Here is a 71,796-nt window from a genome sequence, read left to right on the forward strand (position 1 = left end):
TGTCTTCCTGTCTCGTAGAACAACAGTTGGGCTCCACCTTCGTCAAAAAGCTCATGAGAGCCGGTGGCGTCAGTAGGCGCATTCGAGTTTCTCTTTGGAAGCTGTGGTTTGTGGTGACGTTTGGCTGTGCAGCATAAATGTTTCGGTCAGCCGCATTAGTGGATCGACAGTCACTGAAATTATCATTGAGTCATCAATCATGGTGATCTAGAATAATCATTAGAAAGCTTTGGACCAAACATCTATAGAATACATTCTATAGATGGTCTGGTGACTTCCACGGCAGCAGTTATCATATAGAGGCCCAGGTGAATTCCGCATGTCCTGAGGGCGAAGCCAAGAAACAGCAGCTCTTTGTCGGTGAAGCGGCACTTGGTTGATTCGTTGTGCCTAGCTGTGCCGCCCCCAGGCGCTCCAAGTGGTTGTCGAACTTTGCGGCAATGACAACGATGTCATCGCAAGGCTGTCTCTGTTAGATCCGCTTTTCTGTGAGTGACAATTGCAGCAGAATCTCGGGGAGTTCTCATTGCTCTCGAGACCTGCGATACCAAAGGACTCACAGCCTTCTTAACTACGTCATACTGTAGGATTCAGAAATGTAATCTTAACTCGCCGACAGGCTGAAGGAAGAAATCTCACAGCAGTTAAATAAAAAAAAAACTGAAGAGGTTCCAGAATTGGATGCGTCCAAATGAGTCGAATGTTTGAAACTTGCAGGTAAAATATGCGAAATCTTTTTGCGCTAGCATTTGAAATAGTGACGTAATCGCCGACTAAAGCGGCGTTGGCGTTCAGGCTTCTCTGCAGTGCGCAGCGACAGTTAGAGGCCGCAAGAATGACGTCACGTGCGGCGGCGCTAAGTTTCTAGCAAAGAACCGGCTGTTTCAAGGAAAAAAAAAACGAATGTCGTCGAAGGTGAAGCTCTGGAAGCATTGTTTGGCGGCATCGGAAGACGCAGGACAGCATGCAGATGAAGGCAGCGAACATCTGAAGTTTCAGCAACAGTGACGTCACCACGAGCTTCCCAGCACTCCTTCAACGCAGTGAGAAGCCTGAACATCGTCGCGGTTTTAATCGGGGATTGAACAACCTCGCATTCTCAAAAACCATTTCACCTTCTCTTCAAAGAACTGAAACAACGCTCCTGAGGAAGCAAAAATCTCTGCTAGTTCATTAAATTATAGACACAGTGCGGTAAAGGAAATTTCATATTCAAATTTCCGAGCAACTCTTAATCAGACCTTTCACTTACTTTTATAAAGTCATATTCCACGTTTTTTTTTTCGCTCTAGACTCTACAGCGCATATATCCGTTAGCTGAGTGCATAACTTCCTGATTCATATTTCCCGGAAAACATCCGTACGTGCACTGGGAAGTGGGCTACACGCTGGATGAATGCTCGAAAATGTCTCCCAAAAAGTGCACTCAAGGCTTAATGGAAAAAGGGCAAGAATGCAATGAATTGAAACAAAGACTTCCAAACTGAGCTAAAGGAGTCAGCGCACCCACTTTGGCGTGGTATACCGCTGTGCAACTTGGCATGCCCACATTTCACATAATCTTTGATAATCTTTTGATGGTAGTAACGTTTAGGAAAGGCCTCCTTTTAATTTTTGATCAGCGTTTTCGCTTCTACGTTTAAATTCCCTTAATTTAAAAGTAATTTCAGTCTAAAAACAAATAAAAGTGCAAAACCCACCGCGACCGTTCTATAAATGGAAAAAAATAAAACGGAAGCACAACGCCTTACTGCGGTTGTCTTTCACTTTATTGTTTTAATAGGTGCGAAGCCGCCACTGTGGCTCAGTGGCTACGCTACTCGGCTGCCGACCCGAAAGACACGGGTTCGATCCCGGCCGCAGCGGTCGCATTTCGATGGAGGCGAAATGCTAGTGCCCGGCGTTGTGTGCGATGTCACAGCACGCAGAACAACGAAAAGTGATCGAAATTATCTGGATATCTCCGTTACGGCGTTCCTGATAGCCTTAGTCGCTTTGGAACATTAATTTTTATCAAACCAATTTTTACTCCTGAAGAGTTCAAGAAAGGTTTAATGCAAATAAAGGCACGCGTATCACAATGCGAATTGTCGCGATATGTGCACAATGCTGACGTTGCGTGGTGCACTAGAAATGCATTTCCAAAACGAAGAGACTGCGCTGTGATCGCCAGAGCATACTTTCGCTGTCCTGGGTGAATTATTTCGCCTTGGTCAGTACAGCGTTGCGTCGCTGCCATTGCACCAGTTCTAAAACTTGGGCCGTCCTGCAGGTCTTCCTCTAAGCAGCCGGTCCAAGCTAAGCTGGAATTAGTGGCACCTCAAGTGCTTGGCACTCACGCATATTTGAAGAGGACTAGCAGCCTAGATGCTCGTAGGAACCATCGCGCAGAGAGCATTCACGTTCAGTAAATAGTGGAAATGCCGCCGTAATGCTGTCTGTTCTGATGGAAGATTTCTGGCGTTCTACTGGGGGACTGCCCGATGAAGAACACAGTTCGCTCTTCTACGTAGGTGTGCATGAAATGAAATGGTTAACGTTAATAAAAGACAACTACTTTTTTTGTCGGGAAATAATTAATATTGTACAAACAAAATTTGTCCGTAAAGTTCCGAGACTGAGTTCATTAAAAAATACGTTTGACATTGAAATCATTTCTGCAGTACCCTTCGAAATAGACTCCCCTGCAGCCTTTGCAAACTTCCAACGCTTCTTGAGGTCTTGGAAACAGTTGGAAAACGCTTCTTTTGGCAGGGCTGTCAGCTGCTTTGTCGAGGCGTCTTAAATGGCCTCCGCGCTCGCCATCCAGCGATCTTTTAGGGCTCTCTTCACACGACGAAACAGGAAAAAATCGCATGGGGAGAGGTCAGGCGGGTATGGCGGATCGGGAAGTACAGTTATGCTGTACTTGGCGAGAAATTTTGTAACGCTGACAGCAGTGTGCGGCCATGCGTTATCGTGAAGAAGGCTTCATTGTCCAGATGCCCATAAGTCAGGGCGATGGCATCGCAGTGCATCACGCATGTGTTGGAGCATGCGGATATAAAACTCACGATTCACCGTCTGTCCTTGTGGAATGAACTCGGGGTGTATGACACCTCTTGAATAAAAAAAAAAGCTATCAGCATCGTCTTTGTTTTGGTCTTCTTTCGCCGCACCTTTCTCGACGCCGGAGACTTTGTGGACCGCCATTCAGCGCTCTGCCTCTTTGTTTGAGGATCGTGTTAAAAACACCATGTTTCGTCTTCAGCAAAGATGCTGTCGACGAATGCAGTATCCTTCTCTTCCTCGGAGAGCAAATCAGCGCTCAGTGATGCCCGCGTGTCCTTCTGGTCCTGCGTGAGGGAGTGCGGCGCAAGTCTGGCATTCAGCTTTCGTTTCTCCAACTTCTCACGCAAACTTTGGTGGCATGTTGTCTTACCAGTGTCGAGAGCATCTGATAGCATGCGGGCTCCAATGGTGCGGTCTTGCTGTACGATTTCCCCGATCCGAGCCACGTTGTTTTCATTCCGTGAGGTTGAAAGGCGCCCCTGCCTTGTGTAGTCTTCCACCGACGTTCTCCCCGAAACGAACCTCTTGTGAAACTCGGAAAGTCGCGCCCGCGATAATGTCTCGTTGCCGTAAGCGTCACGAAGGAGCTCATACGTCTGTGTGGCTGTCTCACCAAGCTTCATACAGAATTTGATGTTTACACGCTGTTCGAGGTGGACGTCCATCTCACCACATTCACTCACAGTTGAATGCGCAGACGACTAGTGACAACGTAATTTTTTTTTCTGCGTGTAGTGCCATCAAGTGGCTGCCACAGCAATTAACATAGATAGCTTAGGTTCGCCCGAAAAGATGGCGCTACACATATGCACCAACATTTGTTTTGGGGAGTCATTTCTAGATAAGAAATTAAATCAGTCTCGAAACTTTACGGACAAAGGTTGTGTAAGCGACCAGAAGAGACGAGAAATTCAACTTCTGAGAGGCCGCGACCTTCAAGTCATATTTACCTCACGGCCGACAATAACCTACATAAAAATCAGACATCAACAAATATTTTAATATATCTGCTATAATAGCGCAATCAAAGACTAGTTACAAGAACAAACCGACTCTAATGAGCGCTTTATATCGGGTGACTGCGACTTCAAACAACAAAAGCTTCGTGGGTCTTCCAGGCAGACATTGAATTGCGTTGCCACTTAGGTTTTTAATATTTCCGTTTCATAAAAAAATACGCACAGATTACAGTATGCTATGTGAATCATGAACTTCGATTCACTCAGCATACCGTGAGTCTGCATCACGTATTCGAGTTCTTGAAACACGTGTGCGTGTGATCGTGGTGCTGAAATAGAGCTCCATGTCAGCAAAAGCGATAGGTGATTTATCATATTACAAACTGATTCGTTTGTAATAAAATTCGGTGAGTTTGACCGCACTGTGGTATATCCTGAAAATAAGCTTTGAAAACAAGTGCCCACATTATCGCCATCAAACCTGACATCCTTTCGTTTCGGCTCCTTACAATTAACAAGCTGATACTTGGAAAAATGCATTATGTTTAGGTTAAAGGAGCGGAAGAAAAAGTGGTAAGGCAGCGCTCCAGCAAATAAAAAAAACATGATTGTCAGTTTGCGTAGTTAGGCCAGATGGGAAATAGGTGCTCTAGCAGTTCGGTTTTCAATTCGCTTCCGGTGTTCACATCCTGAGTTCACGGATGACAGCTGTTCGGATGGGGATAATTGGTCCATACATGCGGACTTCCATTCATAGATCCCCGGTAGTCTTCCTACCACTCCTGGCGCAGTGGTGCAGCTTTCACTTCTATCGCCATCGAAGAGAGCATGGAGTGTGGCGGTATTGTTGACGTTGCTCTGTGACCTACTGTGACAAGCACGCGGTTTTCGAATGGCGAGAGAAATGGCCCAAACCGTTGGGTGTGCTCACAAACCAGTGGACACTCCGCTCACAGTCCGGTGGGCACATTACAATGACGTCACAAGGTCACGTGACCTTGGTGGCTACCCTAGGTTTTTTTTTCGGTTTTTTTTTTCGTGGATTTTTCGCTAACGCTCAATGACGCCGACACCGGCTTTTCTGCGTCACGGACTCCTGAGCGCTATCGCCTTAAAATGATGCCCGATATACTAATGCACCTGAGCGACATCCTCGCTGGAGAAGTAGACACAGAAGCAATACCCATGAGGCAGAGAGAGAAGCTCTGTAATGAAAAAAAAACCAGAATTTAGCCGGCGTTTTAAAATCGCTGGCATGCTACTCTGCGCGGGGAAGGGAATTTGGGAGATAAAGGCGGAAGGAGAGCCTCAATGCGCGGCCGCTACCTCCGAAGATTTCCCCCTATTTATTCGGCCGAGTTTCTTGCAGTGGTTCTTTCCCTGCGCTAGTTACCCAACTATTTTTATGAGGTAATAATAATTACGGAGTGAGTACCCTTATGCAGTTCTATATCCGCGTGTACCGGATCGCAGTCATTTCACATGCTCAAGTTTTTGATCCCTCCTCATGTCCAATCAATTCGGTTTGTTACGGTTCCTAGACGCAAGGGCCCTCATTTTAATGAAGTTGCTGATATATGGTTTAGCGAAATCATCTCTGAGTGGTCCAATCGGTGATGTCCTACCGACCTGTGCGTACATTAGGGCGGCCAGGTTTAGATCGTACATTTTAATGTGAGAATTGGCCGCACCAGCGCTTACTTAATTAGTTGATTTTCCACACCTACTGTTTCCCTCGAGGAGTAGTGTTTGGCGATCTCGCAAACTTGAGTTTCCTTCATGCGACTACGTTGTCGTGTGCCGCAGTTAAATATTTACCTCTATAGGCCTGGTCTCGCGATCTCCCCTTAATGCCCATATTGTTCTGAGCCAGAAACAATAGATCAATTTATTTCCGTTCTTCGCAGCTTCAATGTCGCCGCGACTACGGTGAGGGCCACTCCAGAAACTCAGTCTGCGCCTGTCTTGTGCAGTTTTTCTATCCTTTGGCGTTTCAATGCTTGGACGCAGCAATGTAAACGTTGACGCCGCCATCCTAAATTTTCTTCTCGACACAAAATTTCTTCCCCCATAAATTATCGTTTTCCTCTTTTATTTTTTTATTCGTTTTGGTCTTTATGCTTCTGTTTCTGTTTTTCTTTTCTTTTGTTTTTACCTCCAGCAAATTCAAGCTTATTAGGCCCTTTCACCACCCTTGATCATATCTGTCAGTGAATATGAGTTGATCCTTTTTTATGATCTTATATCATTTTTATTACATGCAATATTAAAAAAAACTGATGGCCACTATCTTTTCATGACCGATTCCCCTTGTGAGTATGCGCCATATTATACTATAGAGTTGAGCTGAGTTGAGTTGAGTGGTTGTAAACTACCGGTGGGATTAGCCTTACAGTTGCTGCCGGCAATTGCTCCATCGTAGCGACACTTAAATAGAAATCACAGCAACACTGTCCGCAAAAACCCAAATAGACACTCCTGAGGTCACCATGTGGAGGCCAAATCCGTGTCCTGCAGGTAAAGTAGAAGAAGGCGAGAAGCATCCCTTCTACTCGACTGGCTCCCGCGCGGGAAAACAATGTCCTGAAGAGAACTGTGAGGAATTCCTGCCCTCTTGAGGGATCCGAATAACACAGCCCGTTCCGCGTTGTACAAAGTACAGCACAAGAGGTAATGTTCTATGTCACCACACACACCACACGTTGAACACAATGGTGACAACGCTAGGCCAGTCTTATACATCCACGCCGGCGTACGAGCAGAATCCGTGCGAACGCGGTGCAGCAAAGTGGCTTGGTACCTTTTGAGACCCTTGGTCACACATGGCTGATGAGGAGAGCTCCACAAAGAACTGAAGTGGCACAACACCACATCTCTGAACATTTGCTTGACTTCATGAGGGACTCCATGTACTGGAATCTCGGATAGAGCTGTATGGGCGAGGTTGTCTGCTATCTCGTTGCCTAAGACACCTATGTGCGAGGGCACCCATCGAAAACGTATAGAGAAGCCTTTGCTATGTAGATTCTGCACCAAACGTAGGGATCTAAGACTCAAGGCATCAGTGGGGAGCCCGTACTCTAACCTTTGAAGGGCAGATTTTGAATCCGTAATTATGACAGTAGGTTGAGGCGTACAACACCGTAGCTTCTTTAGAGCTGCCTCAATGGCAACGCTTTCGGCCATTGTGGAGGACACGACTTTGTAAAACGAACAGACCAATCATACTTCAAAGACGTAATATGAAAAGCAGCTGCACTAGATCCTCTGACCTTGTCCACAGAGCCGTCTGTAAAAATTTGAAGATGACTGGCATATTCGGTCTCAAGATGTTCCAGTACGAGCGAACGCATTGCCGCTAAAGGAGAATTCCGCTTAGCGCGAACGTGGGGAATTGTCAAGGAACAATCGAGGCTCGGAAAGGACCAAGGTGGCTTCAACGTCTTAGGTCGATCTCGAAGGTCGAGACCCAGAGAACGAAGAGTATTTAAAGCCAAGTACGCCTGGGACTCAGATCTCTTTCGAAGGCGCTGTAGAAGCGCTCTCCCGGCAACAGTCTCTCTGAGGCGGCCAATTTGCAGCAAAAGTCTTTGTGAAGCGGCTAGCCGAAGAGGTTTCGATTGAGACTCATACAGTACTGCATTGTTTGGAGCAGCCTGCGGAACGCCGAGAGCCCTCCTTAGCCCCATTCTGTGCAAAACCTCAAGGCGTTCCAGCTGCGATACAGAGGGGGAAATTAAAGGGAGCTGGTACATTATGCGTCTTGTCACCAGGGCATCGTGAATCCTGATCATTGAAGCAGGATGGTTTCCCCATTGCTCACTAGCAACTCTACGAAGCACATTGAGACGCGAAGATAGTGAAGCCACAATCGAGTCCACAGCTCGTCGCCACTGTAGACGTGAGTCAATAGTGACGCCCAAAAAACGTATGTGGTTAACCTGACGAAGGCAAGACTGATCAAGGTCTATGCTCAGCTGCGCATACCGTCGTCCCCTACCTGGAAACAGGACGAAGCCAGATTTTTCCACCGAGAGAGTCAACCCAACACCTTGAAGGTAACTTTTAACTGAAAGCACGGCCTGTCGCGCTAATAGAGCTAAGCGTTTGTGTTGATATCCGGTTAACCAAAGACAAATGTCGTCTGCATATATCGACATATGGACATGCCTACAATGTTTTTGCACTTTTGCGGGAAGACCAGCCATGACAACATTAAAGAGCGTTGGGGACAGGACACTACCCTGAGGTACCCCTCGCGATACCGCCATTTCGGAGCTCATTGTACTGCCTAACCGCACTCGAAATTTACGATCACTGAGAAATGAGTGAATGAATCGCAGAAGATAGCCCTGTACGCCTATGACCTGCAGACTATTCAGTATTGAGCTCTGGAGGACGCTATCATAAGCCTTTGATACGTCTAGGAAAATAGCTAGTGTTGAAAGTCCAAAAGCACTCTGATGTTCAATGTGGCTTATCAAGTCCAGGACGCTATCTTGCGCGCTTAAACCTGTGCGGAATCCAGTCATGCATGTTGGTAGTGCCCTTCTATCCTCAAGCCACCAAGACAAACGCTTACTTGCCATCTTCTATAGAGGACAACAACTATGACTGCTGCCTGATAGCACCTGTAAGAAACGAACTGATGCCGATGACTGTGGTTCAGCAGTGCGGTTACAGTGAGCCACCATGCTTTGTCGACACGCGGTAAGCTCGGATTTGCACAAGGTTCCGAAAACTTCCCTGAACACAGCCACGGTGTCCGCGGCCGAGTGTAGCTGCATCAGTAAGCTCAAGATTGAGAAGCACTCCTTCCTTCAGATAACAAACGACATCCGCGTCTTCTCGCGGCAGATAAACGGTGCATTCTATAGCTCGCTCTACCCTTTAATAGAGGATCACAAATGACAGTGGTAACTTAGGCATCTCACGCTCGGCGGTGACGAGCAATTGTCCTGTGTCCCCCGTTTCAGTTGTCGTTTTGTTAGTGTGTAGCGCGTTATTCCCACCCAAAAAAAATGTCAGTCTCTTTTCCAGTTTTATATAGGCTCGCACACCGTGCATACAGGCAGAAGTTTGCATCATCGAAAGGAATTATTTTTACCCTGGGGTTCTCACTGTTTAATTTGCAGAAAGCCTGAAACAATAGACCATGTATTTTTACACTGTTGGGAAGGGGTTTATTTTTGGGATGTATTACAGCGAACCTTAAAGAAAGAATTTCCACTAGACCCGTATGGCATCCGTTACTTATGTGTTGAAAATGAGGATGGGGTGCCTTATGATTTAATAATGCTGACAGGCCTCCACTGTATATGGCGCTCGAGAATGGCAGGCTTTCACTGTGACAGAGACGCAAGACCTGCCCGAATCTACTTTCGAGAAAGTATGGACATGTTTCTGGCCATTCAGAAGGCCGCAGCGGAGCCTCCGGAGTGGCTCTCAAGACTAAAGCCACTCTGTACACTGCGTGAATTTTAAGTTGACGAAGCCAGACTCATGCTGGCTGACTTCGAGTCGGGTGTACATAGCGTTTGTCTTTTGTTGATTGTTTGTTATGTGCAATTTTCTGTGTCAAAGCCAGGCAATAAAGAAAAAATCGATGCAGATGCTAGGGACGTATTAGAAATGTAAGAGAGTCAAAACGTTTTCTAGACATTTAATTTGTGGTGATAGTCATTAAGTGCTACGCCAGCTTGCCTGGAAGGCGCAATAGCGGCAACGTCGCTATTGCGCCTTCCTTACTTCCTTAGTTCCAACTGTCCGATGATCTCGGTTGGCTTTTCAACATCGGATACCACGGCGATGTCCCCACTAAGGTCAGCGGTGGGACATACTAAGTCCACATCACGACAGTTCTCTTGTTTGTTTAAGTTGATGCGGCACTTTCAATTTCCGGGCATTTCAGGCTTAACCTATATGATTGGCTTGTCTGCATAATTTCAGAAAATTTTCAAGAAAGCAATGCCCGAAAAACAGGGCCGCAAAAGGGCGGTTGGTTTAAAATCCATTTCACACACTACGTTGCTTTTTAGCATGTTGTTTGTCTTTCGCTACGCCCTTAATTGACATGGAAGTCTTTGTGCTGCTGTTTTAACGCTGTGTACTCCTGGCTTCAAAGAGCCGTCGAAGTTAAATCCGACCACCAGCCGTGTAGAGCTCGGTACGGACTCCGCGATAGACGACGCGGTGTTGAAGGCCCTTCAGCGCCACTGCGGTTCGGCGCCGCACATGTCAGGGATAGGGCGTCTCAGCATAAAACCTTTGGTTGAAGCGGCCACCGTGCCGACAAGTAGTGTTCCTCAGATTTTGGAGGAAGAGAATACGAAAGAACACCCGCACTAATGTTGCCTTCATTGCAAAAACATGTGCATCTTTTATAGCTTATGTCGATGGAGAGGCGTATTTCTACCCATGCGCACTCTGACTGCTCTATGTGGCACGTTATTTTGAACGAAAGATGCCATTGCGGGTAGTGTCATTATTGGCACAGACAAACCAATAATTGCATTATGAACAGTTAAGAAATAACACCGTATGAATTAAGGAGCAGGGCAAGCCTGCTTTTTTTTTTCCTGCAATGAAACTTTCTGTCCAGTTCCTGGCGCAATGAGGGATTTTATTGACAAGGCAGAAAGTTTATTGGAATCTTGTGGCGGTGGTACGCAATCTATTTGAGACTGCAATATACACTGGCAGCTATTTCCACTGTCAGTAACTCTTCTCTGTTGATTTCAATTCATAGGGTATCTTTCCTTTGCATTTACGAGCAACGACTTTCTCGCAAAGCCTATTAAAAAAAAAATACTCCTGCGACAATTGCTTGTCTTGTGCGCTGTGTTCTGACGCTGAAAACATCTCTGAGCTTCATTCGCGTTGCTTAGCCTCCTTCAAATCGCTGTTTTTCTTCAATCTTCGTTCGCAAGCTCCTTGCCCCGAGCTAATTGCGATTCACGTTGTCCGGCGCTCGTGAGCTTGCGCGGAGCACATCACAGGCGGGAAAAACGCGGGCGGAAGCGCTACGGCAGCAAAAGAACACTTTAGAGAAACCCTTGCGGAAGCTGTCTGAGAGAAACGCGTACAAAAACGGGTTCACGCATGAGTTTGTGTAAGCAAGAACTTGCGACGCGATTTGCACAACAATGCGCGGAGCGTCCATACGTTCTCCGTACAGGCCAACACTTTTGAGGACTAGCACCACGTGCACGGGGCACCAGCAGACGGCGAACACCAGCACGATCACAATGACAAGTCTTGTGACACGTCTCTTTGCGCGGCTGCTCTCGGCGCTCACCCTACCACCGGGAGGGACTCCGAGCCACAGTCGGTTTAGCATGAGTGCATATAAGGCAAAGATCAAAGCCAGTGGTACTACGAAGGCAATCATGCAGAGGGACACGTAGAATGCGGCTATGTTATAACCGGCATCGACACGGAATGTGCAGAAGGAGTGGAGGCCGTCGACGATCACCACGCCGTGGCAAACAAGCACCGGAACGCAGGCCACGAATATGATTATCCACGTCAGCAGTATGCATCGAAAGGCGTTCGCCTGTGTCCGGATTGACATGGACCGGACAGGGTAAACGACCGCCAGGAACCTGTCCACGGACATGAGGACCAAGGTGTAGATACTGGCACAGGCGCAGACGATGACAAGGTACTGAACGATCCGACACCAGGCGTCTCCGAACGGCCAGTAGCTGAGCGCGTAGTCCCACGCTGTGAAAGGGACGCAGAAGACGATGAACAGAAGGTCGGCCACGGCGAGGTTGATGATGAGGATGTTGGTGGTGGAACGCATCTGACGGTTGCAAAGCACGACGATGACGACCAGGGCGTTGCCGAGTAATCCTACGACGACAATGACACCGAAAAGGATAGGAACAACAATTCCTAGCACCTCTTCTATGGCCTCCGTGTCGCCGCCATAGTCGTAATCCGCCATCTGGTTCTCTTGGCTCCTCACAAATTCCACGGAAGTGCTGGATGCCTCCCGAGTCTTGCTATGCACCGCTGTCCTGTTGCAGCTTGCCACCATAGCTGTGGCGGTGGTCGTGTTCTCTGCCTGTGAGATTTGCATTGTCCTCAGGAACACTACCGTTTACCCGATCAGCATGACCTGTAAAATACAAAAATAAAAATGCAGTGAGCTGTCGTAGAAAAAAATCAACGCGCGTGTGCAAAACGCAAATCCTCGCGCGTGGAGTGAGAGATAATGTGAGCGAAAGAGTCCTTTGTTCAAGAATGCAATTATGATTACACGGAAACAACAATTATTCAATGTGCCCAACAGGACACCAATCACCTCGATTGGTGATTGGGACAAATACTAAATCATACCTTGACATAGTCGAGCGCGGATATAACGAACTCTTAAGGGATCACAAAATATGTCGATACATTCGTCGATATGTGAAACAGATACTGCGCCATTTCTTTTCACATACAACAACAATTTTCCAATCAATAATTCGAAATTTTAAATGCCAATGGATAAGCTTCTCTGCTACGTAGAAGGTGAAATGCGTAGCACCCACTCTTGTGACGCACTTCTCGGAGAGACGTGCCGCCCGCCGGTATCTTGGCAGCGGACCACTTCCCAAGCATTTCTTGGTGTAACCTTCACACATCGAAGCCGCTTTGAGCGCCGCTTTAGAACTACTCACAGCTGATCCTAAGATGTCGTCACGAGGTGTCCGAGGACGCATAGCTGACCCGTCTCCGCGTGGGAAAACTCCTCGAAGAGCGTCATTCCAAATACAATGCAAGTTACCCATATAATTCCACATGATTTTCAAGGGGTAATCTGTGTGCTCGCTAGTGCCCAAATTTCGAAATTTTCGTTTTCGATATGTCCACTCTCGACCGTATACCAGGATACTGCGTGTATTAGAACTGTCATTTAGCCTGTAAGGCACTGAGAAAGCTGAACAATAAATCAGTTTTCTAAGATTACTGTTTATTTCCTGCCCTTATGCATCCCTGATGATTGAAAAATTGTTGCAAACTGTCTTTCATCCGATTTATATGAAACCACGTATGTTATTATATGAAAAAAAAACAAGGCAACTTATAAGTATCTTGGTGGCTGAAATTACCTTTTTTAGAGAGAAACGTCGCACCATTCTGTTATCAGTGTATCAAGTTTGCTCTGAAACCTGACGTCACCTTGAGAGTGCTTATGAAAGCAACCTGCGAATACTAAGCGGCTAGCAAGCGGTTAGCAAGCAAATACCATGGTGGCCATCCCACTGTTGAAAAGCTGAAACACGCTCCGTAAAAGGTTCTGCGGTCACGCACCGCAAGTCTGAAACTACGCATGTCGTAAACCAGCGCTTATCCAGTGTTCACTTGACGTTCCCACTGAATGACATCGTTTGCCGTTAACAGACAAAAACACCGGCTTTTCCACGCAAAAAGGCTTTGTGAGCAGGAGGAAACCAACCATTCTCATTGTTGTTTCTTTCCAAATGCGGAGTGTGACTGTAAACATCATTGTACGCGTACATGATCCCCGCGATCTAACTTTAATCCACCATGGCTGCCACATAACTATGCAAACAATGAGCTTGGCTACGTTCAGCGCAGCCTCGCTTTAGTACTTAGTTCTTTTAAAAAACTGACCTACAAGACGTTAGTATGACCATAAATCGTATCTGATAACTCTATTTGGGATCCCAATCAGACTAACCTGGTCAATACCATTGAGTCAGTCCAGAATTGTGCTGCCAGTTTCATCTAATCTGACCATTATATTTCCATCATATGAGGATTAAAATATCCAATAAATTTAGCTGTAGCCATCTTGCTTAGTACCGCAGCACGTCTTTGTTTATTTGAAGGTTTTTGCGAAATATTCCTGCACTTAACCGCCGTAACCAACTCTCCCCTAACTAAATGAACGCTGATTACCCACAACGTGCCCATACCACAGCATTCCGGCAATCATTTTTCTTGCAGACTGTCCAAGACTGGAATAGCCTTCCGGCTGAACAGTCTTCGGTTCGTCAAGTCCGCCATCCAGGAAGCACATTAATCTGTCAAAGCTATAGTCCATGATTGCACACCATGTATAATGTATGTTTTTGCCGTTGTTATTCGCACCCTTCATATGGTGTCTTGCGTGGGGTGCCCTTATAGAATAAAAATAAAAGCAAATAAATAAATGGAGACTTCTGTTGTTTTAACTGAAATTACAATTAGTTCATTCTGAAGGATAAATGGGTGATCAAAATTAAACAAATACGATGATGTGCAGTAGTATGCACAAGCAATCGACAATTTTGAAAACATACATGCCAGTAAAGATCGCTATGTTACTTACTGTTACTGACACCCCATTAACTGCCATATAAACTTAACAAAATAATGCACTGAATGAACTACCTTAATGCAGTTCACCAGCGGTGAATGACGAAGCGGGCCTTTGAAGACACTGAGCTTACAGGGTGTCGAGTGGCCCCTTCATATTTTCTCTCCGTGGCAAGTTCTTACACTACACACCAATTCCGCAAGGATATCACCAGGCAAAGAAATCTTCGTTTGTGTCAAATTGCAAAACGTGTCCTTCTGAAGAATTCCAAAGGACGTTTACCTCGCACTCTGTGCAAGTGCCTAGCGCACGTTATGTAGAGAACAACGTACCGTCAAGTGTTTGGCTCAGGTTTCTCGTTTACCGCTTATATTTCTGAATTGGGCAGGAAAATGACACGTGAAATGCGCCTCTCCATGCGTTCGAAACCAGTATCAGCGATTTTTTGGTGTTTACTGGCTGCTCTCATGACCAGTAAATTTTTAATTTCATGACACGCAGCTTGTTCACGACGTAAGAGAGCTTTGCAGAAGTGCCTGTAACCGACAACAATTCCAGATATCATTTCTTTGGTAGTGTTTCCCGTGTGAAAGGTGAGCTCGAACAATCTGCACTTGTGGCAATGCAACTCTGGTACCTTTACATCACAATCGCTGTCATACGAGCAGTGGGAGACAGCCATGACCAGCAGTGGTCTCGAGGACCAATGTCAGACCATCCGACAACTCCAGACATCAGCGCAATCCACCGGAGTCCTGAACTGAGGAGTCCGCACTCCTGACTTGTGAAACATTCTGCGAGACCTACAAAGTTTTATCTCTGTCACAAGAAGACCTCCGGAGGTACAAAGTCAGCTGACCTACCAGGCCATGCCACTGGCCCATTGCGCCCGACGCACTGATCCTTGAAGGTTCCGTCAAGCCAGACTTGGGCAATGCTGTAAGCCGGCGGGCTTATAGTGCTGAAACTAGGCGGTCTCTCGAAGCGCGAGACGGGATCGCAGCGAACATCTTCGAAAGGGCCTCTCAAGATGTCATTGAACTGCGGGTGCACTCGGAGCGTAAGGCAAGAACTACCAGCCCAATTACTCTCCCGTTAGAGACACCAACTTCCACGCCAGAAAACAATTGACCATTGGCACTGGGGTTTTATTTGGGCTACGCAAAGTGCGTTCGTTTCGCTCCAGTAATGCGGGTAAGAATTTTGAGTACGGCATCACCGTGGATGTCGGGTTCATCAGTCCACTGCACCATGTCTCTAAAGCCGAGTATTTTGTGAGTCTTCCTCAATATCAGCGAATTCAGCAGACATTAAAACTCTGCTTTTTTACTTACGGTGCAGCTCGAGGTGATATGACTGGAGTGCAGCTTTCTTAAACATTCTTTACACTGAAGACTTTGATGTACCCACCTGAGCAGTCACATCATACATGCAGGCATGAGAGATTTTCCGCCACGAAAGCAAGAATATCTGTATTAGGCTCTTTTCCGATAGCCCCTTCGTGTGCCGCGTGTTCGTGAAGCTGGCATATTTTTCGGCCAATTCCACACCGTTGTGTTTGCGCTGTTTTCCTCTCCGATGTCACATTTGCTATTCCTCGGAAGCCTTCTTCTTTCACCCACCTTCCACTCCCAACGCTAGGATAATGTTCGCTTTCTGCTTACTTTAGGAGGTCAGGCTTGATTTGGGAACCAGAACTACTCAGTGGTCTTATGCGGTGCGACAGTAGTCACATACTCGAGTTTCAAGTGCCTGCTCTTAGACCCAGCATGGAAAGACATTTCAGTAGTATAATTCATAAGGTGTCTGGCACATTAGCATTAGAGTAAGGATATCAAAGGCGCATTGTAATCGGTGATTCGGAGTAAGTTTTCTTCTACCGCGGCAGCAAAGAGAGTTTCAATGGGCATTCAGATCTTGATTTCTTATTGGACCGTGACGGAATGGTTCTTAGAGTTCCTAAACATTTAGTTCATTCGCAAAAGAGCTCTCAAGTGCCCGCTCTTTGACACAACGTGGAAACAAAGCTGAAATTCTGTAGACGATACACTGTTCGGCAAAATCGGATTGTAGGACAGACGTCCGAGAGGAGCTGATACCTGCGTAATGATTTTTTCCCCTTTTCGTCCTCCTTGATTTGAACGGAAGGCGAATAAAGACAGCTTTTTCAGACACAGGAAGAAAAACGGCTGGGGTCGGTGCGCCTTTTCGGCGGGATTTTTTCAGCAGCCGGCCATTATCTCAAAACCATTATCAGGTCGAAGCGCTGTGGTTAGCTGCACAAAAGGCACGGAGCAGGCAGTGCTTTATCAATTCGCGGAGGAGAGCGTTGCACTCACGGCGTATTCGGAACACGGAAGACCCTGTCACGAGGCATTTTTAAAATATGATATCTGGAATTGTTGTCGCTTACCGGCACTTGTGCGAAGCTCTCTTAGTACGTAAACAAGCTGCGTGTCATGAAATTAAAAATTTACTGGCCATGAGATCAGCCAGTAAACACCAAAACATGGCTGATACTGGTTTCCAAACCACGGAGAGGCGCATTTCACGTGTCATTTTCCTGCCCAATTCAGGAGCATAAGCGGGAAACGAGGAACCTCAGCCAAACCCTGGACGATTCGTCTTCATAGCCAGCTTTCGAATATACACTTGAGCGTTCGAAGCCGTATTAAAAAAATGTCAAGAATCAAGAACAAAACAATAAAGCATGCAATAAGAAAAAAACACTAACCGGTAGTTTACATAACTCTTACCTACTTTAATTTCACTCCATTTCTGAGAGAGATAGAGGAACAACTTTAATTAAACACCAGTCAATGAAAGCCAGGAGAGACGCTAGGAGAGAAGTCCATCTCCCGTCGCCCCAAGCCGTCGGCCGGAATCCCTTGGGAGACAGCAACAACAAGGGCTTGGCCGATGTTGTCCTGCTGGACGTTAGGGTGTGGGCTGCAGAGCAAAGCCTCCCCAGGATTCTAGAGTGCGCGACCTGTCGTACTTAGTCGAACATGTCCCCACCATGTTGGCCAAAGCTGTTGCCTCGTCGCAAAATTTGCACTGTGATCTGAACACTTCGGGATGCCACTTGCTGTAGAGTACTCGGTTGGAAAAAACTCTAATTTTCTCCACACAACCTCTTCTTTCTTATTGAGCTTTCTGTCCGCTGGCGGATAAATGTGTCGATTTAGTCTGTAGTATAGTGCGATTTCGTGCTGTGAGCGCATACCCTCTCTGCTATTTATGGTTTCGGTTACTTGGGGCGTTCCAGGTGTCGATCGGTAAGTGAGACCTCGGGTGACCGTATGAGCCTCCTCCTTTCCTCCAAGCCCTCGGTGACCTGGTGCCTAAACGAGCAGAACCAGTTCTCTGGGTCCTCCTTCCCTGTATAATATACGGATGGCAGTCTCTGTCAGCACTGCAAAAGAAAGTTGTTTTTTTTTAACTTCTGGTAAGTTTCAGCTGAGACAGCCTGGGTAGTACAGAAATGATCATACCGAAAATTAGGTTTATATCGAACCAATTATGTCCCTAAAGACGCACATTCGCAGCAACGAATAACGCATTCTACGGCCGCATGGCACAACATTTACAGCAAAGTCAGGATACTAGTCGAGCAAACTGTGAACAATAAGCCGCCTGCAAAGTCACGGCAAGAAAGCAATTGGAGGATGCTCACCTTCAGACACCAACACAGAGGATGCGTTGAGAATGCTTTAACACGGATGCAATAGACCCAAGGCACCTGCGCTTCCAAAAGACGCACTTTAAAAATCAACCACCAACAGCCAGAATCAAGAACACAGCGCCATCCCGAAAGCGTCGCTCGCATATCCCATCGAAACCTGTTCAAATGAGAGCGATTGAACATCCACTCAGAACATAAGTTTTTCACTTGTCTGTGCCTATCGAAAGGTTTTCCTCACATCAGGAAAGGACGCCTGCAAAGAAAGTGGCATCAGCCAATGCGGTCAGCACAAGTGGTGTACCAAAGGAGGAAATAAAGACCTCTACCGCCTCTTTAGCAACACGTCGTCGGAGTCTTCCTGTCCTCCTCGGCGCCACAAGGAGGATTTTTATGTTGCTGCCCTTTTGCGCTGTTGTTTTGTGTGTGTTTTTTGCATTTGGGTAATTCCATCGTGCTTCCTTTTTTACTTCTCCGCTTGCAGCCGTAACCCTGAACAGGGCACGCAGGCGCCGAGATAGGCTATTGGTTAAAGCGAATCGCTTCCTTATTCTGTGCAGCGCTCAAAAGAACTCTTCTAAAGATTCCGTCATTCTATTACGGGGCCTTCAGGCTTAACTGCCCATCACGCTGAACAGTTCACGTCACGTAAAAGCGATTCACTTGTAAAAGGTGTTGTTTTTTTGTGGCCTGTCAACGTCACAAGACCGTCAACATGATTCTGCCCGTAATTAATGATTAGAGCTGCCATTCAGAGCGCAAGAAGAAACTTAATTCCTTCGCGGTTAAAGTGTATAAAAGTCATGCGCGCAATTGTATAGTGAAATTAGCTTGCTTTTGCCGTTGTGTGCAGGCCTACTGGCAATCACTAGAAGAGAACACGGTTGCACAATTGGGTGCACGACCCGCTTGCGCGTTAAAAGAACCCAAAGATTTCAAAAACAGCACAGCGCTTTTCCCTTTTCTCGACACCTCTTCGCTTTAAAACTGAAGCAGGTAACGAGGAGCTTGCTGGAGGTCGATTTACGCATAGTGGATTCGCAAAGTAGTCGTCCTCTTTCTTCAGCGCACGTCTGTCGACAGGCGCAGGACTGCACGCAACAATGAGACAAGATCTGTCTTCGCTATGATGACCAGAGGCGTGCCTCGTGATGTCATTACCGTGGTCGTGGAGCGTTGATGATGGTGGATGAGGGTGATAACTACCTCTTCGCCGGTGTACTTGCTCGTATGTCACGATTCCAGCCGGACAGTGCTTTTCCTTTGTACTTATACGTATTTGTGATGGTTCTCTCGTGGCTCGCGGCACCAAACTTGCACCTCCGCAGCCTCTACATCCGCCGTGAAAAGCGCGAGTGTGTTTTGTAATAGGCTATAAACGCCAAGAAAGCTTTTTCTGTTTGTTATTTGTGCTCGCATTTGGTTCAATCTTATTGAGAACAAAAAATATTCCCAAAAATATGACAGGAAGGTTGCCAGTCGTTAACGCGAGATTCACAGGCAGCTGATAAGGTACTTTTTATTTGAGTACCCAAAAGGCACGCAGGGTCATTACATAGGGCGGGACATTGAATACAAGTATCTTAAAAGAGCAGGCAAACACAGAAATTCAATACAGGCCAGAGATAAGGCGTCATGTTTAACAGAGCGAAAGAAAAATGAACACTATAGTACAGACACGAACAGAGAAATAAAAGCATGTTGCCACAAAATATAAGTCCAGTGAACAGAAAAAAAAATTTTGCGGGAACACGTTTGTCCTTTTTTTTAAAACTTCACAACAAAAAACAAAAAGCCAGCACTTGATGAAAGACTGAATGCAAATGAAAAAAAAAACATCAAATGCCTTCCGATTGCTTCTTAAAACTGGCTGCTCCACAGAAGTGTTCTACGCGGTTTCAGTTGCCTGTCGTGGCATGTGAGAAGTTATTTCTCACATACCACGACACGAACTAATGTCATCTATGCCCCATTTTTTCCGTACGCCAACAATCAATGGAATTTACTTCCACATAAAGTTGTTGAATGCGAAACTGAAACGCCCTTTCGGGCTCTTTTTGTTGGATGTAAAACGGTGAATATAGAATCGAAAAGACTGCAGCATGAAGCCTTTTTTTCGTATCCTTGTAGATGTGTTGGTGAATTCATGAATAGTAAACCGAATAGTCCAGTGGCGGTGGACAGGCTTAGAAGTTCTAATCTAGAACAAAAACGGAGCTCGCACGGCTAAACAAGAGTGTTGCGAAAGAATTCCGAAGAAAACTTTACGAGAAACATCATATGGGAGCTGGCACGAAAACACGAAATGGTTTATTGATTTTTCTATGTGATAGTGCAAAGACGAAATAAAGAGTGAACAACAGCAAACGTTGAAGATGAAGATCAAACATATGAATCACATTCGGGAATCAGCAATTTATCACAGTTCCAGGTCGGCAGGGAAAGGTCGTGAATGTTGTCAACAACGTTTTCAAACATATCCAAGGACGGGACATTGCAAGTCAGAGCGTATTTTATTTTTCTCACTACCTAGCATGCCTAAAGCGGGCATTCGTCATTAGTTCCACGCACTAATCCCTCTCGTAATTTTTGAAGAAGATGAAGGAATAAAATATTTTTTCTCTAGAAGAAAGAATGGGAGATGGACACCAAGAGAGCTTCATGTAAGCCAGGAGTCATGAAAAGCATAACTGAGCATCCTAGCCATTTTATTCATATACGCAAGGAACCGAATGCGTGCATCGTTTATTATATATGTGGCCGCAAGTAAAAAGCAAATTAATTAAATACCTTAATACTTCAGTAAATTGACTTTAGCCATCGGCTAAAGTCAATGGTGAAGAATTTTAAAGGATTCCAGTCGTCCTAGAGAGCGCCAGTGCTTAGCTTAGCAGATGACGCCTATACCCCAACACGACGCCTGGGAAAAGCAGACAAATGGGGGGCAGACACTAGAAGAAAGCATCTAGATTGGCGCCATTCGGTACTCCAGTGACTCCCGCGAATAGCGCGCACTGGAGTGGAATTGCAAAACTTTAGTGACTGCGGCCAAAATTGATCTTCGCGCCTTAAACGATGGAAAAGTGAAGAGGGCGTTAGAAGCGTCGCAGCTGAAGTAAACTGCGACCGCAGTGGATGGTTGAGCGCCGCGCTGCTGTTTGGGTAGGCCACCTCTGGAGACGGACTGCAGTAAAAGGTATGCATTCGGGGACAAAAGTCTCTGACCGCGTGATGCCCAAACGAACGATAGCTATATTGTTAGCCGCCGGAGAGAGTCCACACTTGTGGAGAGGAAAGCAGTGAACTTTGATTTAATCTCCACAAGTACTGTATAAAAACCAGCGCTAATATTTCAACAGTGCGTCAGCACTCCTTCTGTTAGCTTGAAAAGAAAAGAGATCAGATTTCTAGATGGCTGAATACGAAGAATCTTGTCACCTTGTTTTAATGTTTTCATGTTTTATCATACGGGCTGGGCCTGGGTTTGTATATATTGCCGTTGCTGCAATAAATTTCTTTCAGTTGATAGTAAGCGCCCATATTTGTGTCTTCTTTTCTTGGTACCGTCCGCTGCGTTGCTTTTATGCAAAGGTCTATCAGTTTCTGCGTTGGCGTGATACAAATGCAGATACAACCTATAGAGAAACTATAGAACCAATACGAGTTCCCATGGGACCAATAAACTTCTTTATTGGTCTTTTAAGCTAAGGCCACTTCACTATTCGAATGGCCTAATGTTTCCCGACACCAAACTAAGCGCTGACAGGCGTGGGAAACGGCTGCGACACACATGACGCTCTGGTATCATGGAAAATTAGTACACACGTACAGCTTCAGAAAACTGCCCGCTAACTGGTGCAGCTCGCGGAGCACCCATCCTATAGACATAGAGTTAGTATAACAGTAGAATTCTGAGTGCACCCAATACAGTCAACTCTTCAAATAAGAACCGCTCCTGACTCTCCCAATAGGGCCCCACTCAAGCGCGCCTGTTTTAGTTTTCACCTCGGCGCTATGGGGAACTTGCGCTGAAGTTTGCGGCGCCGATTGCAGCGCCATAACACACTGCCTATCGAGAAGAGCAAGCAGTTTTGGGTAGCACTATTAGTACTTTTCCGCGCCACCTTCGGGCGCTTATTGGCGTGAGCCTCTGCGCTCTGCCGAAGGCGTACGTGCCGTGCGTCAGCTATCTAGGCTACGCCGATAGAAGATAGGCAATGAATGCTGTCTGCCAAATGCGGGTATCCAATCGCGCAGAATATGTTCTCACGTTTTCAGCGACCCAAGCGGCTGACAAAAGCAGTTTTGAGTCACCGAATGGAACAATTGCAGTGCCATCTTGGCAGCGCAGGTTCCCCATAGAGACATACTGTACAAGCGGCATCACGCTATTATCTCGCGTCAAATCCATCATGTCTTTTTATAAGCCAATCCCTTATTTATTCATGCGGATGCTCAGCGGGTGCGAAGTTTTCTTCCGTGGAACGTTGCGTTTCGAAACAGAGTATGATCTACGTGGACCTAAGTGCTTAGGCTTCCAAGAGAGGCAGTAAAACTATCCAGGGAGCGCATATGTGTGCTCATGCGTGTACGCCACCAGACATGTACTCACAGTTCGCCTCTTAAAGAAACTGCAGTTCCCGCAGCCTGCAGGCCTTTGATGACATGGCAAATGATTCGTCTACGCCCTAGAAGCCCGCATGACGCGTGAGCGTACTAGGTAATGACTCATCACAGGGAAAAAAAATTGACTTCAAAGCCCCTTCTATTTATGTTAGCGAAGGCATTAATGCACCCTTCTGAAACCTCGAAGACATCCGCCTCGGCAGCGCAGTAGGCAGCGCGTCAGTCCCATAATCTGAAGGTCGTGAGTTCGATCCTCACCCGGGGCAGGCGGAAGGGTGTTTTTTTTTGCATCTACAAAAACGTTTTTTATGACAAGTAAACATTCAAGAGTAGTATGTGCCGTCGAAATAATAAAATCCTATTCATTCAAACTTAGGGCTGGCAACAACCAGTTTTATTGGGAAGTGTACCGTTGCTTTAGCGGCCATACTTTCCATATCTGAGTCGGTTCATTTTTCATGATGCACCAATCAGCTCTCCAAACTGTTGCTGGAGTTTTAGAAGTTTCTCAATTTGCCAGCAAAATATATTGGCTCAAACGGGTTTCAGCCGCGCTCAGGTGTAGTTGACTGCCATCGGAGCATCGCAATCGAGCTGCCTGATTGCGTTCGAAACCTACTGTGTGCTTTTTAGGTGTCATAGAGTGCTAGGAAACGAACAGCAAAAGAGAGAAGCCTAAAATAAAAACAAAAAATGTTGTTTTAGACTGCAGTACAACAAATTCTAATACGTTTCTCATATCTGTGTCAATACCGCCAACATGATGTATTTCTCAGAATTTCAGGTGATCGGCATTGATAGGTACGTTTGTTTAGCCATAATACCATATTGAAATGTTTTTTTTTCGGGAAAAAGTAATATACAAGGACTTTTTTCTGCCAACATGGTAATTTTGTTGGTTGTTTCGGACCTACTTGGTGACATCTGTTGCGCTACGGCTGTTCTTACTCCCGATCCTCGGACCGCTATATCAGCGACCATTTTCCATCGCGATTGAAAGTCGGATCCCGATCGAGGGCTCGATCACAATCGAAAGTGCCCACGGGAAGGGGTCTAAGAAAATCGTTGCGGATACTGCTATCTACGCAATCATTACGACAGTGTGCGATCACTGTAAAATGAAAGCTTATCACTGGCCCGTACCGTATATAGGTACGGTCTGGAAGAAAACAATAGGGAGAACCATTGACAACAGCCACTGCTTTATAGACAAAAAGAACAGTCTACGCCAGCTCGCTTCCGCAAGGGATTGAAGCTAAATAGAATTTTTCATGAACGATATGTTAACATGCTTGCCTGCAAGCATATTATAAATAACTGTCATCAGCGAGTATATTTTTATTTTCTATCTTTTTTGCTGCGATATATTTCTCCTTGCCATTTGATGACTGCAACAATCTTTACAGTCAGTACACAAGCCCACACTAATGTGCCACGGAACGGGCTAAATTATGGGAGCTACTGCTGAGTTTTATGGTGTGAGAACAACGGGCAAAGACAAAGGAAGCCGGGGGCGAAGTTCTTCCGCATTCCTCGTGACAGCGGGTGATTGACGGCTTTTCTGTGTACTTTAAAGAAAATATAAAGCAGTGCTGCCAATCTCTTGTTAGAACCGGCTTATGCGCATGCTTTTTTTAGTTAGCCAGTGAAGCGAATAATTACATGTTACACTGCGCCATAATTGTTTCAGGTCGAAGGCTTGGATCGAGTGTTTCAAGAGGGCCGACCTGTAAGAAAAGTCGCCGACCCAGCTGTACGCCACGTACCGGATCTGCGGGGACCGTTTCACCGCAGGTGACTTCATGGACCCAAGGGATGACTTCGCTGAAGAATACGGCTATTCCTACTGTTCAGCCCTCAGGATACTGGGGTTGTCAGCTCGCTCAAGGTCGTTTTCAGTGTGCGCTTGTCATGTCGTGGATTTATAATTAGGCAATTTCTTAGAAATACAGAAAAAGAATGCACATGCTCCGAAGTGCTCAAAGATTACAACTGTGGCCTAAACAAACCGCATCAAAGCCTATCATAATCAGGGTAGGTTTTTTGGAAACTTGAAATCTCCTTCTGAAGCAGCTTTTGCATTTATACAGCAACTGGAGACTCGATTCCTTTCTGTAATTGAAGAAACATCTCATGTACGCCGCGTTTGTGGCGCACTGTATGAGCTCATGGCAAATGTTTGCGATTTTCCTTTTTGCTCCCTACAGTGCCATGAAAGGTATCTGAGGATGTTCTGCAGAATTCGCCTTTTCTGGCATGCACGCTTCATCAATAGAAACTTAGATAGCATTCGCTTCAAGAAATCAGTGTCTGGCAGACAGCTGGAGAAATTTAAATCCTGATGTCTGATTGTTTCTCATCGCTGCCAATAGAACACAGGGTTCGCTTACATACATCCGTCGCTATGTTCATTATTGCGCTGATCATTCATTACATCTTTCCTTCCCTTTGCTAGGTTCGATGATTAGTAAAGTTATGGACTTAATTCTGTACATGTAGGACAATGCTTGTAGAAAGTTGTATTTTTTTATTGTTCTCGAAGGCAACTGCAGCCTTTTTCGAAGATACGATTTACGTTGTTGTTTGCCGTTTTTCCATATTTGTTTTAGAACAAGACCGTGCACCCCGAGTGTGGATTTTTTCGCGTAGTGTCTACATCTTGACCGAAAAATCGCAATAATCGCCTTTTACGAAGAGTGAAAGCTTACTATTGTGTTACTGTGATGTATTGAATATGTTGTGCTTGTATTTCTCAACAGCCTACGAACCTATGCCTATTGCTCAAAGCTGCTGATGTGCAGGAATCGCGAGCGCTATGCGTACCTTTTTAACACGTTACATGTGTCTAGCTGTTGACAACTCCTGTTCTGTTGTTCGCACGGATGATGTTTTAGATGAGAAACCCGCAGAGTGTATGTGCAATATTTTTTGTTAGTGTCATGGTGCCACCCGCTCAACCATAACTTATTTCCTGTTGCTTTTGTATTCTGATGTATTTTCTAAAATGTGTGTGATCCAGCATTTTTTCTGTACAGTTCAAATTGTAGACAAGAAAAAATAAACTTTGTGTGAAAACACTCCCGTGTATGCCTGCAACTGAAAGAGGCGGCTCAATGACGGCACAAAAGTAAAGTAAGAACAGCTCTGATTGCATTATTCCAACCTGCATCAGCTAATTCAGCTTGCGTACTTCGAGAAGCCAGGTGGTATTTCGAGTAAAGGTCTGCGATCCTCTGCGATCCGAGAGTTTATTACGTCTATATGTATGACATGCTTAGAAATGAAATATTAAAGCCCTTATGGTTCACTTGGACGATGTAGTTCAATATTTTAATAGACAAAGATAAACCAGAATCGAAAGCATTGCTATCGAAACCGAAACTGAAACAGAGCTGAAGCACCCGCCTAAAATCTTGGAGGACGAAATTAGCGGTCTGACCACCCGCTCGGGGCGCTGGCGGCAGTGTACTAGCTCGGCCGCAGGGCCCAACGGGAGTGTCCGCTCTTTACGAAGTATGTTTCTCTATGCTTCGGCTGGGATCGTCGGCGCGAGCGGACGTTTCGCACGCGGCTCCGCTCTTCGCCAGCGGGGCGAGGAAGCGGCCGGAAGATTGGATTCTGTATCTCGTCCCGTACGGCCTCGGATGATCCCTTGCCCTTGCGTGGGCGAACATTCGCTCGTAATCTTGCTGGTGAGTCGGACGACCTCGATTCATTAGCGTACCTTGTTGCTAGCTGGCCTTATTTTTGCTGTAGCAATAAATGCCTGTTTGTGCCAGCCAGTGCATCGTTCCGTTGTTCCGTCAGAGCAAGGCCCGCCGTGGTCGGCGAGCGCTCGGTGGCGCACGCGATCACGGGGTGGGATAGATCTGGCGGCTTTGAACAGCGTAAGTCGCGATTAAGCGGGGAAAACGTGTATTATTTCCCCAATTCAACCCCACAAATTGGAGCAAGTGCACCCTGACGCCACTCGACGCGGATGGAACAAGCGGCTCCTCGGAAACGTTCCAAATCATATCGAATTATGTCTCACTGAACGTCTGCGGCTAAACATGCCAGAAGGCATCTTCTTACGGCCATGAAACTAATATATCTGTTTATGTTCGAAAGTTAGTGCCTGTACCCGTTTAAAAAGTGTACACTTTTCCTTCATCATGTTACACTTCATCATGTTAGTGATGAGCTATACACTCTTAACCCTTTTTGTGCTGTGCTCGTTAACCATAGATAGCCCGCTAACTAAACACGCGAACGCCAATTTCGAACGCTTCCGTGCCGTTCTTGAACATGCTGTTCAATCTGCCTTGAAGGTAGAAACCTGCTGTTTAATTTTCTGCTCAGCTCGACCTTTTTCTGCGTGGCGGCGATATTCCAACCGCTCCTTAAAAGAGAGGAGGCTGCAGTTACGCTTAGGATGCTGCCTCATCATCCTGGCTTTAGTTCCGCGGGAGAAGACCTCAGGAAGTTGCCCAGAACGTCTGTGGGAGCACGATGTTTTTGGTCTCATTTTGTAGAGTTTTGACATGATTTGTGAAGGAGTTGATACCGCATGCTCTGCGATAGGTTCACCCGTATGTTTAGCGCCGTGACATTGGCATTTTATGGATTGAAGTAATTGCTTTCTAGCCGCAGAGCAGTACGAGCTAGGACTTCGACTTTTTCAGAAGTATTTACTAGCGGACCAAGCCGTATAAAGAGAAAGAAGACTTTTATTATGAGCAATAGCAGAGAAATAGGCCCAGAGAGGGTGGAGCCCTTAGCCCAAGGCCCAGTTTGCCGCAGCTGTCTGAGTAGCCTGGGCGATCAGGCCACACTGGTCGTCCAGGGCTCTGTCAGACGGGACTGCTTCCCATTGGGACAGGGAGGGGTGGTGCATGGGTGGTGCTGAGGGAGGACGGGGTCATTCTCATGACGAATGGTAGACGGTTGGATGTGCGCCAAGAAAGGAAAATTTGCGGAGTAGCGTTGGGGATAAAATTTGTGCCTAAGCTCATGAAGGGGATACTTTTTAATCAGGACTTGGCGCCACAAGGCCGCCTCCTCTCAACGGCGGAGTTTTTTGCGTGGTGGTGAGGATGTTCTGCAGCAGAGTCGGTAATTTTGGAAAATGTGGGAACAGGTCTCCGCCTCCTCTGGGCTGGGATGACCTTGCACTATCGCCAGGGGGATAAGGTTCCGGGCGGTCACATGAACGAGCTTGTTGCCAGAGAGGGCGCAAGCCCAGGTGTCGCGACGAGGCGGGTTTTCGCGATCAGACGTGTGCGATGTAAGATTCTATGCGCGATAGGGGAGATGCGTGCCCGTGCATAGTTGCGGCAGGAAGTTTGCGAATTAGTGATGATATTTGTTAATTGATCCGGTGGTCTTGTTCGTATTGCAGGGCTATGCACATTATTCCGCCTTTCTGGCCGTGGCTAGTGTGTTGCCCTTGCAGTTGGCCACCGTAGCCATCTAAGTCATTGCCGTAGGGTGCGTTGCGAGTTACTTCATTTCCGGATGCATGTTACTCGGTAATACGGCGGTGGAGTGTTTATCTTATAATCCCGGGGTGATGCTTCAGGTTCACAGGCTGCACGACTGGAGACGGAGTAGCCGATTTGCTGCAGTACATGTCTACCCATAGGGGTACGGTAGCCTCGGCAAGCCGCGGCTCCGTTTTTTTCTCTTTTTTTTCCTGCCTATCCCTGTCCTGATAGCTATGCCAGCTGCGTCTAAATTGACTTTTCCTCTCCTCCTGTATGGCGCGCTCCGCTTGGCCGCTTGGCTCGGTCGGTACTCGTCCTCAGGTTTGACCCTTTTCGTCGACGGGGGAGAGTGGACGTCTTACTTGTAACACGTAAAACGTTACACCTGCCGTTCTACCTTCTAAATGGCTTGTATAAAAATGCAAATGAATTTTGGTTTTTTGGGGAAAGGAAATGGCGCAGTATCTGTCTCACATATAGGTGGACACCTGTACCGCGCCAAAAGGGAAGGGATAAAGGGGGGAGTGAAAGAAGAAAGGAAGAAAGAGGTGCCGTAGTGGAGGGCTCGGGAATAATTTCGACCACCTGGGATTCCTTAACGCGCACTGACATGCTACAGTACACGGGCCTCTAGAATTTCGCCACCATCGAAACGCAGCCGCCGCGTTCGGGTTCGAACCCGGGAACTCTGGATCAGTAGCCGAGCGCCGTAACCACTGAGCCGCGGCGGCGGGGGCTTGTATAAAGCTATGGCGCTTTTCGCCGTCAAAACAAGAGGTCGAGATATTCTAGCCGAAGTGAAGAGGAACAGTATGGTCCGGTCATGTAAGTTGGAGAACAACTAACCGAGGGTCCCTTAAAGTGACGGATTGGATTCCGAGAGAAATTGAACGGATCACGGGGCAGCACAGAATCAGCTAAGCTGATGCAGTCAGGAAGTTTTCCGGATAAGGGAATCGCATCTCGCAAAGGTCGATGTTAACTGAGAAATATAGGAGAGGCCTTCGCTTGGTTTGCTTTGGTTTATAAAGGTTTAACGTCCCAAAGCGACTAAGGCTATGAGGGACGCCGTAGTGAATGGTTCCAGAAATTTCGACCACCTGGGGCTTTTAACGTGCACTGACATCGTACAGTACAAGGGCCTCTAGCATTTCGCGTCCATCGAGATGCAACCGCCGCGGCTGGGATCGAACCCGCGTCTTTCGGGCCAGCAGCCTAGCTCCATGACCACTGAGCCACCGCGGCGGCTTTGGAGAGGCCTTTGGCCTGCAGTGGGCGTAGTTAGGCTGGTGATGATGATGGGTGTCTGACAGTGGCAACCTGTTTCCATTTCTGACGCCTGTAATGACTAAAAAATGTATCGGGAGCGACAATAGTGCAGTTTTTGTATTTATCACGTGACTTCAGGTCGACGTTTACGTCATAGCAATTAATCGCCAGTTAAAACCGAAACAATGTGAGGGAAACAAATGCAGTAATAAACTGCTCTACTGGCTTAGACGAATTACGCATTGTAACGACTGTACACCGTTATCTTCTGCTGCATAAAAATGAAAGAAACACTAATATGAAAATTTTATCTCTCTACTCGTCTGGAAGTCCAGTGCTAATGTGTGGATGATTAACAAACAAACAGACTAGAGAATTGCAAGACAAAGTCGGGGTTTGATGCGCCAGAGGCCAGCGCTGACGGAGAAGAAAAAGCAGAAGGAAGACTAAGCTGACGAAGCTTATTTTTGCGCTCGGTAACGCTGAACTACTGAGCTGCACTGTGCTAACAAAGATTATGGCCGTCCACATTGTTTGATTAGGCTCTCTACAAAACAAACAAAAAGCATACATAAAATTTCTTCAAAAAGAGCCAACAAATAAACAACAGGAAAAAAAGAAACAGTACAAAAGTGAATAAGTATTGTGTACAAACTGTTTAACATACAGAACGAGAGGAGGTTCTCTTTCGTTTATTATTTTGGAAGTAAATCCTCTAGAAGAAGAGGTACCGAAGCGTACGCACAGAATTGGCCTGGTTGGTCCACAACACTGAATTTAAAATCGTAGCGCAAAAAAAAAAAGAAATGCTAAGCTAAGGCAAAAACGCCTACAGAAAACAGATTCGTTCACTCCTACCAGCGCTAAAATGACGAATAAAAAAGCGCAGAAATTTGAGTGAACAGCGCGTCTTGGATGCGCTCTTCTAAAAACACATACGCGTGACGAGACTAACTTAGTTCGGTTCGGTCATTTATCAGACATCAGCACTAATTAACGTCCATTGCTGCACGTGTCCCAGTAACTGTGATAGTGGTTGTGGGAGAGCAAAGTTCTTGAGGGGCATGAAGGGAAAGTTCGACCCCAGGAAACCTTCATAGGCCTGCCATGATATTTCTGCGCGTGTCTGAATAAATAACGGGATAGAGGAAAAAGAGGATGTGAAGATGGGATACGACTCTCCTCGTACGCACGCTGGCGTTCCTGACTGCTGTTCTGTTGACGTGGCTCAGCTACCCAGGCTGCGGGGCAGTGGCTAAGTACCTGGCGGTGTTGCGTTAGCTTGCTAAATTTCTCCTTCTTTTTGTCTGTGCCTGTTTGCTCCTGTTCTGGGGTGATTGGGTGCGGGACGAGAGCTTAATGTCGACTTCTTCTCCTGGCCAGGGGTTTTCCCCTTGGTCGGCATCTCTTCCTAAAGACCAGCTCCCACTTGATCTCTTTTTTCCGCAGCGGTGTTTCAAGCATTCCAGTCGCATTAGTGCCTTCCGATGGAGGCGCTATCCGACTGAACAACCCGGAGGCAGTGCAGGCAGCCCTTCAGTCCACATCGAAGCACTTTATGCACATTACCGATGTCCGGCAGTTCGGCAGGGGTGGTGTTTTGTGCCGGTCGTCGGATAAAGACTGTATTGAAGATCTTCTAAAGTGCACGACCTTCGCCAGCCACCCGGTGAGCGCATTCATTCCGCCTCATCTAGCATGTTCCAAGGGCTTGGTCCGAGGGGTAGACTCTCGATTGAGCCCTGCGCAGACGCTTGAGAACCTCTCGCGCTCGGGAGTGATTGCTGTCCATCGCTGCAGCAGGCTGGTTGACGGAGTAAAAATTCCTACGGAGTCCGTCATTGCCACATTTGCAGGATTATTTTGCCCTTCAGAGATTAAGGTGTGGCCATTGGTTTTTCGAGTAGATGCCTTTAACTCTCGGCCCCTTCAATGTCAAAACTGCTGGCGATTTGGCCACAGCGGCAAAGCCTGCAAATCGGCCTTACGCTGCTGTGCCTGTGGGGAACGTCATTGCAGAGAGGAATGTCCTCAACAGCAAGAGAAGTGTTGTTTGTGTAGCGGTGCTCATCCTGCTGATTCGCCTGACTGTCCTGCACGAGCACAAGAAGTTCAGGTGCTCGAGCTTATAGACAAGCGCAGATGCACGCGGAGAGAGGCTTTTGCCGCAGTCAAGGAGAGAGCCTCAGCCTACTCTAGTGTGGCCGCCAAATGCCCACCCATAATGGATTCTAGTTTGTCCCAGGCTATTACAGCGGCAGTTGAGAAAGCTGTGGCAAATGCAATGGATCGCATTATGGAAACCGTGTCCACGTGCATTTCGCAGGTCATAGCTGCTCAGATGACCAATCTTCTGCAGGCGTCCATTACTCCGCTCTTGTCGTCTTTGGCTTCGGAAGCTACCCCTCCTTCTGTAGTAATCGATTCCGCTCCACAGGGCCAAAAACAATGTGAGCAACAAAACACCTCTCAGCCCTACACTCCGCTCTTGTCGTCTTTGGCTTCGGAAGCTACCCCTCCTTCTGTAGTAATCGATTCCGCTCCACAGGGCCAAAAACAATGTGAGCAACAAAAGACCTCTCAGCCCTCTCCTTCGAATAGCGTTATGGACGCATCCTCTATGGATTGTATTGATATGGAGTGTGATCTCCGCGCCCAGAAACGAAGTGGGTCTCCTCTTAATATTGCAGGTCCATCTTGCCCCCAGTCAAAGACAAAGAAAAGTCACACAAGTCAAAACGCTAAGACCAGTATTCTAGAAAAGGCAGTCGCGGCTGCGGCACTTCCGCCAAGATAGGGTTCTTAAGTGTCCTCCAGTGGAATTGTCGATCAATATTCTCAGCTTCAATAGATTTAAACTGCCTATGCAATCAGCTTCTACCAGATTTAGTTGCTTTACAGGAAACATGGCTAACTCCAAATTTCAATTATCATCTCAAGGATTACCATCCGTTCCGGCTTGACCGGTCATCACGAGGGGGAGGGTTGTTATTGCTCATATCTAAAAAGTTTTGCCACAGGGCATGCATTTCTTTTCAATATGCGGACAATGAATGTGAAATCCTTGCGGTTGACCTCAGTGTCCCAGGTCAACAGCCCTTTACGGTAGCTAATGCATATTTCCCGTCTGGTGTGCGTGACACTCGGCCCCTTGACTCACTCATGTCTAGTAGCCGATCTCAGGTTCTATTACTTGGCGACTTCAATTCGCACCATGTGACATGGGGGTTTAAAACAGACAGCTTTGGTTCTAGGCTATTTGATTGGGCTTCTGGCAACAACTTGATCTGCAACAATTCCGGATTGCCTACGTTTGTTCGCAGTCAATGCCGCTCTGCCCTGGATTTAACTTTTTCCTCCCCAGGAGTCTCCGTTATGTCTTGGGCGCCTGTTGACTGTGCAACAAACAGTGATCATCTACCCATTAGTTTCAAGTTTGCGTGTAAATTAACTCTTCCTGAGCGACATCAGCGCACGTTAATAAATTACAATTGCTTTAAAGACACTCTAAAATCAGCCCTCCAAATCACTTCAGACACTCGCGCTCAGGTAAGTGCCGAAAGCAAGGCTGCACATCTATGTTCAGTACTGGACCATGCAAGGCAAAAGTCTGAATTTTTGGTTAAGAGAACAAAGGGTGGAATCGCGAACAATTGGTGGAATTCTGAGTGCACGCGTGCATATAGACGACGGAAAGCAGCTTGGAAGAAACTTCTCATCAATCAATGCCCAAAAAATTGGCTGGAATATAAGTATGTTGCAGCAACATTTAAGCGCACTGTCGCCCGTGCAAAGGACGAGTATAATACAAATCATTATGATTTCCTTTCCCAATCGGGAAGTAAACGAGCCTTGTTTAGTTTCATGAGGCGCAACAAGGTGATTCCTCCGACTGCCAACATTGAATCCCTCGTTCAGTCTTCTGCTGACATCGCAAAGGCCTTAGAAGATATTGCGTGTGGCCTAGAGCTTCGCTTTACATCTGCTTTACCTTCTACTATATTCACATGCACCTCAAGTGATTTCACTGAGGTCTCTATGCCTGAGCTGTCGCAAATTGTTCTGCGCTTATCCCCAGCGGCTCCTGGCCCCGATAAGGTCACTTCATCTATGATCAAAATTTTGTTCAATGAATCTCCTGCAGACCTGTTGGCTCTAATTAACTATTCTATTAAAGGTCCTTGGATACCGCATGAGTGGCGTCTTGCTGAAATAGTTCCATTGCTTAAAAAGCAAGGGGAGGGCTTAACTTTAGACAATATACGCCCTATTTCGTTAACATCGAACCTAGTGAAATTGGTGGAAAGGGTCCTTCTCGGCCGTGTCATGTCATTCATTTCAGAAAATGCTGTATTGAATCCATGTCAAATTGGTTTCAGGCCGGGTTGTTCAATTTGGTGTGCTCATACTGATCTTGAGAGTCGTATTAAATTAGCTCGCAATAGAAAACAGTTTGCTGCGCTTGTCACCTTGGATATCAGTAAAGCATACGACAGCGTGGAGCACTCGACTCTATTACTAAGATTACAGGAACTCAGCTTCCCAAGCTATTTTGTAGCCTGGATTTCTGTTTCTTTAGAAAATAGAGAATTTTACTGCTGCCAAAATGGTATTTCCTCAAGGAGATTTCCACAGACAAGAGGTGTTCCGCAAGGATCAGTTCTCTCCCCTGTTCTTTTTAACATTTTTCTAAGCTCAATTTCATGCATTCAAAATGTGAAAACTTATGTGTACGCCGACGATATTGCATTTTTTGCATCAGCAGGTGACATTCACACTCTTTATCGATCCCTGCAAAATTACCTCAATGTTCTTGACCACTGGCTAGGAAGAATTCATCTGTCCCTTAATGTGAAGAAATGCGCATTGTTAGTATTTCCAGTTTCTGTTCCTGTAAACATCTGCCTGGTCTATAGAAATAACATAATACCTCAAGTTCAGACGGTGAAGTATCTCGGTGTAATATACGACTCTACTCTCTCCTGGCGGCCACACATTGAGCAAGTTTCTGCAAAAGGAGTTCGGGCCATTGGCATCCTGCGCAGGCTTTGTAGTGCTAGGTCAGGCATGAGAAGGCATACGCTTCTGATGATTTATAAAATGTACGTCCGCCCAATTTTGGAGTTCGGGTGTGTTTTATTCTCAGGAGCTCCTGCCTATAAACTTCGCCCTCTTGTGCTTTTGGAGCGTGAGGCATTGCGCCTTTGTCTGGGGCTTCCAAAATATGTCGCCAATGCTGTTCTGCACCTTGAGGCGCGAATGCCTTCGTTATCAGCTAGGTTTCGCCTTTTAACAGTTCAAACATTTTTAAAATTGTGCGACTCCCCTCTTCACGCTTCCAGTATAATATTTCTTAGTCAACCTTCCGCCTTTTTTAGTGCTGCCCGGTCTCGATTTCATACCCCGCAGATATGTTACGTGCAGTCCCTTCTTGATCGCATAAATATCCATTTCACTGATGTCCGCCAAATATATGACAACTCCTCATCTGTCCAGATTGAATTCGATGACATTTTCCCATCGAATGCAAAGCTGCAGCCCTTCCCGCTTCTTCAGGGTCTATTGCTGGACCACCTAAGGTCCTTTCCCTCTCATGTTCTTATTGCTACCGATGCCTCGCAGGATCGCGAAAACGCAGGTGTCGGAATTTTTTCACCTTCACTGGATTGGTCTTTTTCTCTCCGTCTTCCTGACTTCACTCCAATTTTTCTGGCTGAATTATTAGCAGTAATCTTAGCCTTACGAAAATTAGAATCTACCGTTTCCCAGGTCATGGTTATGACAGACTCTCTGTCCATTTGCTCTTCCTTATCCTCGCCCACTGACTCTCGGCCATTACGCCTCTTTAAGTTCCTGATTCCGCTGCATCTAAATTCGGTAAGGTTGCTTTGGGTACCAGGTCACATGGGCTTTCACTTAAATGAGGTTGCAGATTCCTTAGCAAGAGCCTCTCTCAGCGGCCCAATTGTTGCTGTCCTACCATCGTGTGCATATACAGCTGCGGTGAGGTTTCGCAGCTACACAATATTTCAGGAATTTGCTGCCTCGGCTCTTACATCGTCTCCCGAATATCAGCATCTTCTGCATCCTTGGAGTAGCAAAGACTGGCGCTCACGCAGACTAGAGGTCTCTTTCACGCGCTTGCGTTGCCGGGTTCCCCTTCTAAATTTCTACCTTCACAGATCTGGCCTGGCAGCTTCCCCACTGTGCCCTTTTTGTGCCGAACCTGAGACAATAGATCACTTCCTGCTGTTCTGCCGCCGCTTTTCTCATTTGAGGAAGCGTCTTTTGCAAATTCCATTTCATCAACTGGGCTTGCCTGTGTCTTCCGCGGTTGTTCTTTCCATTGGCGCTTCTTTGCTTGGACGAAGCGACAGGAGTGTGCGCTCTGCTGTGCAAAATTTTCTTCAAGAAACGCAGCGACTCCCATTCTAATTTCTTTTTCCTGATCTCTGTCAGTAAGACATTGCAACATTACAGGCATTGTGTACTATTATGCACATTAAGCAATTGTCCCGTCTTCGATCTCCAAGTTAACTGGACCCCTTTCCTTCCCTCTTCCAATCTATCAGACTACATACTATTTCCACTGCTTTTCCCGTCAAAAATTTCCTGTATCCAGTAATTAACCGCCTGTGTCTTGGCCACTCCCCCGTAGTGGGTATGTGCCAGCAACGTCTGAGGCCTTCCTCTTATCCACGTAGGTGCTGAAATATAGAATGTTTAGAGAATGAAGTACTCTGTAATCACACACATAAATATTAAGTTTCAAGTCTCTTTCCTTTCTTGCAAAGTAGGAGCTGTGGCTAGAAGCTGTGGCACCAGCTTCACAAAAGGCTTCGGCTTCATTAGATAACTGACAGCATAGGTGGAAGATGGCGGTTACAGAGCATTGCGCATGATTACAAACTTAATATGACTTTGGTTATAGAGCATTTCATAAAACCGCGAACGAAGATATCTCTCAAACAAAGGAAATTAAAGCAACCACTCCTGAAAATGCAGTTCAGTTAAGCAGATCACAGGCCATTTATGCACATTATGAAATAATAAAAAAATAATATGTGAAGCGAGCAAAAGGTAACAAATATCCGTTATGAAAATAGAATGCAAATAATAATTTTTGAAAGAAAACAAAATAACGCTGGAAAAAAACACAGAAAAGGTCCTAAAAATCTAAGACAATAGGTTATATCAAAGCTGTCCAGGATGCTTCTCTATAGCAGAGCTGGAAAGTTACAACACAAGGATTTAGTATTGATATAGTAGGCTCTTGGTGTTGGGTAAACCAAACTTCTCTGTGACTCGCGTGCTGTCAGCGAGTGTCTTTCTTAAGCGGTGCAACTAAATGAAGGATTGATAGCGGTGAGATTTATAACATAACAGAAACCTATAATAATATCTCCGAAGCGAACGAAGAGGCAGATACCTCTCAATAGTGTCATTCCTATTTTCCTATTATCATCTGAGTGACCCACCACACCCACAAGTAGCGCATTGGCAGCGTCCGCTCCACTTAGGTCCCGCTGGCTCAAATAGTTGTTAAAGACAAAGCTATTTCCAGCAAGTATAAAAATCGACGCTTACTACACTGTGTCAACTGGAGGTCGACAAATAAGATGAATTGCGTGTGAACAAGAATCCTGCATTAACAACGAAAAAAAAAAATGTAGCTACGGATGAATACGTAGCGGAAGCGAACCCCGAGGAAAGCAGACGGTTGCTGGTCGAGTGGTAACGACGAACCCCCGCTGTTTTACGAGGTTACCGATATTTATAGCAATCACCCACGCGAAACTTCTTAGCCAATTAAAAATGTCTACAATCACGAAGAGAATGCACAAGACAAACCACTAAACTTGAGACCAGAACCAAAACCGGCAATAAAACGCAATGCTTCACGTGAGCAAAAATCAATATCGCCAATCAGCCAATTCGTGGTTTAACATCACCACATGTAATCGATCAGGAGGGTTCACGCATTACCCCGAACAATTGTGCAGGGAGCCAAACCATGCAAGTCGCGGAGTGTCACCGATACGATACCCTGGTATGTTTGCCATGGGGCGCGAATGTCCCAGTTTTCTTTTTTTCTTGAACACTTGCGGTGATCACTGCGTGGACTCTAAAGAGGAGGACGAAGAATACGATTCGCCGACCAGCTGCACTTGAGCCATGATGAGGAACTTCAGCCACCAAGGTAATTCGCGAAATTTATCACACGCCTCCGCTGCTATCGCTAGCACTCAGCGTTGCTTGTGAACACTTGAGTTGCAATGACATTTCTGTGTTGGAAATCACCTCGACAGCGCTGCATCATATCAACATGAAATGGCTAGGGGCCGTTACAAGGCTGGCGCGTTGATATAATGTCTGCGTTAGACAACTGCATTGCGGTTATTCGTCGCCAAACACATTACATCGCACTTAAGAGTTAACAGCGGTCCTCGAAGAGCGTTAACGATTTTTGTAAAGCTTGAGAACGTCCTGCCACTCTGCAGCTCATTCTGCAAACCACTGCCATGAGGCCATTCTGATAATCTGTCCATGCTTTATGCAGGTATCCGGGTATGTGACGTATTACAAAATGCAAAGCGCAAATTGTGGCATCAGCTGCAAAGAAAGGCATGCAGCCGCCCATGTTTCACATCATGTGCATACTTTTTATATTGCAATTGAACGGGCACAGCTCTTTCCATCTAGACTCAAAACTCTGCACGCGTGCGCGGTTGACCACCTGTTCTTGCACATGTCCCTTAGGCTCGAAGAGATAGAAACTGCACCGGCGCATTCAGTTTACAGCCTATTTTTTTTTTGGCAACGTAAGGATTCTAAGTTAGGACAACGCGTGACATTTTCTCTTACAACTGTACCTACTTGTATAAGGTTCCTCGAGATTTTCGACACCGTTGTTATGCGTGTCAGGCAAAAATTCCGTGAGTGTGGTCTAGGATTTGACACTCTTGTAATGAATTGTCTTGTGCTCTGACATCACTCTGCACACACTGACATCACACAAATGTGCAAGCAATCAGGAGAGGTCTTTCTATAGCAAGGAAGTCACGATTATGCGGCTCTCACTGGCGCTCGACACTATTCCAAGCCAAGTCTTTGTTGTTTCTTTCAGTACAATACCAGATAGTTATATATACATGAAAAAAAAAACAGTGCTACTGAAAACGGGACAAAAACATAGAGACACACACGATGCTCAGAGCCGTGTATGCCTTTGCGTTTTTGACGTATTTTAATTAGCGCTTTTTTTATGAACTATGGAAAACTACCACCTCACCTAATCTGAAATTGTTCTTCAGTTGAATACTGGATGCTGCCTCCGACGATGGGCATCCGGAGGCGGCCCGTCTTCAGCATCGGCTTGCACGACTACGGACACCGGCCCCACGGAATCTTGGACCTCCTTGAGATTGTAAGCGCTATTGCCAAGCATGGGCGTAGTCTCGACGCCAGCTTAATTCAATGCCTGTTTTTTAGAAACGTGTGTAATCAACGGAGTTTCGCCGCGGCAGGGAGGTGCCCCTAAGGAGCTAAGATACGGAGAGAGATGCCCTAGAATGCTCTACAACATCGAAACCGCTGCTCGACATTAAGCTATGTAGAGTTAAGCTGTTTTCTATGCTTTCTATGTTTTCTCTTGGTACTTTCCATGCTTTCGAAAGATCAAAGATGTGGTTCCAGCACAGAGGTTTTCTATCTTTGGAGCAAAGTACGATATGTTTGTGTTTTTCGCAGCTAGACAGATTACCCTGTTATCGTCATCGCAAGGCAATTACCTGTAGTGCAGTAGGAGCCAGTAGCCTTTTACGCAGTGCTCCCATGCATGAACACAATGTTGCTACCCGTTACACCGACTCTTGGCTCATTCATTTTCGCACTAATTATAAAATGCAGTCCATAAAGCACAATCTACCTGCTATATTAAATCGCTATAATGATATGAATAACTTTTCTCGAAAAAAGCTACATGAATACTTCAGTAAATTGTAATTTCCTTCTGCCTCGCATGTTGTGGTTATATAGCTCTGTATATGTCTCCTCTTTTGTTTGCTTTGTATTTATGTATGCACTTTCTATATATATATATCCTGTTCAATCCTGTACTGTATAGCATTTTTTTGTATATACTGGCTGTCACTCCTCTGTAAACGTCTCCGGGACTCAGTCAAGGCCCAGTCGAACCTTTTAGCCTGGAAAACGTTCCAGTGTATAATTGGATAATAAATTGAATTGAATTGAATGGAAACGTAAAGGAAAAAAAAAAGTCATAATTATCGATGGGTTGTAGGACGCTGGAGTTTACATTTGATATTAAGGTGTGTCTAAAATAGAACAAAATGAGGAATAAGTATCAGCATGTCATTGCAGGCAGCCCAGTGGACAGTGTAATGGTTGGTTTTATTTCTGGACAACATGAAGCATGAAAACCGGTGACGACTCCTGCGGCAATGTGACACGCAAGGGCGATTTGGTGCAGTCAAGGAAGGGAACCACGATTGGATACGATCAGAACCGAGATGCTGTGGAAGAGCGCAAAGGCCATGATGTTCTCGTAGTGCAAAGTGGGAACGTTCTGAAATGCAATGCTTGACATATACTGGAAATAATAATTCATATTAAGAACTTGAAAATTATAACATTTAGAACATTTAACGTCGTTTTATAGCTATGATCTGAGCATTATAATAACCTTTAGTCCAGATTTAGAAGAGTGCTTTGTTTGAACGTTAAGCTAACAGTTACTGCAGAACACATAACGTTGTACGTTATTTTTTTGCATTGCCACCACGTTCTAATAATAACACATATTTTTACTGCGACTTACAGAACAATTTTATAAATTTGGCTCATGTTCGATGCTTTCTGGAACCCGGAACGAAGCTCGGTTCGCTGAGTAAATCTTTAAGTCAGAGGCCGTGTCTTGGTGTTGGCAAGCTGGCTGGTAACCCGTGCTCCGCCTTTTTTCGAAAGCGCATGTCTCATATTGCTCGGACGGACATGAGCATGACTGCGTTTAGGTAGCATTTGTACACGAAGGTTTTTCGACTGTGGTGTCATACCGCGGAGACAGTCCTGTAGAGAGCCAACGGGTAATGTCTAGAAACTTCAACCTACTGCGTGGACTGAGGCCTCCTCGCAGCATCCGACAAGAGACTCCAAGGACGTTAAGATTGCTGGGTCGAGGAGAGGGCTTAGGGGGTTAGAGAACGTACACAAAAAAGTTAAAGAAAAATGTACAAAAAATGGGTTCAATAATGAGGGCGATCATATTTAGAGTGGGGATACGAGGCCTATGTGAAAAATTTCAATGTCTTGAGTATAGGCAAGAAGGTCATTCAGGGCACGGCGCTGCTTCGGAAAGCAGGGTGAGGGCCTGCAACACATTTCGCTTTCAGGGGCATTTGCGTAAAGGTTTTCATTCTGAACTCGTAGCATGCCCACTCGTCGATTGGAACCAAATGTGCTACGTAGTTTAAAATCAGCCACCGTTTCAGTCCAGACTGATGGCTTGCTACAAGTGGTGTCGACAGACGTCCCTGAATGCAGAATTGAGGGAGGAGTGAATAGTAGAGTGATTCCAGATGGCCGTGAAGTTGGTGCGAAAATCGAGATTTTAAGTGCGAATAAGCGTGATATAATCATCATCACCATCAAGCTCACTACGCTCACTGCCGGAGAAATGCCTCTCCCATATATCTTCAAAAAAATTGGCGGTGGTTTAGCTCTGGTTAAACACGGAGTGACGCGATAGCTACAGCTGGCCGAGTGGAACTTCCTCAGTTGAATTGCTAAGTCAGTCTTTCGCCGCTTCGTTTAGCTGGGCGTTCCTTCTTCAACTTCGCCTCACTTGACACGGCGCATGCGCAGAGCTGTGGCAGCTCGGTTCTGCCGGCGCGCCGCGCCGCCGGCAGCAGCAGCTGCTCCGCACCACGTGGCTGGTCACGTGTCAAACCACGTGATCAGCCACGGCACCAAGTGACCAACCACGTGGCCACGTGGCGGCGCTGCCACCGCCACTGCGTCGCCACGCTGAAGGCTCGAAATGCTACCGTAATGTAGCTATCGCCACAAAACAGTTTCCTGTGCCAGCTGCGGCCACCTTATCCCTGCAAACGTTTTATGAAAATTTATGAAACTTTTATAGATTTTTATGAAAGTTTTCTTATGAAAGGTTTTATGAAAATCACCCACAAAAAATTGTACACTCATTTTCTTACACCCTCCTGTCGCATCCTCTTATAGATGTTAAGGAATATAAATACCTCGGTGTTACCATAACTAGTAATCTAAGTTGGAACCGTCATATTGCCAATACATGCTCATCCTCCTATAGAAAACTTGGACTTGTTCGCCACAAACTTAAAAACGTTCCTTCCCGGATAAAGCAGTTAGCATACTACAGCCTCATAAGACCCAAACTAGAGTATGCTTGCACAGTCAGGGACCCTTATACCAAAAAAGAATATTGAGGCATTGGAGGCTGTACAGCGGAAAGCCGTGCGCTTCATCTTTTCTAAATATCGCACGTCTGACTCTCCTCCCATTTTAATGAAAGAAAATGGCATCCCACTGTTGCAACTGCGTAGGAAAATCAGGAGACTAAAATTTCTATTTCTGCTGAAAAACAACAAACTCTCCCTGAGTTCCGACCTTAATCTTGCACCCCTTGCAACTCGTCCCACAAGACATCATTATGCACATTCTTTCACGCCGTATCAAACTAAAATTAATGCCTTTAAATATTCTTTTTAACCACGCATTATCGAGGAATGGAACAAGCTGCCTTATGATGTCATCATGTCCATTGATTCCATTGACACGCTTTGTTGTCGTCTACCTCATAGCCGTGTTTCGTATTTATGCATGTTTTAGGTATTTTACTTATGTTTCGCGCGATGAATTGGTATGCACTATGCTGTATTTTTTTTCGCCCCTCCTGCTAGGGCCCACTTAGGGCCTGCAGTATTTGTTAAATAAAAATATTCTCATCCACCCATCTAAATTTCTGCAACCCGCAGGAACGCTTGCCCTCTCTTGGTGTTCAGTCCGTTATCCTCAACGATCATTAGTTTCTTTGCCTTCGCATTACATGCCCTACCCAAGCCCATTTCTTTGTATTGGTTTCGACTAGGATGTGATTAACGCGCGTTTGTTCCCTGACCCACTCGGTCCTTTTCCTGTCGCTTAATTTACTCTTCACCTGTAATCTTACTTTCCGTAGCTCGCCGCGTTGTCCTGAATTTAAGATCAACCCCTTTCATTAGCCTGCAAGTTTCTGTTCCGGAGGTGAGTACCGTTAAGGGAGAGCTGTTATATACTTTTATCTTCAGGGATACTGGTAAACTGCCATTCCCGGTCTAAGACAACCTGCTATATGTGCTCCACCCCATTCTTATTCTTCTAGTTATTTCACTCTCGTGATCCGGATCTGCGACAACTATACCTGTTCTAAGTAGACATATTCCACTGCCGCTTTCACCGCCTCGCTACCATTCGTAAACTGCCCTTCTCTTCCGAGACTTTGAACATAACTTTGGTTTTCTGCACAATAATTTTCAGCCCCATTGCTCCGCTATGCCTGTCTAATATGCTCATCATGCGTAATTATGGGACGGTTAGCTCCCAAACCGACTCTGTTTTTCATGAGCGTACAAAGGAGGAAATCAACTACAGTAGCATGGAACACTCCCTACGCGCCCGAGCAGTGTATGCGGTACGCCTCTGCTGGCTACTGATGTGGTCACATGCGTCACATGTCCCTTTGCACTCTACGCTTGCAGGTGGGCGGCATGGTGCTGTGGGTGATGATGACCCCGTGGCCACGTCCTGCGACCCGCTCCGTGCGTCTCCTGTCGGCGGCGGCGTTCACCTTCACCCTGGGCACCTTCCACATCGTGGTCTCCAGCCTGCTTAGCGCCGCCTGCGCCTACCACCTGCCGCGCACTTTCTACGTACGTCACCATGAAAGCGTTCCCTTGGGAAATAGACCTTTATAGCCTCGGTGTGGCCAATACCACTCGCTGTACTGTTGTCCGCGCCTGACGCGGTCACTTGCACCGCGCTATACGCCAGGTGCAGACGGAATTTTGGCCAGCAACACGGCGAATCCGAGGCTGGAAAGATCCATAGGATCTAGGGACATAGTTTGGTGCGTTGAAAATAGCTAAAAAAAGTCAATTCGCGCTCTAACAATGACATGATTTCGAGGTATAGGGCGTGGTTGAAGCACACGGTGGGAGAGAGCAGTAGGATCCACGGGTTTGTGGTTAACGATGCAAAATTTGTATTCCAAACATTTACGAAGGAGATATGACCCTGGAGCTTAGATGTCGAACAAATATAGCATGGCGCATTAAAAGGAAATTAAAGAGAAAATACAATTTTCTGAAAAGAAAAGCAGAAGCAATCCGGCCTAGCCGGTAATCAAGCTTGCCAAGTAGCATGAATGCAGTCCAGCCATTTTATGCAGCTACTGAAGGGCAAACCAGTGCTGCGGAAACGTGGCAGTTGAGGAGTGGAAAGGGTGTCATGAACTTTAGGTGATCGGTGACTGTGTGTGAAATTGCGAATAACACTTGGGTAGAAGTCGTCGCCAAACATTGGGCTGTGAAACTATTATCAATGCGATGGGATTATAGGTACCGTTAGCACAAAAGCCGCTTCCACTTTCTGCTATGCCACGAAATTCGGAGGATATTAGAGCATATTTTGACGCGGCAGCAAATTTCGTCTCGATTTTTGTAATCGTGGTCAGTGCATCTGTGCGTAAACACCATGAATTTTTTTGACATGTGGATAAAGATTTTCGCCCGCCAGCGTTCGACCCTTGGAAATGCCTGCATCGGCATTCTACGTCAACGTGGGCAACATGCGCAGAGCACGATGAGGGTCGGAAGCCTTTCTTTGTTTTTGGCCCACACGGCATGAATAATAATGCTGACGTGTATTTTATTGCTATCTTGCAATAGAAAAAAAGTAATGGGGTTGGCAATCCCAAAGGAAGGATTGCATAACTAGGCTTGTAAACATCGCTATACGACAAATATTTAAAATGCAATTGCAGTGAGGAATGCGGAAAGTACACAGCAACGATGACATAGTCATTTGTGAGATGTGTAACTATCGATCCCCAGTGCCGCCAGGTACCAACCGGCATACATGGGCACAAGCTTCGCCCTGACTTGTTTCTCGGGCTGGATTGTCTGAAATGCTTGGAAAACGGGTCTATGACCCTACCTTGTGTCGTCGAAAAAATACCTTGTGCCTTGGCGTCCTTTGGCCAGAAGCTGCCAGGTAAGGTTTTCGCAAGTTCGTGTACTCGAATACTTAGGCTCCACCAAATGATGCCCCACCGTCCGAGACGGTATAACAGATGTGATCCAGCAACAACTGACTTGAGCGTAGGCAAAATGAAGCTTTGTACAGGAATTTACGTATTCACAACAGAATAAACAGCGAGCTTAATTACATGAAATGGCTAAAAGAAAATCTTCTCTCCTTGGCATCGCCGAAGATGCAAGAGATTTAAATCTACCTCAGAACCATTTTCCAGGCTCCAGGGCCCGGTTTCAAAGAGCTAGGAGCCTGGCCGCCATTTGGCATGACTCAATGACAACAAACCAACACATGGTTGGTTTAGAGACTGCATGGCACGCCTTCCAGTTTCGGCAAGGTTCAAAACCCTCTCCCTAAAATACACAGCACGAAAAGAAGACCAAAATTGCTTTAAGAAAATGGCATTCCGGGAATGGACCCTCGAAATGATTGGCCCACCAGGTTTACGTGCCGCGCCCCATACTTCCACAGTATTACTCAAACTGTCCCCCTTAACAAAATTAAAAGAGAAACACATGAAAATACATCAAACCATTCTCACGTGTCACCGTCTTCCTGAGAACCTGTGACCCTAGTGGTTCCCAGCGTTAGGGAAATTATCGATCTCAGCCGAGCCTCTACCACCGCGGGTAACTAACTACTCGTCTTCGCGACGACTGTTGTCAGGCGTCCCCCAAAATATGGAAAGTGGCGCCAACTACGTCGTTGCTGGCTTTGAACTAGCAACAGCATCCCATTTGTCCAGCTACGTTTCGTTAAGCCGGCCCGTTCCCCGAGAGCTGCTGGCATACAACGTCCTTGCGCGTCGGAGTCGCCGCGGCGCCTGCTAGTCGCGTCCGCGCTGACCGTAAGATAGGCTTAATTGCTCCCAGTCAAGCTCGAGCGTCCTGATCCGTCTCACCCGGTGGGGTCGATCCTTAAAAAAAAAAAAGCTCTGCCGACCTTCCAACCTAGACGGTCTTTGCTAGGCCGAGAGGGGGCGATCGGCGTATAGCGGCTTCGACAGGGTCACTGCTCGTGTCCCCGCGCGCAGCCGCATCGTTGCCGCAAAACAAGGACCTCGAGGAGTTCCGGGAAAAAAAGTTTCCCCTCCTTTCCTCTAGCTGTGTCGCGTCCTTGAGTGGTCAACGTCCTCCTGGCTCGCCTTGCACGATTCTTGCCGACCCACAGACGGTGATTAGCGAGGAGAAACCGCCGCTTCGCGGCGCCGAGCCACCAACGAAAGGACGGATGGCTCCAAGAAAGCCGCGTGCATCCACCGATCCCTTACACTGGTTTTGCGCCATAGAAACTCATTATCGTCATCAATGCGAACAACGACCAAAATCATGAGTGGACAGTGAATTAAAGCAACGTGACGTCATGGAATCTATTATAGAAAGGTATCACCAGCTGAGAACGATCAGGAAATTCCTTTTCTAGTCGGCAGGAGCATCGCGCGTAACCGAAATCGATCCTGGGCCCTTTGTTATGCCTTGGCTTATAGCTTAAGGCTTTGCTGTGGTGCGTAAAAGTTCAGTAATTGTTCAAAGATGTGCCCACATTTAAATCTTGATGCATGCATTCGTTCTCACGCAGTATATCGTCTTCAATGTGACCGGCGCCTGCTGCTACCTGCTCAGCTCCAGCCTGGTCGCGCGGGATATGCATAGATTTTCGGCCCCGAGTGTGAGTATACCTTGCGACATTCAATTTGGTGTGCGCCTACGGCCTTAATTGTCTCTGGGATGCATCGGTTCTACCGATGTAGTAGGTCGAGCTAATCATGCGTTGGGGGCAGGCTGAAGTCCGCGTAAAACTTCACGACGCCCATTCGGGCTATACTAGTCATGTGGAAACACACTAGCAAGACTCACTGTGTGAACTCCAAATGCGCTCCTCTTCCTCATATAGGGAGTGCGTCACATAATTGTAGCACCATGCCGCCGCCTGCCACCTTAAGCTATCAGAGTGAAATGGGGTGGCGAGATGAGAAAATGTACTGTCGGAGGATATGGCTGACTGCAGATGAATCGGAATTGTGTGCATCCGGCGGTGTGCGTAATTTGGTTGATATTTACGACGATAATGACACGTATCACCGTTAAATATGGCGACGTGAACGACTCGAAGTCAGTAGACTACGTTTCCTCGGCGAAGCGGAGATTGTTACTGTGGCGCAATGCGCCTGCGTCATCCACCGGTAGGTTCCTGTATACGGTGAACTACAAGCACTGTACCGAGACGAAAGGCGCACGCGCTTCGGCTTCTTATCATCGGTTAGTTACTACAGCGGTTAATTCATTATTTCAATCAGCTGCGCGTTTGCACCGATTACATTATACTTCGGGCACTCACTGCAGATGCCGTAATGAGCGTCGAATGCCACACGTGTGGCAACGCTACAACGAATTAGTACTTAGCTAATCCGTGCTCACTGGGCCGAAACGAGGCGCCTAGAAAAGTGACTTATTGCAGCTCTACTGCGATAGTTGTAGGAGTGGCACTGACGAAAATGCCGGAGTCGCCTATGTGGAGCCTCGCTGAGGGTACCGCGACCATCCAGCAGCGCCACCCACCACCTGTTTCCACCTTCCACAAATCCTCCACCCACTAGAAGCGCACAGCGAAGGAGAACGAAAAAGCAGTGATGAACTCGATCGAATTTAAAGTGACTGTGGAGGAGCCAGCTGAGTCCAGAAGCGCCACTCATCCGCCGCCTCCACACCCCACCCTCCTAGGAAGGGGGAACTTCCCCTCCACCCACTGTCACCCCCGACCCGTCACACTTCCACTTTTCACAAGCGCCACCCACCCACTTATATCCGCTCACTTTCATGATCCACAGAAATTGTGTCGTGTGCGTGAAGCCTCTGTTTAGAGTAAAAACCTTCGTTAAAGTAATCACCGAGGGTAAATCCAACTGCTATCTCAGGTTTCTTGCGTGAGATGATCAGTTGTGTCAAAGTTTTTAATTCTTTACCGTTAGCACGCCCATTATCGCAATAGATGTCCGGTGTTGGGCGTGCGAAGCCTCGATGGAGAGCATTGAAAGGGGAAGAGGGCGAGTCAGTGGTAGGCGACGGGTGGTGAGAGAGAAACCGTGGTCGCCCACTCAGAGTTGAGAAGTCGGGAGAATGCGAGGAGTATGGCGTGGCGCACTGTGATTGGTGAATTGAATCGGGTAAGTGGATAGGGGGTTTGGCGTGTTACATCCTGATTGATCGACGCAATAACGTCTCTAGCCACTGTCAGGGGCGAACAGTAATGCTAATGCATGCTATGGCGCATAAATCGCGTTTATCGTCAGTGTCCTTTTTATACGCTGCTCTAACTTGTTAGTCAGTAGCATCCTTATGCTTTTCTAAGTTATCTTTCTCGTGCGTAATGGTGGTATGAAGGAAGAGGCTGATGTGGTGCGAGAAGAAATGGGAAGAAATGATGGGGAGATATGACACGTGATGCGACAATTCTGCAGAAAGAGTTGAATTCATGCTTGATTGCTCTAATAAATGCTTTTACATTGAACCGACCCTTCAGGCACACGACAGTGTTTTTCTGGAGGGTGAAGGTGGGCGGAAGTGGGTCGCGGGTGGAATTGGGTGGGTCAGGTGCCCCTTTGCTAATTGGGTGGGGTGAGGTCACGAAGTGGCTGGTGGGCGATGCTTGTGGTGGGCAGCTGACTTTCCTACTGCGTCTCTGAAGTCGATTTGGCTATCGATTTTTCGCTCTGCTGCTGCGTGGGCATCTGGTGGGTGTAAACCTTGCGGAGGTGGTGGGGTGCGATAGCCACTTTCGGAGGGTGGATGGCGCTTAGGAAGGCTGCAGACGGGTGGGGGTGGCGTTCGGAGGCGGATCCACGGTGTGGAGCGTGGACCAGCTGCCGCCTAGGTAGCATGTGTATATAGTAGTGACGTCGGTAGTGGGTGGGGCTTCTGTAGGGTTCTAATCAAGGCTGGTCGCTTGGGCTGGAGGATTCGTTTCAAATGACGTCAAATTTCCGAGGACGCTGTAACCAGAAAAACTACAGGCAGCACGAGGGACAATATTAGCATTGGACGTGCACAAGGCATTCTGCAATATTAGCCTCTTTTGTATCTTACCGGTGCTCACCTAATTGTGATAAAGGTGAAGTGTGGCAAGTGCGCTGCACGCACTCGCGCGCATGGGGAGAGAAGACGACGAAGTAGGAGAATACAGATCGGCTCGACCGTATGCTACGTGTACTGTTTCATTGTTAATTATCATTACTACGATACTACATATTTTGGCGACGAGGATGCTGTTTTGATTCGGGACCTTCACGTGGCCTGCTCACCATCCGTCATGAGCTTTTCTGGGCTTCAGCCACCACCACCCTTCCTGCCGACTCCTGGTCGTCCTGCCCTTCCATGGGAGCAATGGGAGCTGGCGTTCCGGAATTACATGCTGGCCTCTGGTGCCTCTACTCTGGGCGCGGACAGGCGGAAGGCCATCCTGCTGAATTGCCTCGGACTGGAAGGTCAGCGCATTTTTTATACATTGGCGCCGCCGTCGTCCACTCCAGCGCCTACAGCTGCGGCTTCGCACTCCGGTGACGAGGCGCCCCGCCTTTGCGAATTTGATGCGGCGATATCCATCCTGTCGGAGCATTACAAATCGTCCGTGAATGTAATCGCCGCACGTCATCGCTTTCGCCGTCGAGTTCAGGCTCCAGGAGAGACAACCGATGAGTACGTCGCTGTCCTTCGCAGCCTTGTCGGCGACTGCGGGTTTGGGACCATGGCGGACGATATGATCAGGGACCAGCTGGTGGAGAAGACCTCGAGTTGCCATCTGCGTGAGCGCCTACTCATGGAAGGCTCCTCCTTGACTCTGTCGCGCGCCATGCTCCTTGCTCGACAGTGTGAGCAAGCTTCCCGGGAAGCCAGGGAATTAGCTGAGGAGGACGCTCCAGTACATCGTGTGAGATGCGAGCGCGGATCGAGACAAACACCACCTCAGGCCCATTGCTGCAAGTGCCAATGTCAACCATCACAACCTGCTGCTGCAATACCAGAGCGCATGTGCTACCGCTGCGGTTCTACAACTCACCTAGCGAACAACCCTGCATGCCGAGCCCGCAGCCGCAAGTGTCGTCGGTGCGGCAAGGTGGGCCATTTCGACTCTCTCTGCAAGTCGTCCGACTGTCCTGTTCAAGTTCAGCAAGTTGCAGATACTGCTGACACATCGTCGATGCCGGATGGCTCCAGCAGTGCGTCTATTCTCAATGTTGAAAGTCAAAAAAACGGAATTTTCGCCTCAGTCCTGATGGAAGGCAAGTTCATCCACTTCCGGATTGACACCGGCTCACCTGTGTCAATTCTTTCTGAAGATCTATACCACCGATTCTTCGCTAAATGTTTCCCGCTTAAATCAACTGCAGTTCAACTATTGGACTATTCTAAGTCTCGGATTATAGTCCAAGGGTGTTTTGTTGCCACAGCAAAGTTCCACGACCGTACCACCTGCATCCTGTTGTACGTTGTCTCGGGAGGCACAACGCTGCTGGGCCTGGATTCCATTGCCACTCTACAAATGAAGATCAAAGGTGCATCGTTGGAATGTCTTTCCATGACACCTGATACGCCTCTGTTACCTCCTGAGCTACGTCCACACTTCGAACATCTCTTCTCCAAGGAACTCGGAGTTGCTCGTGGCTACGTGCACAAAGTCAGAGTGCAGGATTCCGTTTCTCCTGTTGCTTGCAAGCTCCGACGGCTGCCGTTTGCCATTCGTCAGCAGGTGTCCGAGGAACTCCAGAAGCTTGAAGCTCAAGACATCATTGAACGGGTCGACGCTTCCAAGTGGATTTCACCCATAGTCGTGGCTCGGAAAAAAGATGGCTCCATCCGAATGTGCGTCGATTTGCGTGAGCCGAACAAGGCTATTGTGGTCGACAGTTTTCCTTTGCCTCAAACGGAAGAACTTCTACATAGCTTGGCCGGGTCACAGCGTTTTTCGAAGTTGGACCTTGCCTCGGCTTACCATCAAGTACCACTTAGCCCTGAGAGTCGGGAATTGACCACATTCATTACCCATGATGGCCTCTTCCGCTTCAAACGAGTGTGTTTCGGCCTTGCTTCGGCGCCTTCGGCTTTTCAGAAGATGATGCACTTAATTTTAAAAGGGTGCAAAGGTGTCCTCTTCTACATCGACGACATCATAGTCCATGGCACCTCCCGACAGGAGCACCTGACCAACCTTCGTGCTGTTCTCGAGCGCCTGTCCCAAGCCGGACTCAAGCTCAACCACAAATGTGTCTTCGATGTTCCGAAGCTCACTTTCTTGGGGCATGTTGTCAGCGGTGAAGGAATGTTTCCGCTTTCTTCTGCCATCGAGGCGATTACGAAGGCTCCGACTCCATCTAACATCAGCGAGCTTCGCTCCCTCCTTGGACTTGCGGGTTTCTACTCCAAGTTTATCCCGCATTACTCCGACGTCGTTGAGCCTATGCGCGCCCTACTTCGAGGCAGCGACTCCGCCTTCACTTGGACTGCTGCTGCGGATTCAAGCTTCAAACTACTGAAGTCCATGTTGACGTCATGTGACGTGTTGCATTTTTTTGATCCTGCCCTTCCCGTGGTCGTAATGACTGGCGCTTCCGGATATGGCCTTGGGGCAGTGCTTCAGCAAGACAACGGCCATTCCCTGCAAACTGTTGCGCTTGCCTCCCGTACCTTGACACCCCAAGAAAGAAAGTACTCTGTTGGTGAACGTGAGGCCCTAGCTTGCGTTTGGGAGTGCGAACGGTGGCACGTGTATTTGTGGGGCCGGCCTTTTGTTCTACGCACCGACCACAGTGCACTTGTCATTTTGCTGTCGACGAAAGGAACGGGCCATCGGCCGTTGCGAATTTCACGTTGGTCGGCTCGCCTGTTGTGCTACAACTACACTGTAGAGTACCGCAAAGACAATGACAACTCTGTTGCGGATGCTCTGTCTCGCCTTCCCTTACCGACCACATCGTGCAGTGAGCCCAGTGAGTTCGACGCCAGTGACGACGACTTCGTCTGCCTGCTATCGCCAGCCGTGACTCTACAAGAGCTTCAAGAGGCAACCATCAGCGACGCGGCAGTTGCTCAAGCCATTCAGTTTACATCGGCGAGATGGCCGGAGAAGAAATCCCTACCGGAGAACCTTAGGTCATACTATCTCCTGCGCTCTGAGCTGTCCGTCGTGCAAGGCGTCTTGTACCGAGGTGAAAGGCTCGTCGTTCCCGAAAGTTTGCGACGACGCCTCATGGACATCGCGCACGAGTCACACCCCGGGATCAGCCGCACGAAAAGTCGACTGCGAGAGCTCTACTGGTGGCCGCGTATGGACGAGCACGTCGAAGAAATGGTACGGAAATGCGTCGTGTGCCAGTCCTGTGACAAATCGGCTCGTCCGGTGGCAGCTCCTCTGCAACATGTCGCATTCCCAGAGAAACCTTGGGATAAGGTTGCCATTGATATCGTGGGGCCTTTCGACCAAGCTCCCAGTGGCTGCCGCTTCGCGATTACTCTCATGGATTATTACAGTAAGTGGCCAGAAGTTGTCTTCGCTGATGCCATCACAACTCAAACCATTCAAGAATTCCTGCTTGGCCTCTTCGCTCGTGAGGGTTACCCTCAAGAGATTGTCTCTGACACGGACCTCAATTTTCATCGATGGCCATGCAAACTTTCCTCCGCGAACGGGGGATACGCCATTGCTACTCTTCAGTGTACCATCCCCAAGCTAATGGACTCGTTGAACGATTCAATCGAGTGCTTAAGTCCTACATTCAGCTAGCTCTGTGCGAGCGACGTGACCTACGTACAGCGATTGTGGACTACCTCGGCGTCTACCGCTGTACGCCCCATGCCACGACATGAATTGCACCAGCTGTCCTACTTCATGGCCGGTTGCCCCGCACAAGACTTAACGTCGTAGGACTGCCGGATCAGTCCTTCTCAATGGATCCGACAAAAGCGCTTAAGCTTCTGCGGCAGATGCTTGACGAGAAACAAGCGCAATACAAGCTTTATGCGGACCAGCGGAGTGGCGCCCAGTGTCGTGACTTTCAGATTGGCCAGTACGTGCGTGTCCGCAAACCAAATGTGCGAGGCAAACTGTCAGCTCGGTTTTCGGAGCCTCGGAAGGTTGTGGAGCAGCGTGGACCTGCATCTTATCTGCTGGATGATGGGCGAGTGTGGCACTCGTCCAAGTTTTCTGCGGTTCGCCCAGAAGTAGTTCAGCAGCAACTGTCCTCCTCAGCTCCAGCGGCCCTTTTCGCTGATATTTCGCCGCCTATCGACGGCAACCGAATGCCGCCGCCCAGTCCACAGTCCGGAACCGTGGTCCAGGGTCCTTCTTCGGACGCGCCTTCAATCCATATGATGCCAGCCGTTCCGCCCGCTCCGGAATCGGCAGCCGCTCCTCAACCCTCGTGTAGTAAATCCACAGCGGCAACTGCGGCTTCACCTCCTGCGCCGCCTCGCAGAAGTACTCGCAAAAAGAAGCGGCCCGCATGGTTCAAAGACTATGACATCCGCTAGACATTTTGTTTTTTTTTAAGTGCGGCGGAAATGTGATAAAGATGAAGTGTGGCAAGTGCGCTGCACGCACTCGCACGCATGGGGAGAGAAGACGACGAAGTAGGAGGGTACAGATCGGCTCGACCGTATGCTACGTGTACTGTTTCATTGTTAATTATCATTACTACGATACAACACTAATGGGCAGAAACGTGGAGGATAACGTAAATGGTTCAACCTAACTGAAAGAAAAACGCAGCCAGCTACGGAAAGAAAATTCATAGGTGTAACGTTAAGAAACCGGAAGCGGGCTAAGTGGATGATAGAACAAATGCATGTTAGTGACATCTTGGTAAATGGTTCAACCTTAGTGAAAGAAAAACGCAGCCAGCTACGGAAAGAAAATTCATAGTTGTAACGTTAAGAAACCGGAAGCGGGCTAAGTGGATGAGAGAACAAATGCGTGTTAGTGACATCTTGGTCGAAATCAAGAGGAAAAAATGTGCTTGGGCAGGGCATGTAATGTGAAGTCAAGTTAACCGATGGTCCTTAAAGGTAACGGAGTGAATTCTAAGGAAATGGAATTGTAGCAGGGAGCGGCAGTAGGCTAGGTGGGCGAATGAGATTGAGAAGTTTGCAGGGGTGAGGTTTTTTAATAACGTAGAACTTTGGGCTTGTTGGTGCATCACTTTTGAAAAAGACAGCGCATGAAGACAGGACAGTGCAGAGACAACACAGGACGAGCGCTAACTGACAACTGCAGGTGCATTTGAAATCCACACTCGAGGAAACCAGTGCGCATGTTCAGACACGCAGCAATAAACGGAAATAATAGGACGCCCATACAGTTATCATGAAAACATCACATGTACAAAAATTCAGAGCCCCAGACAAAAGGTAACAGCAAACACCCCCTTTGATCTTTAACTTTCAGCGCGAAGAAAAATTTTGCTTTGAATTGAGGAAACGAAATTCATTATGCAAGAGAGCAAGGGAACATTCGATAACACACTTGTCCCTTCCAGTCCTTTGGATGTTAGACGCCTCCAGAATTTCTCTGGCAAGCTGGTCTTTGGCGCGGCCAACAACCCTAGTTTTGTACAAAAGAGGACGGTAACAGCAGTCCCTACAATGCATGGGCAAGTGCCTACCGCTTACACCCTCGAGTGAATTGGAATGCTCGCGTAAGCGATCATTCAAGCATCGGCCAGTTTGGCCGATGAAGACGCTGCCGCAGCTTAGAGGAATTTCGTACACAACGCAAACAGTGCACTCAAGAAATTTCGTCGCATGCTTGATGTTGCAAGCTGGTTTCTTGGCAATATTCCTGCTAGAAAGAGCGCAAAGACTTGAAAGCTTTCGGGGGGCTGTGAAAACCATAACTACTCTGAATTTTCGAGCAAATCTTTTTAAACTATGAGAAATGCTGTGGACGTAAGGCAGTACTTCAAATTTCTTTTTTCTGATTTTCTTCTGGGAACTGGACCGCATTTATTCTCGACGTAAAGTCTTCATCAAGGTTTCTGCCACTGCCGTGAGAACTGACATAGGAAAACCAGCTTGCTTGAGTCGCTAAACTTTGAGGTCAAAACTTGAACCCACTCTATGCAAACAAGACTTAAAAGCGCGGCTCTAAAGGACAACGAAGCTCTTCCTCTTTTCACGAGTTTAGAATGCGAAGACTCAAAAGGCAACACAGCCTTAGTTGAACGTGGCACATAGGCCCAACAAATGTGGCTAATGTGGTTAAAAAACAATCTCAAATCTAAAAACTGCAGTGAATGATGTTGTGGGAGCTCAAAGGTAAATTTTGGGCCAATAGAAACAGATGAAAAAGCGTGAAGAACTTTGCCAGCGACAGAAGCGATATTATCTTCCGTTGGTTATAAAAGGACCAGGAAGTCGTCAGCGATCCTAAAAAACTTTAGGAACGGGTTCAGTTTTGAATTTTTGTTTTAGAGCACGGTCGAACATTGCTAAAAAGATTTCACACAATACAGGTGCCACGCAAGAACCGATACATATCCCACTTTTTTGAATGTAGATTTTCTCATTGAAATTGATGATGGTGCTGTTCAAGTAAAATGTTAGTACCTCTAAGAAGGTTTCGACAGAAAGGCCACTGGTGTTTTGAAAGGCGTGGTGCTGTCCTCGTTTGTACAAAACTAGGGTTGTTGGCCGCGCCAAAGACCAGCTTGCCAGAGAAATTCTGGAGGCGTCTAACATCCAAAGGACTGGAAGGGACAGGTGTGTTAGCGAACCTTCCCTTGCTCTCTTGCATAAAGAATTTTGTTTCCTCAATTCAAAGTAAAATTGTTCTTCATGCTGAAAGTTAAAGATCAAAGGGGGTGCTTGCTGTTACCTTTTGTCTGGGGCTTTGAATTTTTGTACATTTGATGTTTTCATGATAACTGTATGGGCGTCCTAATCTTTCCGTTTATTGCTGCGTGTCTGAACATGCGCACTGGTTGCCTCGAGTGTGGATTTCAAATAAACCTGCAGTTGTCAGTTAGCGCTCGTCCTGTGTTGTCTGTGCACTGTCCTGTCTTCATGCGGTTTTTCGAAAGGGGTGAAGTGGTCGCAGATCGCACAGGACGGAGTTATTTAGGGAGATATGGGAGAGGCTTTTGTGCTGCAGTAGGCGCAGTCAGGCTGATGATGAGAATATTTATGAGCCTCAACTACATACTCGAGGTCCTGGATGATACTGAAAGGCGAGGGTCCGGTTCTGGAAATATTTGAAGGGGTTCCTAAGCAAACCGCATTGCAGAAATTAACATAGGACTGATTACCACGCCACACAATCAGCTAGCGAACAGGGGGACTACATGAGGAGTGGTACCATCCCCTGTATTATTCAACATTTCAATGGCACGGCTGCGCGAGAACTGGAGACAGTGAAGGGTGTGCGGCACGCCATGTACGCAGATGATGACACCCTGTGGGTCAGCTGAGTGTCGATAGGTAAGCGATTGTTTGGGAAGACGTGGGGTAAAACTCACTGTGCTGAGAAATAATATTTGTTGCTATAGTTTGAAAATAGAGCAAAACTAGCGCACCACTTTTTGCATGAAGGATGCGGAATTCGCGCAACGTAAAGAAATAAATACTTGAGGTAGCATACTCTCAGAAAAAGGTGTGAATTTGTCATGTAGTACACGTCTGTGTGCATAGAGCCTGAAAGCGTTAAGGTGTGCGACGGACTACCACCTTTTTGCACACCATAGTGAAAGTCAAGCCCTTTAGTCCGTTATTTGAAGGACAGATGTGTCAGGCGTTTTTCGATAGATTAACTTCACGGCGCAGTACGTTCCAACAAAGCTCGCTGACCCCCACCCCTTCCATAATCTCGGCTGGCCGAAAAGTTTGTGAGGTTCATGTAGGGGTAAGAGATTTGCGGCAGGGCTGCCTCGCGACTTATTCGCATGGTACATATAACAGCCAAATGAACAGGCACGTCCTTCTATACTTGCAAGCCTGTAATACGATTTTCTTGAGTTTTCATTTCTTGCGGGCTTCCGTATGCCATGAACTAATTGTGTCGAGTGTAGATGTGCAATTGGGGGCTTAAGGACGTAGCAGTTGTGTCTCTAGATGACCTAGCTAAACTTGCTTGAGAGTGGCTGCATTCAGGTGGCGGGTCAGCGCAGGCACTGTTGTGCTTACCGTCACTGTCACTGTCACCTTCTCTCTTGACTCCTTCTGAAAAAACTTCTGAAAAATATGCAGGACTTCATTTATAACATGTCTGTGGCATTAAAGTGTTAAAGAAACCTGTTGTAGTCAGTGTACAGACAATTTTGCAGGGGAGATGTCTAGCAAAGCCTTGTTTTATGACTTTGTCAGGCGCAGACGGAGCCGGGCCAGAACAATACAAGTCAAGGAAAGCCTGATATGATGGGTCCTTTCTTGTCTCACGGATATCGCGATAAAGCTAGAATCCACATCGCACATGTCCCTCGCTTTACGACTGATTGCACATTTATGTAACCCTTTCGCTGCGAATGGCCACTCCACCCTTTTTTGCCTGCGCAGATCGCCGGACTCTGCACGGGAGGTCTGCATGGTCTTCACTTCGTCTACACCTTCTTCAAGCTCTACGTAGATCGAAGAGACCACGGTTGGCTTTGAAGCATACCTGACTCCCGATTCGAAAAACCTAAATGACGAAATTCTAAAAAAAGGCACCTCTCTTCTGTTTTCGGTGTGCTCATTTTGCGACGGGGTCTCGTTAGGTATATGCATTGTGTAAAAGCGAAAGCTTGCGTTGCTCGATCTGGGGCTCATGCGGTGAGGAGCGCAAAGTGTTAAGAGCGTCTGCATGCGTATGGCTCGAGTGTACAGAGTTTGCAGATAATCAGAACCCGCCGCGGTGGCTCAGTGGTTAGTGCGCTCGGCTACTGATCCGGAGTTCCCGGTTTCGAACCCGACCGCGGCGGCAGCGTGCGTTTCGATGGAGGCGAAGCGCATAGGCGCCCGTGTGATGTGCGATGTCAGTGCAAGCTAAAGATCCCCAGGTCGTCAAAGTTATTCCGGAGCCCTCCACTACGGCACCTCTCTCTTTCTACTTTCACTCCCTCCTTTATCCCTTACCTTACGGCGCGGTTCAGGTGTCCAACGATATATGAGAGATACTGCGCCATTTCCTTTCCATGAAAAAGAATTATTATTATTATTCTTATTATTATTATCAGAGGTTGCCTCCTTAGTATCCGCCTTCTTTTGTTACCTGGAACTAGCAATTGCATATTTGCTGCTGCGGCGATAGCTGACATTTGCTTCGTCTTCTGTTAAATCTTATTGTTTCTGAGGTGATAATAAACATTATCGGCCTTATTACACGTCGCATTATCTTCAAAATTCTGAAATCTTTGGATTCCCTTGCTCCCATTGTTTAGCCCTATCATTGTGGCCCTCTCAAGTAGAGTCGCGATGTCCACATTGTCAAACAAGTAGGTGGCACAGGGTATCCTCCGGCGATAAGATGAATGCAAGCTTTCCCCTGGTCTGGTGCGCGGCTTCCTTGGGAAAATGGGTCGCCGAGCTCATCCTGTGTAAAAAAAAAAAGGCCACAATGAACTTTTCTGAACAAGGCGCATTTCGGTCACTCCAGCATCATCGATCCGTAGAGGAGAGGGGTTCACACTCGTCAGAACCATCAAAAGTTCAATTTCTCGGCGTTAATCATAGTACATATCTGAACTATGAGCGTTCCCACGAATGCAAGCCAAAAATTCGCAGCCGTAGGTTCCAATGCTTTTTATTTACAAGTCTTCATGCTCTCTGCTACGCTACATTGCTTTGGCAACACGTTGCAGTATGTTTGGTTACGTATGTTCATTCCGATACAGGCAGGACAGAATACGCATTTTAGCCAAAATACAAATAACAGCGTGGTAAAACACGAGAAATTTGGGAGTTGTTTGGGCACTGGGATCAATAAGCTGAAGTAGACTAATCGACAAGCTTGGAAGGCTGCTCATAGCGCCCCTGTTTGCAAAGTTCTTGAAAAGCTGACTGCTCGGGAGTACAGTGGGTCCTCTTGACTTCCATTGGCACTTCGGCTTCTGAGCGATGCGTTTTTAAAAACTTTGTGCAGGAAAAATGTGCTTTATAGTGTACACGGGGTCTGACATGGGTGTACAAAAGGCCGCAACTCCCGACGAAACCGAGGATCACGGAGCGATGTTATTTTTTTGTGCCGGTGGTGAGCAGAGCAGAAAACGAAGAACTATTTATTTTACAGTCAGTGGCGTCGACTGAGTCCCATGATGTCGCAGTTAATCAGTGGTTAATCCCTTGTTACGGTAGCGGAGAATGGCCGAGTGGGCTATAGCTGCGGCTAGACTAGCTGATCTGTTTGGGCTGTCGATGGTTTCAATCCCGCTCGAGGCTGTATGTTTTTTTTCTCTTTACGCTTTCTAGGAATCTCCACAGAATGATACTGGACAGTTTTTTCGGAAGTGTGGATACTATTAGTAGAGCATTGTAGACTTAAAGCCGGCCGGACCTTTTAGATAGAGAAAAAGATGTGACAGGTGCCGGGAACAAGCAATACCAGCCGCCAATGCATACTGAGGAAGAGTAGCGCGGAAAAAGTACTTCAGGCCCTAAGCGTCCTGAACGCAGGTGTCCAAAACAACAAGAGCGCTTAAAACCTTCACCTAATGAAGATGACAGCAATTTTATACTTCATGAATGCTCTCCGCAGAAGCGCCGTTCTTATTTTTTTCTGGCTTGTAGCCGGATTTGTGCCTCATCCCGGCTGCGATTCTCTCAGTGGTCCACCCTCTAGTTTGGCGAGCACTATTTTGGAAACCAAACATGTAGCCCAATGTTAGAGTAAAAGCGGTATTTGCTGGGGAAAATGACAACACACTCGCGTAGTCGTAACATACAGGGCGCTTCGCCTAATTTGAGCCAAAAATCTTAGAAGCTGCACAGTTTGCAAGAATAAAACTGCCACAGTGTTGCAACAAGAAACGGATGTTTTGCTGCCGAAGTAACACCAATAAAGCGAGTAAAGGCCAGACGATCGGATTTTACGAAGAGGAGTTTTGATGGGATTTCCTCCACTACTTCTTCAAAAAATTGACAGCATTGTAATGTTTCTTGGTACGTCACAAGCTTAGGCTTCGTGCGCACCAATACCTGGCAGCCACACCATGTGTTGAACGTTGCAAACGAAACGCAAAAGTGGGAAATATTCGTTTGTTTTGACGTTTTTAGGGACGAAATGCTTTTAACTCTAGTCGCCAGCAATCTCAGATATCTGAAAGAAATTGAAGCTGGAATAAAAGGCGAAACAAAAACGAATTTGGGTCAGAATAAAAGGCATATACCATAAAACACGGGTTCGAACCCGACCGCGGCGGCCGCGTTTCTATGCAGGCGAAACGCAAAGAGGCGCCCGTGTGCTGTGCGATGTCAGTGCACGTTAAAGATCCCCAGGTGGCCGAAATTATTTCCGGAGATCTCCACTACGACACCTCTTTCTTCCATTCTTCTCTCAGTTCCTTCTTTGTCCCTTCCCTTGCGGCGCGGTTCGGGTGTTCACCGAAATGTGTGAGACAGTTTCCCTTCATTTCCTTTCCTCAAAACCAATTTTCAATTCATTTTTTTTATATACATTCACCGAATATTTAGGCCGAACTTTTTTTTTTTTTTGCAGAGTGCATATCAGCAGAGAGTCTAAAACAGTATATGCGCTCACCGCTGAACACTCACCAAACGTTACCATTGCATGCCTGCGGGAAAAGTGCGACTGATAACAAATAGCATTTAGAGTCACTATCTCTCTTAAAACACACCAATTGACCGCTGCGTCAAGTTGAGTTGATTTTAAGGAATGACCCGCCGCGGTGGCTCAGTGGTTAGGGCGCTCGACTACTGATCCGGAGTTCCCGGGTTCGAACCCGACCACGGCGGCTGCGTTTTTATGGAGGAAAAACGCTAAGGCGCCCGGCCCGTGTGCTGTGCGATGTCAGTGTACGTTAAAGATCCCCAGGTGGTCGAAATTATACCGGAGACCTCCACTACGGCACGTCTTCTTCCTTTGTTCTTTCTTGCCCTCCTTTATCCCTTCCCTTACGGCGCGGTTCAGGTGTTCAACGATATATGAGACAGATACTGCGCCATTTCCTTTCCCCCCAAAAAAAACCAATTATTATTGACCGCTGCGTGCAAGTTTACGGGTGGAACATCCAGCAGCGAAACTTCAATACTGGGATATTGTAACTAAGATAACTGGCGTCAGTAGCAAAAACGCAAATGAAGCGCTCTGTACTAAACACGGTACTCACAAGGCGCAACGTGACATGACATTACGCAACGTGACATTTAAATGACAAGTTTCGATTCCCCTGTGGGATGCCGTTTTTTCGCAGGCGACTGCGTTGTATGCCTACCTATTCAAAGAGCTCAGGATCATAGTATACTAAACGACTACCTATCAGAGGTCTAAGTGGTGTCTGTCCTTGGAAATGTCCTTAAACACGTCAAAGTGTGCAAAAATGCCAATTACACGCAACAAGCAGGTTCATAATTACACATACAATTAACGGTGCAGCTATTTCTCATGTAAATGAATACAAGTACCTGGGGGTTGTATTTAGCAGTAACTTAAGCTGGAGCTCGCATATCGGGCATTTGGTTTCAAAGGCGTCCAAAGGGCTTTAACTGTTAAGAAATCGCCTAAAGCACTGCACAACTAAAATAAAATTAACAGCCTACACTGCATTAGTACGCCCACTGCTGGAATATGCAGACGTTCTTTGGGATCCGCACACCCAAGTAGATATAAATCACATCGAAGGCGTTAAAAAAAGCACTAAGATTTATCTACAACGCATATGGTAGGCACGTGTCTGTCACTAATCTAATAAGGCAATCTGAACTCCAGACGCTTCAATCCCACCGCAAGTTACACCGTTTAAAACTGCTGCATGGTATTATTAATAATTTAACAAACATTAATTTTGGCTCTTACATGAAATATAATACTACCCGCCCAACACGCGGCAAACACAGCTCGACAATAGTAGTTCCACGATGCCGAATTAAAGCTTACCAGTTTTCTTTCTTTCCAAAAACAATATCAGAATGGAACGGTCCTCCGCGTGACGTGGTCAGCTTCACAAACCAAGATTCCTTCTGATCTGCTGTTGTGTCGCTGTTATAGACGCAGTGTGTTTGTTCATGCTCTTACTTTTGCATTTTTGTATTCTTAAGAAGCGCAGAGTGTTTGTTATTGCTTCTGTGCTCGCTTTTTATTTTGTGTGTGCTTGCTTTGTTGCATCGCATTATATCAACGATGTATGTTTGTTCCACTCCTGCCTTGGCTACCAAATGGCGGCTGGCAGTATTGAATAAAATAAAATAAAATGAATAAAATAAATATCTTGTTCCTTAGAGACATCACAGCAGACGACTCGCGCATAAAGAGTTGCGTTATTAATAAACAAATGACGGCGGCTGTGTGATGCTGGATAAAATTTGTCATATTCGCGAGTTGCCCTTGTACCGAGTATGAAGTGCCGATAACCTGTAGAATGAAGAGAAAGTACGGAAACGCCATCAAGCAAGAATGCAGCATCGAACCTGCCCAATATGGTGCCGGGTTCATGGCAGCAGTCAGTGATGCCATGTAGACATCAGAAAACACATTTTTGCCGCAAAATGCTATTACACTTTTATGCCGGATACCTCCCTCAGGAGCATGGCAGTGAATTCCGACGACGTTCACTTTGCACGGAAGGGCATAGGGTCCGAGCTTTCATGGTGCGCTTCATCCAATACTGCCGGAAGTTCCGAAGTGCACGGGGCCATGAAATGCTGGTAGTTCTGGAAAACAACGCTGCTTCTCCTTCGCTGTACGTCTCGCATGCTTCCGGGAAGGCGGTACCTCTGCGCAGATGTTTTCGCGCCCTACACCCGGAGGGCAGTACTTGAGAATGGACAGGCCATTCAAGACAGGAGATGGGACATGAATGCGTAAACAGGCTGGATAAGCTCTTCTGATTGAATACGCAGAGATGGATGCAGTTCTGCTGCACGTGTTGCTCGGAGTGACGTACAGAGTAATGGGTCATTCTTCCGGTAGCCTCTCTCCCCTTTCTACGGAAGGCAAGTAATTATCCCGCCGGAAATGCTGACAAAACACACAGCAGCATTTGCCAACACAACATTGACGTTGACGGCCGGCTGTTTTTGTGCTGGCCAGTTCATGGGTGGAAACACCTGGTGATCCAGATACAGGCACGTTTGATTCGAGTGTGCCAATGCCGAAGAAACGCTTTTGTTGGGCAGATACACTTGATCAAGAAAAAATATATCATTTACACTCCTTTGTTGAATGTAAAACTTTTTTTCGCATCATTCGAAGGGTGGGCTTAATTAAAGCCTCGCTTCGCATAAATGCACTGATCAGAAAATAATCGAAATTCAAATGAAGTTGCTGTACATGGAGGCGCAACGTTTTCCAATTATCGCCAAAAAACCTTCATGGTAATACGTAAAGGTATGAGCACTCAGAAATGTTTGGTTGGACTGCGCTTTACTGTCGGCTGCAAAGTTGGAGGTGGCGGCCACGGCACGAAAAAGTTTTTCCACTAAAAACAATCCAGAAGATCGTTTACCGTCATGACTCGATACACTATACGATTGAAAAAAAAAAACAGATGGTCGAGCGCAAAGACTCTTAGTGTAGAATGACCCTTAGATATTCGTATATGCCTTCTGAATATGCCTCCTTTACATGCGACGCCACGTTATTTACAGACGCCTTAAAAATTTTACGGGCGATTACGATAGTCGGTAATGGGAGATTTGAGCGCAACTCTTCACACGTCACCGGCCACCAGGTGGCATGGCAGGTGGCATGTTACGCTTCTTTCCACCCTCCAAGATCTTCCCGGGGCAGCCACGTTCTATGTGGCGTTTCTCTCTGGTACTTGGACAACCGGTTAAGACGACAACGCCAATGAAGACACCGACTACAATGCGGCATGCCGGAACGGGCCTGCGCTCCAAAAGAGCCCTTGCACGCATTCAGTTCAGAATCATTTTCAGATATCGCAATAACGGCGCGCGTTAAACCCTGCCTTGACAGGGGCCAGGTTGTTTTTCGTGGAAACGTTAGGAAAAAGGAGGAGGAGGGGAGAAGGAGGAGGAAAGGCAGGGAGGTTCACCAGAAGAATAGCCGGTTTGCTACCCTGTACGGGGGGAAAGGGGTGAGGGGAGAAAAAGATGAAGGAGATCAGACAGTTGCAGGAAATTAAAGTCACTATGCAAAGTGAAAAGTCACATGCAAAGTCCAGAGGTTCTCAAAAAGCGGAGGAGTGCATTGGAGGCTTTCACCGCCGACGATCGGCGCGGCCAGTGGCCGAGAATCCTCGTTTTCATCAGTGGGCGCAGGTCTAGATGCACGGCAGAGATATTGTCTTTCGGCGCTGCAGGCAGGGCATTCACAAAGAATGCGGGTTATAGTCTCATCACAACCGCAGATGGCACATGCACCCAGTCGTCGTGTGTGTGCCTCGTCTCTTCGCTGTGTTCCGTCTTTTGACTGGTTTTACTCCTGAGCCATACCTATCAAGAAGGAGTAGTGCTTGGTGAAAGCTACACCAAGCCACGGGCGACACAACAAAGTTGCTTCACGTCGTGGTAGGTCGGATGGAAGCCGAAGCTTCAGAGCTGGGTCTATGGTTTTTAAATGCGAATGTGAGAATTGGCCTGAATTCCACGCGGCAAGCGTGATGTCCTGCGACAGTGGTCTAAGCCTATCCGCTGCGTCGGCTCTCGAGATGGGGATGGACACGCAATCACCCTCATGGCGAGCAGTTCGGGCGGCCTCGTCCGCGTGGTGGTTGCCTGCGATGCCGCTGTGTCCTGGCTGCCATTGGTAAACAATATCGTGCCCTTTGTTGATGGCTGTGTGGTGGAGCTCTCGGATTTCGGCGACAAGTTGTTCATGGGACCCATGACGAAGAGCAGACTGTAACGATTGGAGGGCTGCCTTTGAATCAGTGAAAACATACCATTGCTGGGGTGTTCACTGATATGCTCAATGGCGACACGAATAGCAGTAAGTTCTGTGCCAGTCGATGAAGTCCGGAGTGATGTTTTCAATTTCTTAACTATGGTCCTTACGGGGATGACTACGGAGCCCGAAGAACTGGAAGGGGTCACTGAGCCATCGGTGTGTATACGTGAAGTCGGTGTCCGTGTTTCTCATACAAATATTCTAGAGTTGTCTGTTTTAGTGCTGCCGAGGATAAATCAGCCTTCTTTTTGATGCCCGGTTTGGAAAGAAGCACACGAGGTTGGTGCAGACTCCATAATAGAGAAGACGGTCTAGAGGCTGGTGTACATTGGGTTGGTAGGAATTCGCGATGGCCATCAATAATTTTCGCAAACGATGTACTCGGCCGATTAGCTGGAAGGGGAAGCTCTCTGGACAGTATCTATGCAATTTTTTATGCGTAAGAAAGCAACAACTGAAAACTAAACATTTGGACAGAATTACCTGTCTGGTTGGGTTTGATAACTTATAATAAACTCTGACAGGTCTCCAACCAAATATTTTTTTACATTTCAAACCCAACGCTTCGAAGCCGCCAGCTCGGCTCCTTCTTCAGGGGTGACTGGGGGCTCTGGCAATGTGCATGGTGGGGCAGCAAGGGGCCGAATGAAGGAAAGCCTCAGCATGCATAGTTGAAGACGCTAGCCACAGTTCGCAGCCGCCCTTGAAGTAGCAGCCGAGGCCGCTTCGAAACGTTGGGTTTCAAATTGAAAAAAAAAAATATTCAGTTGGAGACGTGTCAGAGTTTATTATAAAAAATAAGAACAAACGTTCGTGTTCAGTAGGTCCGCATCGTATGGTAGAATTTCGCACGTGATCAGCAGGGTTAAAGGCCCTCGAATACAGAATCAACGCGACACAAAACACTCCTGCCGTCGCCTTCAGTGTGACTTGCTTCTATCGAACGGCACAATTAAGCTGAAGCCAAGTACACCAATGCCTTCTCGCGTCATTTATTATTCACATCGTTTGCGTGCGCCGAGCTCAGTCGGAGTGGAAATAAGGACGCAAGTAGGCTGGCCGGTGAGCTGGTCTGCCCTTGTGTCTGCCATTGACCCACGCATATAAAGCGCACGTGTTTGACATTAACGCGTCTACTGCGCTGCCCCCTTCTCGACCCCGAGACGCGGCTGCAACGGACGCAGTAGAAAGGGCCCGCTCCAAATCCGGCAGACGTTTCGAAAGCGACAGCAAGAAGTTTGACTGCCCTCTTAGAATGAAATGAAAGGTAAGGGTGAGTGATGTCCCTAGGAGCACGAATCCGATATGCAGAGCGAAACAATAACAATTTATTCGAGAGAGGGTGAAATACGCATTCATTCGTGAGAGGGAATGAAAGGGGGATTTAATCGACACGCAGGAGAGCGCAGATGCAGAAATGAAGCCAGCGAGCGGAGGGGGAGGGGGAGGGGAGGGTAACGTAGCGTTGTCACTACTAATCCAACATGGTGGTATGCTACCTTGAAACTTTAAATTTTCGTTACACCTTCTAGTGGGCTCAAAATGCCCCTTCGGTGCTTCTCCCATGGTTTAGTCGTTGTGATTGGCATTTGTGGGGTCTTATGACTGCATGTGTTAAACTTCTCCATTGAGTTAATCGGCGACGCATGCGCAACTCATAAAAATGAAAAAAAAAATGAATCGATGTACGAGAAAAGAAAACATTACCATTTCGCACCTCATTTCCGCAGCGCGGTGAGCGTTTCGTTCAACCTTCGCCACTGTATTGGCGGCCGTTTTCTATTTTTTAAATGTGCTTCCACCCTCAGTTCTTAGGTGATGTTGTTGTGAAATAGCAGTGTGCATATAATTTTACAGACAGGACATTCATATGCTACTACTTAATCTCACCTTTCATTTTTACGTTTGTGTCGACCGCCTAGTCGCTAGCCTTGGTTTTTTTTTAATGTAATGAAGTTTTCTAGCGCACGTGCCAAGCAAAGGGGCTCTGTTTGTGCTAATGCTCCCCTTTCCCCTTTCTTCACCATATACCTCTCCTTTTCTTTCGTGCCCGCGGGGCTATGACTGCTTGCTAGCCGCAACACGTGGTTTGGGAGTGCTGTGTTTATGAAAAGTTTGTCATGCGCTGTGAGAGAGAACAGCCAGCACTTTCTGTAATTAGCTTGTGAGAAACTGTTATATATTTATATAAAGAAACAAAAATCACTAGGTAGAGAAAAAAAGTTTCTGGCAAATGAATGAAAGGTGGCAAGATCATTGACGCGTTGCTGGAAAGATCTTGCCGAATAGCCATTCGTAAACTTGAATAGGTCCAGTGCATATCCCTATGGCGCTCTTGCAGCGTAAGTAGTTTTTTATTAACATAGCGCATGTGACGGCTCTTGTATAGGCACCGGACTGAATGTTCATGCAGTGCTACTTTTGAAAATTTCCGAGCATGTGGGCGAGGAACACTTTATTAAAAACTGGAGGGAAGGAGGAAAATATGCATTTATTCCTTTAAAGTCATTAGTAATCATATTCTTGCAAGCATTTTGTGACGAGATGAAAAAAAAGTTGCACATACTTCAGCCCTTCAACGATTCATGAGCTTAGCGGGAAGGTAATTTCCATCTCAAGCACAAATTTACGAGATGTTCTTATTGCCGCTCGCTGGGTCTTGCTTGATTTACATTAATAGGTCTGCTTATTTTACCCCATGGGGAAAAATGACAACGCTGGTTTTGTTTCATTAATGAGTAGCAGCTTGTATGCTAACAAACAAAAGTGATTTTTTGTACTTCTCTAATTTTCTTGGCTTTGGCTATTCAAGAACCTCCACTTTTCGACCTGCACATGCTTTCAAGCTTCCGATAGAGTGAGCTAAGGCAAGAACAAAATTCTCGGAAGAAACGGGACACAAAGTGACAGCTTGTGTTCGATGTTTTTTTATTTGTTTCCTGGTGCATATAGTGTGCTAGAGACTACAGGAAAAGAAACCCACTGGCTTTAATGTTGTTTCGCGGATGCTGCTATTTTCATGCTGTTTGGATCTGTGTGCTGACTATTGTGGACAATTCCTGTGATGCCTTCGTAAATACGTATGGAAGCTTTTGCCTGAAAAAAGCGAGGGATGTTTTTAATTAGAGTCGTTAATCTTTATTCTCTGAATTATTTTCTAAGCATTCCCTCAGAATGTTTTTTGCCCTCCTCAACTGTATTTTGGTGCAACTATCTGATCTGGATGGTTTTGATGCAAGGGTTCGACAGCATTAAATTTTAGTTTCTTTTGCGAAAAACCTTGGTACACATCTGTTTACTACGTTAGAATGCGCAGACATTCGTACTGAGATATTTTGGGCTGCAGGTTAAAGAGATGTGCTCGCTTAATACCGAATTCTAAAAGCGCTGCAATATCTCTAGCCGCGACAACCTAGCTGCGACAAGCTCTTGTTCTCTTGCGCTTTCAATGTTTGTTGATTTTATGCGTTCGCAGCTCTTCTTGTTGAAAATACTCCTTTGCAATGCTTTGCGCAGGCACAAGCAAAACGACGGCGTGTGTGATCGGCTTCAAGCATTCGCTTCGGAGGCCAGAAGCTGAGGGCTTACCGAAGGCAAGTTGTTTCATGATGCAGCGTTTCTCCCTTTGCTCACGGCTCTGCAGATTATTCGGTTGTCTCTACATTAAGAACTTGAACGAAAGAAAGCTGCCCGTGGCAAAAGCAACTTGGAAGTCTCCGTACACGTTGTACTCCGCAGCTTGGATATTGTTTTCCTTGTCTTTCCAAGGCGTCGTGCAACATGAGAAAATCGCCCGCTTGTATTCAACGAAGACGTTCACTAAGGCCCTGGTGTTAACAGTCCGCCTATTCGCGCTCGTCAACGCCCTCGTCAACACCTTGTGCATTACGGTCCGCTCCAAGAGCCTTCTGGAGTTCTTCACAAAAGCGGCGCTTTTCGAGCAGTCGAGTGGCTTCCCTTGTCCACGCCGACGCGCTGCGGCGCGACGCCGGTGCTTCTTCGCATTTCAGAGGGTCGCCTTGTTGGTCGTGGCGTTAGCCGCTTTAAGCGTCCTCCTGTTGGGGCTCTTCGAGACGCCGCTAGTCAGCGTCAGGAAAAACTGGAACGTCGCGGTCAAGATCATGAGTTTGTTGGCCGATTTCGTGTTCATCTTTTACGAGTCCGTCATGTACCTCGTTCTGAGCTCCACGTCCGAAGTCCTCGTGCATTACGTCCGGGCCCAGCTGGGCTCTTTCGAAGAATGCCAGCGGGGCCTGAGACGGGCGCAGTCCAAAGCCCACGCGGCCTTGGAGCTGGAAGCGATACGCGGCAACCTGTGCAAGATCAAGGAACTGAAGGCGTCCCTCAACGACATCTGGAACCCGGCCATTATGACGTCTTCCGTCTGTCTCCTCTGGGCGCAGTGCATCAGCCTCTACTGCCTGTTCGTCGACAGAGCGGCCCGCTTGGACGTGTGGCTGGGATTTATTTACAGCTGGTACTGTTCCTTGAGGTTTCTCGAGCTCGCGGTCATCAGCCAGGACTTGCGAATGGAAGTAAGTACCTTGATTCGCAGCTCCTCTAAATGATACCTGCCAGCAAGATTGCACTATGCGAAATGATTTTCTTTCCTCAGTGTTGTGCGTTTTGCTTCGGTGGTTGTAGTAGATAACGGTAGGGTGTATCTTGTTTGACGAGGACATACTCACAGAAAAAAAGGAGCCACGCTAAATTTACTTCGAAGGGAACAACTGAAATGAACAATTCACATCCTTCTTTGTAACTCTTGCGCTAAACAATTTGCGGTAATAGTTCCGACTGAGATGTTAACTAATTTTACTCTACTAATTGACTAATCGAGCGCATTTAAAGACGTTCTGACCTGCTCAAGTTGATGGCCTACAATTCTGCACTAGACAAATTTTCTTAGAGCACGTTGTTGCTTTTTACGCTTTTTAAACACTGATACAACTCAGCCCAAACATCCTGTCTTCTCAATTGTTAGAAATGCCTTGCGTTGCAAGCTATCCTTCAGCTGCTAGATTATCCGGGAGTCGCAGGGTGACATTTTCCGGCTGTAATTGGGCGGGCAGACTCGGGTGCTGATATGCGTTTTCCTAAACGAGGTGCTCTAAATGCTCAATTACGCCACGCGCCAAGTCATCTCGTAATCTTCAATGCTACGTCAACACTGGGCCCCACCGGATTCAGGCGCCTTCCTATATAGGTGACCAATGTGAGGTTGATAGGACAGCCATGAGCAATATGAGACGGAACAAAGTTCAGACATTGATTTTTTGATTACACCATAATTATGTGCGAAATAAACAATTTGTTTATTTTTATAGCTACGCTTTCCTCTCCGCTAATAATATCCTAAGCTTATTCTCAAATGTATTGCAAAATAAATAGAACATTTGCGAATGTGCAAAAATTTTGTTCACTTTGATATGGCTAACGACTGTACCTGGATACACAGGGGATCTTGCCTGTCGGACAGAGCAGTTGCAAGCTGAGATTTTGTTTAGGGGACGTTTTCCGGGAAGACCTTATGGGTTCCACATATACAACCTTTTTCCGTAAAGTTCCGAGACTGAGTCCATTAAAAAAAATGCGTTTAACATTGAAATCATTTGTGCAGCAACCCTTCAAAATGGTCTCCTTTTAAGTCTATGCGTAGCTTCCAACGCTTCTTGAGGTCTTTTGGCAGGACTGTCAGCTCGTTTGTCGTGGCGCCTTGAATGGCCTCCACGCTCCCCATCCAGCAACCTTTTAGGGCTCTCTTCACACGAGGAAACAGGAAAAAATCGCATGGGAAAAAGTACGTAGAGTATGGCGGATGGGGAAGTACAGTAATGCTGTGCTTGGCGAGAAACTTTGTCACGTTGAGAGAAGTGTGCGTCCTTGCGTTATCGTGGAGAAGGCTCCATTGTACAGATGCCCGTAAGTCAAGGCGACGGCGTCGCAGAGCATCACGCATGTGTTGAAGCACGCGGATATAAAACTCCAGATTCACCGTCTGCCCTTGTGGGATGAACTCGCGACGTATGACACCTCTGGTACCAAAAAAAATAAATATCAGCATCGTCTTTGTTTCGGCCTTTTGTCGCCGCACTTTTCTCGACGCCGGAGAGCTTGTGGAGAGCCCGTAACAAAAGGAGCAACCTACAGCAGTACAGCAGAGAGCTGGTACAAAAAAGAGAAGCATCGTTACAGAGAGTACGCGCACACATCCTATACAACATGGCTGTACTTAAGCACTATCGACAGTTAAAAAAAAGCACATTGGAGATTCGGTCAAATATCACAAAAACACGTAAAAGTAAGTCATTTGAAAACAAAATTTACATTTATCACTGTTAACTAACAATCTCAACGGAAAACAAAACTGCCCGCAGTTCGCGTTTGAACCTTTTTCTGGGTAGGCAAAAGTCTAAAATAGAAGCAGAGTTATTTAACATGTCTATTACCTAGTATTCCAGATCTTGTTTTTCATAATTTGTTCTTTTTTATTTCTGCGTTTGGTGTTACGGATATCATATTGAGCCAAAAAATGTGTGTAAATACTGTGGAGTTTCTTTTAATATATTCGCTGTCCCAGTATCAATAAATAGACTTTACTTGCTGGTGAAACATCAAATCTGGGAAAAGTGGTTGCATCGACAACAATCTAACACGGCCGATGTGGTTCACAAAAATTGGGAGGACACGTTTTTGCTCCAGTTGTAGCCTATCATAGTTCCCTTTTGTCGTTGTTCTCCAGACCAGAATGCCATACAAAGGTTTAGAATAGAACAGGGAGTAATGTAGTGATTGGTTTAGCCAAAGAGGTAGAAGAGAAGCTATTTTTCCAATACATCCAACAGACTTCGCGAGTTCGGAGAGCAGAGGGGTAAAAGACAACTCTTCACTAAACCATACTCCAAGGAACTTTTGCACACTTACTTGTACTAAGATGTGTTCTCTGTACTGTAAGTTAATTATTTTTTATGCTTATTGATTGGCTTAAATATCATGTACTTCGTTTTTACTGCATTCAACTGAAGTTGTCTTACT

The 71,796-nt window shown here is 46.8% G+C and overlaps 2 protein-coding genes and 1 non-coding gene across 3 annotated transcripts; 2 read left to right on the forward strand and 1 right to left on the reverse strand.

Moving 5' to 3' along the window:
* Positions 1-10,744: 10,744 nt before the first annotated feature.
* LOC144134705 (allatostatin-A receptor-like) lies at positions 10,745-11,946 on the reverse strand. The gene has a single exon (XM_077667552.1). It carries the CDS (start codon positions 11,815-11,817, stop codon positions 10,954-10,956), a length of 864 nt encoding a protein of 287 aa, XP_077523678.1. The 5' UTR covers positions 11,818-11,946; the 3' UTR covers positions 10,745-10,953.
* A 10,883-nt stretch (positions 11,947-22,829) lies between these two features.
* TRNAM-CAU (transfer RNA methionine (anticodon CAU)) lies at positions 22,830-22,902 on the forward strand. Its single transcript has one exon. It is a non-coding gene; the product is annotated as a tRNA-Met (tRNA).
* A 14,587-nt stretch (positions 22,903-37,489) lies between these two features.
* LOC144134706 (uncharacterized) lies at positions 37,490-57,411 on the forward strand. Its single transcript, XM_077667553.1, has 5 exons — positions 37,490-37,570; positions 38,685-38,797; positions 43,167-43,337; positions 46,300-46,389; positions 57,255-57,411. The coding sequence occupies exons 1-5, from the start codon at positions 37,546-37,548 to the stop codon at positions 57,348-57,350; spliced, it is 495 nt and encodes a 164-aa protein (XP_077523679.1). The 5' UTR covers positions 37,490-37,545; the 3' UTR covers positions 57,351-57,411.
* The last annotated feature ends 14,385 nt before the right edge of the window (positions 57,412-71,796 follow it).

This window comes from Amblyomma americanum, chromosome 5 (genome assembly GCF_052857255.1).
Source record: "Amblyomma americanum isolate KBUSLIRL-KWMA chromosome 5, ASM5285725v1, whole genome shotgun sequence".
Classification (NCBI taxonomy): Eukaryota; Metazoa; Arthropoda; class Arachnida; order Ixodida; family Ixodidae; genus Amblyomma; species Amblyomma americanum.

Excerpts from the sequence above, each read along its gene's own strand:
- LOC144134705 (XM_077667552.1), bottom strand. The coding sequence starts at position 11,817 with ATGCGTTCCACCACCAACATCCTCATCATCAACCTCGCCGTGGCCGAC.
- LOC144134706 (XM_077667553.1), top strand. The coding sequence starts at position 37,546 with ATGATGAGGAACTTCAGCCACCAAG. Across the intron at positions 38,798-43,166 it reads TCTTGGACCTCCTTGAGATT|GTGGGCGGCATGGTGCTGTG; the intron begins GTAAGCGCTATT and ends CTACGCTTGCAG. Across the intron at positions 43,338-46,299 it reads ACCTGCCGCGCACTTTCTAC|TATATCGTCTTCAATGTGAC; the intron begins GTACGTCACCAT and ends GTTCTCACGCAG.